The sequence below is a fragment of the Pristis pectinata genome, chromosome 3, assembly GCF_009764475.1.
Source record: "Pristis pectinata isolate sPriPec2 chromosome 3, sPriPec2.1.pri, whole genome shotgun sequence".
NCBI classification, from domain to species: domain Eukaryota; kingdom Metazoa; phylum Chordata; class Chondrichthyes; order Rhinopristiformes; family Pristidae; genus Pristis; species Pristis pectinata.
The window spans coordinates 141,734,048-141,806,136 of NC_067407.1; the positions used below are offsets into that span (position 1 = coordinate 141,734,048).

General features: G+C 48.4%; 1 protein-coding gene and 1 long non-coding RNA gene across 3 annotated transcripts; one reads left to right on the forward strand and one right to left on the reverse strand.

Annotated features, from left to right (window-relative positions):
* Window positions 1-7,568: 7,568 nt before the first annotated feature.
* Window positions 7,569-16,140, reverse strand: LOC127568669 (uncharacterized). 2 transcript variants are annotated; one of them, XM_052012678.1, is made up of 2 exons: window positions 15,998-16,140; window positions 7,569-12,488 (listed from the first exon to the last, which is right to left on the reverse strand). In XM_052012678.1, the coding sequence occupies exon 2, from the start codon at window positions 12,468-12,470 to the stop codon at window positions 10,425-10,427; it is 2,046 nt and encodes a 681-aa protein (XP_051868638.1). In that variant the 5' UTR covers window positions 12,471-12,488; window positions 15,998-16,140; the 3' UTR covers window positions 7,569-10,424. The 2 variants fall into 2 exon arrangements, with proteins under 2 accessions (XP_051868638.1, XP_051868639.1); XM_052012679.1 differs by lacking the exon at window positions 15,998-16,140 and adding an exon at window positions 15,635-15,842.
* A 4,421-nt stretch (window positions 16,141-20,561) lies between these two features.
* Window positions 20,562-25,720, forward strand: LOC127568708 (uncharacterized). The gene is made up of 3 exons (XR_007956058.1): window positions 20,562-20,702; window positions 23,201-23,272; window positions 25,356-25,720. It is a non-coding gene; the product is annotated as an uncharacterized LOC127568708 (long non-coding RNA).
* The last annotated feature ends 46,369 nt before the right edge of the window (window positions 25,721-72,089 follow it).

The window sequence follows — 72,089 nt, forward strand, 5'->3', positions numbered from 1 at the left end:
TACAGAAGGCCCATATCCCTCCATTTTCCTCTCATTCATGTGTCCACCCAAGACCCTCTTAAAAGCCCCCAATGAATTTGCCTCCACCACCCTATCAGGCAACACATTCCACTTGGGCACCCAGGACACAATTTCCAAATCTGCAGATAATGCAAAACTTGGACGTAAAGTCCAGAGAGGATGGTTACGGATCGGGGAGATAGGATGGGTGGAGATCTGGTGGGGGCTCTTTAATGCTGAGAATTGAGGAATGTTACATTTTGACAGGAAGAATGAGAAGATGTGATATAAACCAGAGGGAGAATTCTAAAAGTGGTGCAGGAACAGAGAGATCTGGGAGGATACGAGCAGAAAGCTCACCAGTGCCTCTGCTTCCTCAGAAGGCTAAAGAAATTTGGCATGTCCCCTTTGACCCTCACCAACTTTTACAAATACACCATAGAAAGCATCCAATCCGGATGCATCACGGCTTGGTACGGCCACTGCTCTGCCTGTGACCACAAGAAACTGCAGAGAGTTGCAGACACAGCTCAGCACATCACAGAAACCAGCCTCCCCTCCATGAACCCCATCTACACCTCTCGCTGCCTCAGTAAAGGAGCCAACATAATCAAAGACCCCACCCATCCTAGACATTTTCTCTTTTCTCCTGTCCTATCAGAGATACATTCAGAAGATACAAAAGCCTGAAAGCACGTACCACCAGGCTCAAGGACAGCTTCACTGTTATAAGACTATTGAGCGGTCCCCTAGTACAATAAGATGGACTCTTGACGTCACAATCTATGTCGTTGTGACCTTGCACCTTATTGTCTGCCTACACTGCACTTTCTCTGTAACTGTAACACTTTATTCTGCATTCTGTTACTGTTTTTCCTTGTACTACCTCAATGCACTGATGTGATGAAATGATCTGTATGGATGGCATGCAAAACAAAGTTTTTCACCGTATCTCAGTACATGAGACAATAATAAACCGATTTACCAGAGCTAATTGAAAGCAGCAGGACAAGCTGAGAAAATTGTTAAAAAAAAGTATCCAGGATCCTGGGTTCAATAAACACTACAGAGCACAAGAGCAAGGAAGTCATGGGAACCCTTGTAAAACTCTGGTGTGGCCACAACTGGAGCATTGTTCCCACTTCTGAGTGCCGCACGTTGGGAAACGTGTAAAGGCTTTGGAGAGGCTGCAGAACAGATTTACCAAGTGATTCCAGGGATGAGAGGGCTTTAGTTCTGTGGAGAGAATGGAGAATCAGGAGCTGTTCTTCTTGGTACTGAGGAGGCTGTGAGGGGATCTGATAGACCACAGGAACAGACGGAGAGGAAGTGTTACCCTGGCAGAGGGGTTCAAGAACCGGGGAAGTGTTGGAAAAAGAACCGGAAGTGACAGTTTTGTTTGATGCAGCCAGTGTTCAGGTCTGGAATCCACTGTGGGGGAGGTAGTGTCAGAATGTCATAGAGTCACACACACAGAAACAGGCCATTTGGCACAACTGGTACATGTCAACCAAGGTGCCTACCTCAGCCAGTCCTATTTGATGCTTTTGGCCCATATCCCTCAAAACCTTTCTTATCCATGAGTTCAGGCAGATTCAGTGTTCAAAAGGCAGCTGGTTTGGTGTCTGACAGGAAGTTGGACGGTAAGGAGAGTGGGACTGGCTAGATTTCTCTCATACAGGACTGGAACATCTCGATGAGCTAAATGGTAAATTGGTAAATTGGTTTATTATTGTCATTTGTACCGAGGTACAGTGAAAAACTTGCCTTGCATTCGATCGTACAGGTCAATTCATTACACAGTGCAGTTACATTGGGTTAGTACAGAGTGCATTGAGGTAGTACAGGTAAAAACAATAACAGTACAGAGTAAAGTGTCACAGCTACAGGGAAGTGCAATGCAGGCAGACAATAAAGTGCAAGGTCAAACAAGGTAGATTGTGAGGTCAACAGTCCACTTCATCGTATAAGGGAACCGTTCAATAGTCTTATCACCGTGGGATAGAAGCTATCCTTGAGCCTGGTGGTACGTGCCCTCAGGCTCCTGCCTGATGGGAGAGGGGAGAAGAGAGAATGACTCGGGTGGGTGGGGTCTTTGATTATGCTGGCTGCTTCACCAAGGCATCGAGGGGTATAGACATGGAGGGGAGGTTGGTTTCCGTAATGTGCTGGGCTGTGTCCACGACTCTCTACAGTTTCTTGTGGTCCTGGACAGAGCAGTTACCGTACCAAGTCGTGATGCATCCAGATATGATGCTTTCTATGGTACATCGATAAAAGTTGGTGAGAGTCAAAGGGAACATGCCAAAATTCTTTATCCTCCTGAGGAAGTAGAGGTGCTGGTGAGCTTCCTTAGACGTGGCTTCTATGTGGTTGGACCAGGACAGGCTATTGGTGATGTTCACTCCGAGGAACTTGAAGTTCTCAACCCTCTCAACCTCAGCAACACTGATGTAGACAGGTGCATGTACACCACTCCGTTTCCTGAAGTCAATGACCAGCTCTTTAGTTTTGCTGAAATTGAGGGAAAGGTTGTTGTCATGACACCATGTCACTAAGTTCTTTATCTCCTTCCTGTACTCCGACTCATCATTATTTGAGATACGGCCCACTATGGTAGTGTCATCTGCAAACATGTAGATGGAGTTAGAGCAGAATCCAGTCACACAGTCATGAGTGTATAGGGAGTAGAGTAGAGGGCTGAGGATGCAGCCTTGTGGGGCACCAGTGTTGAGAATAATTGTGCTGGAGGTGTTGCTGCCTATCCTCACTGATTGCAGTCCGTTGGTCAGAAAGTCAAGGATCCAGTTGCAGAGGGAGGTGTTGAGTCCCAGGTTTTTGAGTTTGCTGATGGGTTTGCTTTGAATTTTAGTATTGCAGGCAGAGCTGTAGTCAATAAACTACAGTCTAACGTAGATGCCTTTACTGTCCAGATGCTCCAGAGATGAGTGTAGGGCCAGGGAGATGGTGGCCACTGTGGACCTGTTTCGGCGGTAGGCAAATTGCAGTGGGTCGAGATTGTCTGGGAGGCTGGAGTTGATGTGTGCCATGGCCAGCCTCTCGAAGCTCTTCATGATGGTGGATGTCAGAGCCACCGGTCGCTAGTCATTAATGCATGTTACCTTGTTTTTCTTAGGTACCAGGATGGGAGCAGTCTTCTTAAAACAGGAGGGAATGTCAGATTGAGGCAGGGAGAGGTTAACTATGTCTGCAAATACCCCTGCCAGCTGAGCAGCACAAGATCTGAGCACACTGCCCGGGACACCATCTGGGCCAAATGCTCTTCTTGGGTTCACTCTCCGGAAGACTTACGTCCTTGACGGTGACCATGGGTTCAGTTGCATTGGAGGCTGTCAGGGTGGGTGGTGACAATCCAAACCCTCCAGGAGGTCGTCCCTTTCTACAGCTGTGACACTGTCCCTGATCAGCAAAGCCGCTCCCCACCTCTTTTACCTCCCTCCCTGTCCCTTTTGAAACATCTAAACCCCGGAATATCCAGCAGCCATTCCTGCCCTTGTGACAGCCAAGTCTCTGTAATGGCCACCACGTCATAGTACCATGTACTTACCCACGCTCTAAGTTCATCAGCCTTGTCCCTGGTACTTCTCGCATTAAAGTAGACACACTTCAGCCCATCCAACTGACTGCAGTTTCGCCCTTTCAACTGCCTATCCTTCCTCACGGTCTTTCTACACTCTGCATCTCCTTGTACACTAAATGCACCAACATTTAACCCATTACTGAGGTTCCCATCGCCCTGCCAAACTCATCAAGCTCCTTTGTCACCTCCTCAAAAAACTCAACCAAGTTTGTAAGGCATAACCTGCCCTACACAAAGCCATGCTGACTGTCCCTAGCAGGCCATGCCTTTCCAAATGCACATTAATCCATTTCCTCAGTATCCTCTCCAATAGCTTCGCTACCGTTGATGTGAGGCTCACTGGCCTATAATTACCTGGATTATCCCTATTTCCCTTCTTGAACATAGGCACAACATTTGCTACTCTCACGTCCTCTGGGACCTCGCCTGTTGTTAGTGAGGACACAAAGATCTTTGTCAAAGCTCCAGCAATCTCCTCACTGGATTCTTTCCATATTCTGGGATATATGTCATCAGTCCCTGGGGACTTATCCTTCTTCATCCTTTTCAGAAGCCCCAGCACTACCTCCTCCTTATCTCAAAATGTCCCAGCACGTTAGATGCCCCACTCTGCCTTCTCTATCCTACACAACCTTCTGCTCGGTAAATACCGACACACAGTACTCATTTAGTACCTCAGCCACGTGCTCTGATATGGACTTGTCAATTTTATTGAAAAGATTCAATTTTATCCTTACTCATAACTATCTTGAAACACAAAGCTGTTATAAAACTATTGAACGGTCCCCTAGCACGATAAGATGGATTCTTGACCTCACAATCTACGTCGTTATGACCTTGCACCTTATTGTCTGCCTGCACTGCACTTTCTCTGTAACACTTTATTCTGCATTCTGTTATTGCTTTTCCCTTGTACTACCTCAGTGTACTGATGTGATGAAATGACCTGTATGGACGGCATGCAAAACAAAGTTTTTCACTGTCCCTCGGTACGTGTGACAATAATAAACCAATTTACCTGTCCAAATGCCTTTCAAACATTGAAATTATACCCGCCTCTACCACTTCCTCTGGCAGCTCGTTCCACATACCCGCCACCCTCTGTGTGAAAAACCTGTCCATCAGGACCCCTTTAAATCTTTCCCCTCTGACTTTAAACCTATGCTTTCCACTGTCACTGCATTCAGTGTTCACCATGTAGTCTCCTCTACACTGTTTGCCGATCACCTGTGTGCAGTCTGCATTGGCGGCTTTGGACTGACATCAGTGTAGGGAGTGTAACTGGGCACTTGATGGACTCGGTGGGCTGAAGAGCCTGTTCCTGCACTGAATGATCCTCTGACTCCAGACTTGTACAACTTATCCCCATCACAACCCTGGCCTCACCCTATCAGCGACGTTCCCTTTGGCCCACCCACCCCTCCCCAACTCTGCAACTTAACACCAACGTAACTTCTCTCTTTCCCAGTCTGAAGAAGGGCCCTCAGCCAGTAACATTACCCCTGTGTCTCTCTCCACAGACGCTGCCTGACCTGCTGAGTGTTTCCAGCATTTTCTGTTTTTAATCACTCACCTATGAATAAAAGAAGCATTCAGAAGCCAGGCAGCATCAGCGGAGAGAGAAACTGAGTCTCTGTTTCAGATCCAGGATCCTCCATCAGAACATCCTTCCGGATGCTGCAGTTTCCTCCCACATACCAAAGACGTGCAGGTCAGTGGGTTAATCGGTTGCAGTGAATTATCCCTGGTATGTAGCTGGGAGGTAGAATCTGGGGGAGGAGTTGATGAGAATGTCTGGAGAATAAAGTGTGTTAGGGTAGGATTATGTAAAATTGGGTGCCTGATAGTCAGTGTGGTGCTGGTTGGCAGACAGACCTGTTCACACCCTGACTGACTCATAACTGAGATGTGTGGACTGGAATAAACACAGAAAATTCACGAAACATTCAGCAGTTCAGACAGCAGCTGTGGCGAGGGAAACAGGGTTCAGATCAGAAATAGGAAAGCGAGAAACAAGTTAGGTTGTCAGCAGTAGAGAAGGTGGGGGAGGGGGATGGGTAGAGCAAAGGGGAATATCTCTGTAGGGGGAGAATACAAGACAACATGGTACGTAGAACAGTACAGCACAGGACAGGCCATTTGGCCCACAATGTTGTACTGACCTTGATGCCAATTTATACTAAATGTCCTCCTCCTGTGTATCATCCACATCCCTCCATTCCCCTCATATTCGTGTGTCTGTCTGAAAGCTTCTTAAACTCCACCAAACTGTCTGCTTCCACTGCTACCCCTGGTGACCCATTCCAGGCACCCACCACTCTCTGTGTAAAAAAACTTGCCCCTCACGTCGCCTTTAAACTTCCCCCCTCTGACGTTAAAAGCACATCCTCTGGTGTTTGACATTTCCACTCTGGGGAAGTGGTGGACAGAGCGGTGGTTGAGATCAGATTGCGCTCCTTTGTGTGGAGACACAAGAGGTTCTGCAGATGCTGGAAATCTGGAGTAACAGACAAAGAGTTGGAGGGACTCAGCGGGTCAGGCAGCATCTGTGGGGGGGAATGGACAGTCGACGTTTCGGCTCGAGACCTTCACCTGTTCTCCACCCAAAACGCCACCTGTCCATTTCCCTCCATAGATGCTGCCTGACACGCTGAGTTCCTCCAGCTCTTTGTCTGTTGCTGTTTTGTCTGTGCAATATACTGCCAGCAGTGAGGCTGTGGGACGTGCCCAGCAGGTCAGACTCTTCCAATGGAGCGAGGGAAACTGAGCCAACAGACAGAAGTGGCCAATCCTGATACAGACAAAGTGGGTGAGCTGAAGGTGAAGGTTGCAACGTTCCAGGAAGATGAGGTGCTGTTCTTTAAACATACGTTACTCCTCACTGTGACAGTGCAGGAGGCCAGAGACAGAGGGGTCAGAGTGGGAGTGGGCTGGTGAACTGAAGTGACAGACAACGGACAGCTCAGGGTCCATGCTGCGGACTGAGCACACAGGAGCTCCCCACAGCATGCATCCATTCTGTGTTTGGTTTCTCTGATGAGGAGGAGGGGCCACCGAATTCCCTGGCTGACCTCTGGGGTCCCCATGGTGACAACCACTTCACCAGTCCAGTGTGTAGCCCATTACAGACCGCAGCAGCCTGGTGTGCCGTCCAGCAGCTGAACAGCACCCAGGAAAGGTGCAGCACACAGTTGGTGCTGGCCACTGGCTGCAGTGCCTGAGGGATGGAATGTCTACGGAGGAGATGCACAGGAGGATTCCAGTGCCTGGTTGGGACACATAGTGATGTGGTTAGCAGTCACTGCCTCACGGCTCTAGAGACCCAGGTTCGATCCCAACCTCTGGCACTGTGTGCGTGGAGTTTACACGTTCTCTCTGTGACCGCATGGGTTTCCCCCGGGTGCTCCAGTTTCCTCCCACATTCCAATGACATGCGGGTTAGTAGGTTTACTGGCCACTGTAAATTGTCCCCAGTGTGGGAGTGGGTGTTAGAATTTGGAGGGGTGGGGGGGTGGGAAAGTTGACAGGGATGCAGGGAGAGTTACAACATGGGATTAATGTAGGATTGGACTAAATTGATGGTTGCTGGTCAACATAGACTCAGTGGCTGAAAGGTCTCTTTCAGTGCTGTGTCTCTCTGGGACTCTAAAGGACCCCTAGATCCACAGGATCTGCTTGGAGTGATGGCCACGTGAGCTTCCTGGATGCGCTGATCATAACTGGGCAAGCGTGGTACTCCCCACATCTCCCTTGGACCCAGCGGGAGGGAAGGTCCGAGGTCTCTGGGTTATTTTACCCTCTGACTGGGAAGTGCTGGGCCCTAGGGGAGGGGTGGAGGAGGAGGAACTTCAAATGGGACAGCCAGACCCATGAAATCCCCAGTGAGAGGCACGCAGTAGGTCCCACACTCCACTGCAGGACGATTGAGGCACCCAAGGAAAAAAATACAGAAAGTAATTAAAAAATGTTTTCTCTCCAATGCCTTTGGATTATTTATTGAAGCTTCTCTTTGGAGACAGACAAACATACATTCAGTAGTCCATTTGCATGTTGGAAACAAGCATCATTTGCATAATTTATCCATTTTCATTCACAGTGATTGGTTCAGTGAGGTTTGAACCAATACTTCGAAGTTCCCAAGCCACAAAGTTGCTCATCCAATGCTCCCTTCTCCCAACCCCCTTGGCACAGCCTTACACTGCCTGTTCCCCAGACTACTCCAAGCAGTCGTGGCTTCATGTCATTAGGAGGCACAAGAGACTACAGATGCTGGAATCTGGAGCAACACACAAATGCTGGAGGAACTCAGCGGGTCAGGCACCATCTGTGTGGAGGGAAATGGATAGTCAACATTTTGGGTTGAGACCCTTCATCCGGACTTTTCCCATTTCCCTCCACAGATGCTGCCTGACTTGCTGAGTTCCTCCAGCATCTTGTTTATTTGCTTTGTGTATTTATCTCAAGACCTCAGTTGTGTTGCTCTGGGATGGACTAAATAATCCGTTCACCCTACTCAAGGCTCAGCAGAACCCAGCCAGTCTGTTTCCAGTCTCCCTGATCTAAACCGATAGCAAGGCAGGTCTCTGAAGACAGCCACGGCTGTGTATCAGGACATGAAGGAAGGACCGTCGATACAACTGTCTCTCTGATCCGTTGGGATGTCCATTGGCCAACCCACACCCTCTGCAGGCAAACCTTCTGACATCCAGTCCCTGATCCTGCATGGGAGGCTGGTCCAGAAGTTAAGTTGTTTGGCATTCAGGACCAATGGGATTCAATGTTGGCTTAGCGGGAGAAGCCAGAGAGTGGTGGTAGATAGTTATCTCTGTAACTGGAGGCCTGTGACTAGTGGTGCGCCGCAGGGATCGGTGCTGGGTCCGTTGGGAAGTTATGTTGCGGTTATACAAGAGGAAGTGAGGCTGCACTTGGAGTACTGTAGTGGTTAGTTAGTGTACAGCACCAGCGACCTGGGTTCAAATCTGGCCGCTGTCTGTAAGGAGTTTGTATGTTCTTCCCGTGCCTGCGTGGGTTTCCTCCGGTTTCCTCCCACATTCCAAAGACATACAGGTTAGGAAGCTGTGGGCACGCTATGTTGGCGCCGGAAGTGTGGCGACACTTGCGGGCTGCCCGCAGAACACTCCACGCAAAAGATGCATTTCACTGTGTGTTTCGATGTACCTGTGACTAATAAAGAAATCTTATCTTACAGTTTTGGTCACTGTTATAGGAAAGATGTTATTAAACTAGAAAGAGCGCAGAAAAGATTTACCAGGATGTTGCCAGTCTTGGGGGCCTGAGTTACAAGGAGAGGTTGCGGAGACAAGGACTTTATTCCCTGAAACGTAGAAGATTGAGGGGTGACCTGATAGAGGTGGATAAGATCATGAGGGGCATACAACCAGAATCTGATTCTGATAGTGGTTGTGGCAGGCACATTAGTAACATTTAAAAGCCATCTAGATAAGTCCATGTATAGGAGAGATTTGGAGGGCTCTGGGCCAAACACGGGCAGATGGGACCAGCTCTCTGGGCAACACAGTCAGCATGGACAAGTTGGGTCGAAGGGCCTGTTTCCATGCTGTGTGACTCTGTGACTCTCTATGACTAGGTCGGTGTAGGAAATGGGGAGGGGAGTTGAAATGTCTCGCAGCTGGGAGCTCCAGTTGGCCATTGCAGACTTCACTCAGTCACCCAGTCTGCGTTTGGTCTCACCGATGTCTTTTGCAATTTTACCAGCACTGCGAATTGGAAGAAAATATGGATTTTCCTTTTATCCCATTCACACCTCCTCTCCGACCCAGACAGACTCGGGAAGCCTCCGTGCTGGCATCGAGGTGTGCATGGCCCCAACACTTGGGCTGGGACGTCACCTGGCTTCCAGGAGTTAACCATTCATTCTCAGGGTGCAGGCTCACCAGCAGCGCTGGTGTTTAGTGCCCGCCCTCTGTCAGCCTTGGGTGGGTTGCTACTTGTCGGAGTACTGAAGGGGGGCCCACTCTGCTGTGACCTTGTCTGCAGTTTGCCTCTGTAAAAGGTCCCACAGCCCCATGTCCAGAACCAGGAGCATTCCATTCCCCCCCTCCCTGCCATCCAACTTCCCTCAAATCAATGTCACATGCCTTGTACCTCTGCTGTCAGTGGGATCCTGCTGTGCACAGAATGGCTGCCAAACTCACATTGCAACATTGACCAGTACTTCAACAGCTGTAAAGCACAGGGATATCACAGGGTCATGAAAGGCTGTGAGCTGATGCAAGGCAGTGGTTTCAGGTGGTGCCCGGGTTTTGACCCAGTAACAATGAAGCAGTGGCAGTGTCTGCCCAGACTGGGGCGGTCTGTGTCCCTGAGATGTTACCACAGCAAGAGGGAACCATACAAGACTTATGTCAGTGCTACCAGCAGTGGGACGGACAAATTCTAGAATATCAAATCCTTCCACACTTGTGAAAATGTTGTTTCCCGTCCTAACTCAAGAGGAGGAATTCCCAGAGAGATGTCCGGCTCGAGAATTGTTGGAAACTCCTCTCCTTATCAGGGAGTCCAGGCAACCCCAGCATCAGTCGAGATGGGAGGACAACGTCATGTGCGCTCGTACCTGGCTCCCGGCACCATGAAGTCTTCATCTCAGTTGGTCTGTGCACGAAGCTCCTCCAGGCATTACTCGGTAGGGGAGGGAGGGAGGGAAAGCCGAGGAACAAACAAAAGCTAACTGGCCTTGTACGAGGCAAGGTTCAAATGGGCCTTCCATGACATGGCTGCTCATTCGTACCCTGTGGTCAGATGTTCAGGAGACCTGTGGAGGACTGGCTGGGCCAATCGTGCTCTATTGCTTTACTGCCAAAGGCACGACCTCTTGTAATGTTGAGTTGATGTGGTCGATCCTTTGCTGAATTTGTGTCTCAAACTCTTCCTTGTTCTTCAGGACCAGCTCCTTGACGGCCTCCTTGGCGACGATGTAACCCTCCTGCAGCTTGGTGCGCTTCACGTTAAACATGGGGTCCGAGGGGCTCAGGTTGATGTTGGTCTCCAGACCGGTGACTTGGTTCCTCAGGTGCTTCTCGGAAACCTCGACGTAGGTCCCGGCGATCAGGTGGCAGAGGCTCGCGACGCTGCAGGCCTGGAAAGCTTCGGTGTAGATCATATCTTTGACGAAGGAGTCCTGGGAATATCCAGGGATCAGCTCGCAGCCTTCACTGTCGCTGGCAAACTGGGTGACGGCATCATTGAGGGAGACCTTAATCAGGTTGGACATCATCTGGAAGAAGTTGCTCATCTTGGCCCACTGCTCCTTGACCTGGCTCAGAGCTCCCAGACCCGTCACCAGCAGCTTGAGGGTCGTGTCGTAGTCTATCTCCTTCACCTGACACCTCATCATGGTCAGCAAGACCTCGTCGAGGTCCTTGGTCATCTTGTCCTTGTTCTCGGATACCTTCTGGTAGTTCTCCCTGCTGATGTCCAGCTGGCACTTGGCTTGCTCCACCTTGAAGCAGGCTTGCTCCAGGACCATCTTTGACAGCCCTTCCTGTACCTTCTCCACCTTGGCGATGCTGCTCAGGTTTGGTGGCTGTGGGGCGATGGCCGGGGTGTTACTGGACTTCCTCATGTCTGACAGGTACCCCTGCACCTTGGCGTTCTGCTCCTGGATGGCGGTGGCCAGACTTTGCAACTGGGCCTCGGTGGGCTTCTCGCACTGACCGATCTCCTCCAGCCGCTCGCACACGCTGATGCCGCCCTGGCACAGCTCCAAGGTGGCACTCTTGGCTTTGCACTCCTGCTCCAGCTCCACCTGCTCCATGCTGCTCTGGAACATGGCCTTACAATCCGAGGAGCTGGTGCCCAGCCGGCCTGGGTCCACGGTCCCGCTATCCGACACCAGGTCCTGGAGCAGCGCGCTGGCCATCATCATGTCCATGGCCTTCAGGCAGATGCTGGCCCAGCTCACGTGGCCCTTGTCCGCCTCGGCCTGTGGGTCTTGGGAGCCGGCCGCCTTCTTGTTCTGGAGCTTCTTCTTGAAGTGCTGCGTGGCCACATCAGTGACCTCCAGGGCCAGGCTGACCGGCTCGGTTATGCCCATCGTCACCAGCTCGGTGGCCAGGCTGTTGGTCAGGTCCAGCAGAGACTGTGTCACGTAGACCCCCACTAGGTTCTTCCCGCTGGGGATGGTCTTCACCGCCTTCTGGTACAGGGCGTGCGCCTCCTCCATCCTGACGCAGGTTTCGGTGAACTGAGCCTCCAGCCTCTTCTTCTCCTTCTCCGCCGCCGCCTTCCGCACCTTGGACTCCTCCAGCGTCCGCTTGACCTCCTCCATCCTGTCGTGGTACTCGGTGCGGGAGCTGGCGCACACCTCCAGCAGCTCCTGCACCAGGTCGATGAGTGTGGCAAACTCCTCCTCGACGGAAGCTGCCAGCCCCTGGCACTGCTCCGCCACCTTCCTCAGGCTGTTGAGCCGACTGGGCAGCATGGCCTTGACCACCTTGGGCTCACGAGCCAGCACCTGCACGGCGCTGGCCAGGTGCTTGGGGGCGGCCAGGGTGTACAGCCGGATCTGGTCCATGTTCTTGTGGGCCTTGTTGAAGGCCTTCCAGCCCTGGTCGCTCACCTGCATCAGGCAGGCATGGAAGGATCCCGGGTGCCGCAGGAAGCGCACCGGGCTGCCGGCCGTGCAGAGCTTCACCTGGAAGGCCTCGGCCGCGGAGATGAAGATCAGCTCGCCCAGGATGGCGATGGAGACGGGCCCCGGCGTCAGGAACTCCTCCCAGTTGGCGTAGGGCTTCATGATCAGCTCCAGGTCTCTCTTGACTTCCTCCGCCGTGCCCAGCATCATTACGCTGTTGACCTTGGCCAAGGCCTGGGGCTCTTCCGCTGCCATGGCGACTGAGGTGTTCACCTGGCAACAGAAGTGGGAACACTGGGCTTAGTCAGGGAAGCAAAAGGGGAAGAGGAAGCATTGGTTCACTTTGAGAAAGAGGCTGTGGCGTTACGTTCCACACTAACCCACACCAGTGCCCCGGGACCCACTGTTAGAGGGGACGTCCTTCAGACACGTCCCACCTGAGGTGTTGGGTCTTTAATGGGATCACCCCTTATTCTTAAACAGTGACCCCCAAGTCCAGAGAAACCTCCTCTCCACACCCACCCTGTCCACACCCCTCAGTGTCTTACCATTTCATATCGTCCCCTCCCGCTCTTCTAAACTGCTGCGGATGCAGCCCCGGTCTGTCCGATCTTTTCTCACAAGACAACTCCACTATTCCAGGTAAACGTTTCATATAGAACACAGAACAGTGCAGCACAGGAACAGGCCCTTTGGCCCACCATGCCTGTGCTGAACACGATGCCAAATTAAACTAATCCTTTCTGCCTGCACATGATTCACATCCCTCCATCCCTCCACAATCATGTGTTTATCTTAAGGCCTCTTGAACACCACTATCGGTTCTGCCTCCACCACCACTCCTGGCAGTTCATTCCAGACACCCACCATTTTCTGCCCTGCACATCTCCTTTAAACTCTCCCCCTCTCACCTTAAATGTATGTATTGCATTTGACATTTCTACCCTGGGAAAAATACTCTGTCTATCTATGCTTCTCATAATCTTATGAACCTCTATCAGGTCTCCCTTCAGCCTCCGACGCTCCTGAGAAAACAACCCAAGTTTGTCCAATCTCTCTTTACAGCTAATACCCTTTAATCCAGGCAGCATCCAGGTAAACCACTTCTGCACCCCCTCCACAGTCTCCACATCCTGTACTCCAAGTGCGATCTGACTAAGGGCTTATACGGCTGTATGTTATACTCTATGCCCGAGCAATGAATTTCACGACATGTGTGAATGATAATAAACCTGATTCTGATGAAGGCAAGCATGCCATACACTTTGTTTACCACCTTATCTACTCACATTGTCATTTTCAGGCAGCTATGGACTTCAATCCCAAGATATCTTTTCCTTGTTTTGGGAATTGCTTTAAGCTAATTTACATTCTGCCCCATCCTGTAAGTTGTAAGTTCAAATCATCAAACCCATCGGTAAAGAAAACGTACAGTACGGTTTAGATGGTGACCTGGATACAGACCTCAGACCCCTACTGACTCCAGTCTAACTGGAAACTGTGGGAACCACAAACCCCTCTGGGAGTCCCAACGCCCGGCTCTCCCTAAACCTCAACCCCATCCCTGCTCTCCAGTGGGAACAAGACACTTGGAAATCAATAGTAGGAATTAGGAGAGTTAGTGAATTTATGAAATGGATGTCATGTTTGTGACAGATCTGACAGGTTTTTTTTGAGGCCACAACAAGCAGAATGCAGAAGGGCAAACAAGCGATGCATCCACACTGACAGAAGGACACCGATAAGGTGCCTCCGAAAGATTAGTGATTGAGGCAGGCACATTAGTGACATTTAAAGGGACATCAGGGGCAGCTTCTTCATGCAAAGGGTGGCGCGTATTTGGAATGAGCTGCCAGAAATAGTGGTTGATGTGGGCACATTAGCAACGTTTAAAAGCCATCTAGATAAGTTCATGGATAGGAGAGGTTTAGAGGGCTATGGGCCAAATGCCAGCAGATGGGACTAGCTCGTTGGGTAACACAGTCGGCATGGATGAGTTGGGCCGAAGGGCCTGTTTCCCTGCTGTATGACTATGACTCTATTATTAAAGAAAATCAGAACGCTCGGCATTGGGAGTAAGGAGTGGAGAATTGGTTAACTGACAGACAAGAGTGCAGGAATAAAAGGCTTCTAAGACTAGTGGGGTGTTGCAGGGAGCTGTGCTGGGGTTCCAGGTGTTTACAATCGGCATCACTGACTGGATGAGAGGATCAAGTATCATACATCCAGGGTTATTGGTGATCCAAAGCTGGGTGGCAGTGGGGCCATGAGGAGGATACAGAGGGGCTTCAGGGAGACGTGTCCAGGTTAACTAAAGGGGCAAGGACGCTGAAGATGGAATATAACGTCATCCACAGGAAAGAATATGAGGAAAAAGGAGCAGGAGTAGGCCACTTGGTCCATTAAACCTGCCTCACCATTCAGTATGATCATGGCTGATCTACCCCAGACCTCCGTTCCTTTTCTGTACCACTTCCCCATGGCTCTCAGTTCCCTGATCTTCCAGAACTGTTCCCACTTCCACGTTAAACACTAGTGGAAAAAATTCAGAAGATGAAGTAGTTTTTAACAAAGAGGTTTTGGTGTTCCGATGGACCTGGGTGTCCCTGGGCATACTTCATTGGAAGTTAACATGCAGGTATAGGATGCCAGCCTTTATTGTGAGAAAATTTCAGTACAAGGGTAGAAATATTTTGTTCCAATAGAGGCCCTGGTGAGAGGCCATTGGAATATTGTGCACAGGTCCGGTCTCCTTCCCTTCCCATAGAGGGGGAGCAACACATGTCCACCATTGGTTCCTGTGTATCGAGTCTGTCACACGGGGGGACATTAAGCAGACAGGTCCTGTACCCTCTAGAGTTTAGAAGAATGGGAGGTGAATGTTTCTCCTGGCTGGGGTGTGGAGGGTCAGGGGCTCACCAATCAAGGCAGAGACAAGAAGAAGCTCCTACCCCCAGGTGTTGGTGAGTCTCTGGAATTCCCTGCTTAAGAGAATTCAGTCACTCAGTATATTCAGGACAGAGGTCGATAAATTGTTCCGCATTAAAGGCATTGAGGGATATGGGGTCAGTGCAGGGAAGTGGGGCTGAGATATGATCGCCCCGATCTCACTGAACTGTACAGCAGGCAAGAGGGGCTGAATGGCTTCACTGCTTCTAATTTCACCCACCCCTCCACACCACCCCCCACCCACCCCCTCCCAACCACTCCCCACCCCTTCTCACCACCCATCCCTCACCCACTCACCATCGAACCTCCCTTCTCTCCACCCCCCCTTCGCCACCACCTTCATTCATTCTCCTCCCATCGCTCCCCCCCCCCCCACTTCTCCCCACCACTCCTCCCCTGTCTGCCAGACAGCACTAGAAAGAATTCAGGCATGAACCTCACGCTTGTGTTCCTCCACAGACACTACCTACCTCCAGCTGTCACTGGCAGCAACTCCACCTAGTGTGGCTGCTGAAGGTGGCTCTGTGTTGATCTGGAGAGATGAGATGGGGGAGAGCTCAGTGGTGTATCCTTCAACAGGGTGGTTGGTAGGAGCAGACAACAATGCATTCACATCCCTCAATAACATTAACTGAGGCCAGCTGACCGAGCACATTGCAGTCTCTCTCTCTCTCTCTCTCTCTCTCTCTCACACACACACACCCTGACTAAAACGTGTTGGCTTGTGCTCGCTGTATCTAGGCTGGGGCTATGAACAGGAAGGCTGAGAATGATGGGGGGGGGGGGGGGGGGGGGGTGAGGAGCAGGAACACTGTAGCTCAGTAATAATGTACCTGGGGAGCTGCAGATGGTCTGAGGTTGCAGTTGAAATTCACAGGCTGGACACAGCAGGGCTCACACAGTCCCAGTGGGTGTTCCCCGAGGCTCCCTGCTCTTCACTGCTGCAGCTGCTGCCAGGGTCGATGGTCTGATTTCCTGTCACATGCTCAGGGCTGCTCAGCTGCCTTTTCGGAAATAAATTCTTGCTCGACTTCTTTCAGATCTCTCCCTCCTCTTCCATCCCACAGCAGTCACTCAAAGCCTTCAAAACAGGAAACGTTGTGACTGGCTACCAAGGATGGAAATTCTGTATTTAAAATTCCATGCTGATTACTTACAGATCCTATTTGTATTTTAATGAATCACAATAATATTTTAACACCTTCTCATGAAGAATAAAATGTTTATTAGAAGTAAACAAGTAATGTTAGACTGCTGCTTGGTCTTTGAAACTAATTTTATGCTTTAGTCTGCTTTGCCTGTGAAAATTTCCAAAACGAGACTGCATTAAATAATTCTTTCATCAGAATCAGGTTTATTATCACTGACACATGACGTGAAATTTCTTGTTCTGTGGCAGTACAATGTAAAGACATAAAAATTACCAGATTACAAAAATAAATAAATAGTGCAAAAAACAGGTAGTGTTCAAGGACTGTTCAGAAATCTGATGGCGGAGGGGAAGAAGCTGTTCCTGAATCGTTGAGTGTGGGTCTTCAGGCTCCTGTACCTCCTCCCCGATGGTAGTAACGAGAAGAGGGCATGTCCCGGGTGGTGAGGGTCTTTAGTGATGGATGCCGCCTTCTTGAGGCACCGCCTCTTGAAGATGTCCTCGATGGTGGGGAGGGTTGTGCCCGTGATGGAGCTGGCTGAGTCTACAACCCTCTGCAGCCTCTTTCGTTCCTGTGCATTGGATCCTCCATACCAGGCGGTGATGCAACCAGTCAGAAGGCTCTCCACCGTACATCTATAGAAATTTGCAAGAATATTTGGTGACGTACCAAATCTCCTCAAACTCCTAGCGAAGTAGAGCTGCCGGCGTGCCTTCTTCATGATCGCATCAATTGCTGGGCCCAGGATAGATCCTCCGGGATGTCGACGCCCAGGAACTTGAAGCTGCTCACCCTTTCCACCGCTGACCCCTGTTAACTTGCTCAGGTGAGACTGCACTACCTTGAGTTTTGGAGAAGGAAGGGTGATTTAATGAGGTGTCTCGGGCTTTGACAACCAACTTCCTAACTGCCCTCAAGTTCACTTGGTCCATATCTGACACCTCTCTCCCCTTCCTTGATCTCTGTCTCCATCTCCTGAAGGATTATCCACTGACCCTTTCTACAAACCCACCAGCTACCACAGTAACCTCGACTACACCTCTTGAAAGGATGCCATCCCCTTTTCTCAGTTCCTCTGTCTCTTCTCGAGAATAGGATGATAGGTCTTCCACTCCAGGGCATCCAAAGTGTCCTCCTTTTTTGGACAATGAGGTTCTTCGCCCACCCCCCACTGCTATTGATGGAGGCCTCACTTCCGCTCTTACCCCACCTCCACCAGGCAGAACAGGGATAGAGTTCCCCTGGTCCTCACCCACCACCCCACGAGCCTCTGTACCTAACATATCATTCTTGGCAACTCCTGCCTCCTACAATGGGACATCTTCCTCTCCCCTGTCCGCTTGCCACAGGGATCACCCTCTGTGACTCCTTCATCCGCTCATCCCTCCCCACTGATCCCCCTCCCTCCCCACGCACTAACCCCTGGAACCACCGTCCCTACACCTCCTGCCTCACCATCATCCAGGGCCCTAAACAGCCCTTCCAGGTGAGGCAGTCTGTCACGTGAATCCATCGGTGTCACTGATTGCATCCGGTGCTCCCAGTGTAGTCTTCTCTAAGTCAGTGAGACTGGACGCAGATTTGGGGATCACTGCATCGAGCACCATGACAAGCGTGGACAGATTCTGCTCTAACTCCATCTGCAAGTGTGGAGATGACACCACCGTAGTGGGCCGTATCTCAAATAATGATGAATCGGGGTACAGGAAGGAGATAGAGAGCTTAGTGACATGGTGTCATGACAATAACTTTTCCCTCAATGTCAGCAAACCAAAACAGCAGGTCATTGACTTCAGGAAGGGGGGAGGAGTACTGCCTGCACTGCACTTTCTCGGTAACTGTGCATTCTGCATTCTGTTATTGTTTTCCCTTGTACTACCTCAATGCACTGACGTAATGAAATTATCTGTGGGGATGATATGCAAAACAAAGTTTTTCACTGTACCCCGGTACGTGACTAGAACAAACCAATTAGCCACCTTCTCTCCGAGAGCCATACCAGCCGGGATCTCCTGGAGACCAGCCATTTCAATTTCACTTCCCATTCCCACACCGACGTGTCTGTCCACGGCCTCCTTCACCTCCAGGTCGAGGCTAAGTGCAAATTAGAGGAACAGCACCTCATATTCCGCCTGGGCAGTCTCCAATCTGGCGGCGTCAACATCGAGTTCTCCAACTTCTGGAACCGTTCCCCCTCTGTCCCTTTCCCCCATTTTTCGTTTCTCTCTCCTCCTGATCCCACTGGCCCCCATCACATCCCTTTCCCCTCCCCACCCTCTTCATCTGCCCATTACCCACACACCCAGTCCCATTGGTTCCCTCCCCACCTCTTTCCCTTTATTCCATGGTCCACTGTCCTCTCTTATCAGAGTCCATCTTCTTCAGCCCTTGGTCACTTCCACCTATCACCTCTCAGCTTCTGACATCATTCCCACTCTCCCCCTCCCTCACCTGCATATCACCTCCTCACCTGGATCCACCTATCACCTGCCAGCTCTTGCTCCGCCCTTCCCCACCCACCTGTCTACCTCCCCTCTACCTCCCCTTTCAGTCCTGATGAAGGGTCTCGACCTGAAATGTTGACTCTCCGTTGCCCTCCACGGTGCTGCCTGACCCGCTGAGTTCCTCCAGCATCCTCTGTGTTTCTCCAGACCCTTGCGTCTCCACGGTGAGGGAGACCCTTCCCTCTGGCGAGGGGAGTTCAGGACAAGGAGCTGCAGCCTTCAGATTTGAGCTGCTCACTGCTTCAGGCAGGCGTCCGTCTGCAACGGGTTCCGAAAAATTTCCTGAGATTGGGAGCCGATTGGAAATTTCAGAATTTGCAGAATGCAGAAGCAGATCCTTCGGTTCGGCATGTCCATGGCAACCACCATAAGACTGAAAGTTTGTGTTGGACTAGGGTGCGAATGGCTACAGTCCAAGGTCAGCCACAACCTGATTGAATGGGTTGGACAGGCTGAGTGGCCTTGCCCTGTTCAGGTGCTCCAAGAGGGGACTGATGGTGGGGGGATGTGTAGTGTTTGAGGTTATCCAACCTCACGTTCTGTCTAGCGAGTTCCCGGCATCAGCGGGAGCACCACTCAGAGAACAGGGCTGCCATCTTCATTGTACTACACACTCAGAGAGTGTGAGGGCCCGCTGATCTAATGTCACAGAACCGGTTCCGACTGTCCGGAAACACCGACCAGGCTGAGGCTCTTTTGTCTCAAGAGAAGTGTGGTGGGTAACCCAACAAAGGGCTTCGAAAGTTACAAAGTGTTTTCATGGACCATCAGTTGCATCCACTTGTGAAGACACCAGACCAGGGAGTCGTCAGCTTACCACAAACAAAGAGGGGATTCAGGAGAAACTCTAGGCAGAGAGCAGTGAGGGATGAACACTTGACCTCACAATCTACCTCATCATGGCCTTTGCACCTTATTGTCTACCTGCTCTGCACTTTCTCTGTAACTGTAACACCTTATTCTGCCACACAAGAGATGCTGGAATCTGGAGCAACACACACAAAATGCTGGAGGAATTCAGCAGGTCAGGCAGCATCTATAGAGAGAAATAAACAGTCAACAATTCGGGTCGAGACCCTTCGTTCTGCATTCGGTTATTGCTTTTCCTTTTGTACTACCTCGATACACTGACGTGGTGAAATGATTTGTCTGGATGGCACACAAGCTAAAGCTTTTCACTGTAAACCAACTATCACTCCACAGGACGTGGTTGTGGTGAAGCACAGAGCTACAAGGAAGGATAACAGAATAACAGCAGAGGGAGAGGAGCTGTGGTAATGGGAGGGGGCAGGGCAGGAGTCCGGTGGAACACGGGCCACACCCAGTCCGTGTTACAGCAGCAGATTTGTATTTTATATCAGTGTGTTCATTTGTTCTAATTATTCGGATGTCCAGTTGCGTTCGATCTTTACTATCCAGGTCCAGGAGGTTCATGGCTAATCTCAGATTTTTGGCAAATTACTGTCCAGGGACTAAGGTGCTTATCAGCTGAGGAAACAGGTCCCAAGAATTAGTAGTACGTACCATCAGAAGAGGACGGTTACCAAGAATTAATATGCCTATCAGCAGGAGAAAACGGTCCGAGGATTAAGGTGTTTGTCGTTAAATAACTCGTGTTTTCTCCTCATTCTGTTTATCTAATGGAGATTACTTGTAGATGAGGCCTTACTAGATGTTGAAAAACATGGTATAAATATTAGAAGACACACAGAGAAGACGCTGGAGGATCTCAGCGGGTCAGACAGCATCTGTGGAGGGAAATAAACAGTCGACGTTTCGGGTCGAGACCCTTCATCAGGACTGGAAAGGAAGAGGGCAGAAGCCAGGATAAGAAGGTGGGGGGAGGGGGAGGAGCACAGGCTGGCAGGTGACAGTGAGTCCAGGTGAGAGGGGGAAGGTGGGTGGATGGCAGGGGTTGGGGGTGTGTGGGAACGATGTGAGAAGCTGGGAGGTGATAGGTGGAAGGAGGCAAAGGGCTGACTGCACTGTGAGGGAGGAGCGGTACTGAGGGAGGGTCACATTGTGGGAGGAGTAGTACCGTCGCCCTGTGGAAGGGGCAGCACTGACACCCCGGCCACCTGTCACTTCTGTGGCCAGGAGGAGACGGTGTACCACGCGTGCGCGGAGTGCGAGAGGTTGCAGCCCCTCTTCGAGTACCTGCGGGGGCTGCTGCTTAAGTTCTGGTTACACTTCAGCCCGGTGCTGTTGGTTTACGGGCACCCGGTGCGGCGCGGGGAGGGGCGCGCGGCGGATCTCCTGGTGGGTCTCCTGCTGGGCCTGGCCAAGCTGGCCATCCACGGGACGCGGCGGCGGGCGGCCGAGGGTTCGGGCAGGTCGGCCTGCCTGCCCGTCTTCCGCGCTTACATGCGCGCGCGGGTGTCATTGGAGCGGGAGCACGCGGTCTCCTCGGGCGCCCTGGCCGAGTTCCGCGCTCGGTGGGCCCCTCAGGGGATCGTGTGTGTGGTGGACGAGACGGACGCGATTCTGGTGTGAAGTGTCGTGCGTTTTGCGGTTGCAGGCGTAGCGTTGCGCAGGTATTGGTTTCGGCCAGGTTGTTTCTTTCTGTACTCGATGCAGCGTGTCTGCTGTTGGTTGTTTTGTAGTGTTTTTTAACGAATAAACGTTTTGTACAAAAAAAAGGGGCAGTACTGACACCCCGGCCGCCTGTCACTTCTGCGGCCGGGAGGAGACAGTGTACCACGCATACGCGGAGTGCGAGAGGTTGCAGCCCCTCTTCGAGTATCTGCGGGGGCTGCTGCTGAAGTTCTGGTTGCACTTCAGCCCGGCGCTGTTGGTCTACGGGCACCCGGTGCGGCGCGGGGAGGGGCGCGCGGCGGATCTCCTGGTGGGTCTCCTGCTGGACCTGGCCAAGCTGGCCATCCACGGGACCCGGCGGCGGGCAGCCCAGGGTACCGGCAGGTCGGCCTGCCTGCCTGTCTTCCGCGCTTACGTGCACGCGCGGGTGCATTTAGAGAGGGAACACACGGTTTCCACGGGCACCCTAGCTGAGTTCCGCGCTCGGTGGGCCCCTCAGGGGATCGCGTGTGTCGTGGACGGTACGAACGCGATTCTTATTTGAAGTGTCGCGTGTCGCGTTGACGGGTGTAGCGTCGCGTGTATGTTTCGTTAGTATTAGTTTGCATTCTCTACCGTAGTATGTCGTTGCGTAGTTTCTTCTTTTCTATATTAGATGTAGAGTATTGACACTGGTTGTCTTTTGTAGTGCTTTTAGTGAATAAACGTTTTTTATTAAAAAAAAGGGGCAGTACTGAGTAGGCTCTCCTATCAAACTGATGTGTTTGTAAAAATCCAAAAGTGCAGTTGTAGGGAATGTTGGGCAGTGGAGGAGTGTGGGTTTCATCTTGTGGGCTGGAGTAGTTTTCTTCTTGGAAGGACAGTGTTTCGTCAGGTGTTGGCGTCTGTGTTCCGAGTGCTGTGGGAGGGACGGCACTGGTATTTCATCACACAGACTGTCTGCTTATCAGGAGAAGACTCCTTTCTCCGCACTTCTCTTTTGCGGGACTAATTACTGGTGCGCCCTGCTGGTTGTGTCGCTGTTTATCGCACCAGCAGTGTTTTGTGATCGCTGACTGCGTAGTGCCTTGTCATGACGGGCTGTAAAGGCTAAGATGGCAGGGTCTATGCAGCAGTTGCAGCTCCTGGAGGCGTGGCTCCTGCAAAGATGTCACCTTTCAGTCTGTTGACTTTATAAAATGCTGTGCGCAGTTCTGTGCCTCCGTCGGTCGGTCTGGACGGTGGTTTACAGGCCATGTCCAAGACTGTGGAGGGCAAAGCGAGTGTTGTTGCGTTTACTAAGACGTTCGGTAAAATGGTATTCTTTTTGTGGTCTGAGATGGAAAATAATTTGAAGAGCCTGTGAAATATGCAATAAAGGCTAACTGTAAAAAAAGGGGTGGTACTGAGGGAGTGTCACACTGTGGGATGGGCAGTACTGAGGCAGGTCATGGGTTTGAAAATCCCCATGAGAACGGCTTGACTGTCTGAGAACACGAGTGGGCTGTTTCAGACTGAGAAATTTCGTCATCCAGAGGGTGATGAATCTTTGGAATTTTCTACCCAGGAGAGCTGTGGAAACTCAGTCATTGACCATTCAAAACAGCGATGGATGGGGTACTGGACATTATGGGAACCGAGGAATATGGAAATAGTACAGGTAGAAGATCAGCCCTGATCTTGGTGATTGGTGAGGCAGCCTCAAAGGGCTGAATGGCTACTCCTGCTCCTAATTCTTATGTTTTGCTGCCTTCCAACCACGATGTAAATATTATTATTAATATTATTAACCAGAAATATTATTTGCTGATTGATTTTCACGCTTTGTTTACTAAATTATTGAACATTCTTTCCACTGATCTAAAAGTCCAGACCTGTTATGGAACAGAAGGAAGTCATTGGCCTCAGCGAGTGTGCTGCCACAGATCTGGCCTGGCAGGTAACGAGAATGTGATAACGAGGCAGAAGGATCTTGAGTGCCGCTCGCTCGGGGCCAGTCACGAAATGTATGAGAGCTACAGAACAGTGAGAGATAGATCAGACCCTCTTCACTTTGCGGGCTTGTTGGAACACGGAGCAGTGAACAATCAGACAGGGAGATGGTATGCACCCTGGATCCCACAATACTGGCAAACATTGCAGTGGGGCGGTCACAGAAAGGTGTGTTGATCCAGGAATCAGAGGGCCTGGCATTAGCTCTGCTTCTGCATCCAACATACACAGAAGGAAGGGTTATGACTCAGACCATTTACTAAGGGTTTGTCACAGAGCTGGCTGATAAAGTCAAGGATTTTATAATTACTCCCAGGTGAAAATGTACAAACTGATTGGCTGGCAGATTCTGTGCTGTTTTGATTGGAAAGGAAAGCTTGGACAACCTATGGCCAAGCTGGAGAGGTGGGGCGGGGGGGCTGCTAGTCAGCATACAGCACACTTGCCTTCATTGGTTGGGTGTTGAGTATAAAAGTCAGGAAGTCATGTTGCAGCTGTATCAAACTTTGGTTAGGCTACACTTGGAGCGTTGTCTGCAGTTCTGGTCACCACAGTGTCGGAAGGATGTGGTGGCTTTGGGGAGGGTACAGAAGAGGTTCACCACAATGTTGCCTGGATTAGAGAGTAATAGCTATAAGGAGAGGCTGAAGAAACTTGGGTTGCTTTTCTAGAGTGTCAGAAGCTGAGAGGTGACCTAATAGAAGTTTATAAAATTGAGAAGCAGAGATTGGATGGATAGTCTGGGGTGGAAAGGTCAAATACAAGAGGGCAACACACACAAAATGCTGGAGGAACTCAGCAGGTCAGGTAGCATCCATGGAGGGAAGTAAACAGTCAATGTTTTGGGTCGAGACCCTTCATCAGGACTGGAAAGGAAGAGGGCAGAAGCCAGAATAAGGTGGTGGGGGGAGGGGGAGGGGCACACGCAGGCAGGGGAGAGGTGAGTTCAAGTGAGAGGGGAAGGTAGGATGGTGGGGGGAGTTGTAAGAAGCTGAGAGGCGATAGGTAGAAGAGGCGAAGGGCTGAAGAAGGAATCCGGTGGGAGAGAGCATTGGACTATGGAATAAAGGGAAGGAGGTGGGGAATAGATGGGCAGGTCACGAGGGCAGGGGAGGGGAAAGAGAAGGGGGGAGGGGGCCACAGGAATGAGGAAAGATAAAGGAAGGAAAAACGGGGGTGGGGGGGGTTAGAAGACGGGAGGGGTTAGAGAAATCGATGTTGAGGCCATCAGGTCGGAGACTCCCAAGGCAGAATATGAGGTGTTGTTCCTCCTACCTACATCTGGCCACAACGTGGCAGTAGAGGAGACCGTGGACAGACATGTCAGTGGGGGAGTGGGATGTGGAATTGAAGTGGGTGGCCACAGGGAGATCCTGGCTGTTGCAGTGGAAGGAGCGAAAGGTGCTCGACGAAGCGATCACCCAATCTGTGTCAGTCTCACCAATGTAGAGGAGGCCGCACCAAGAGCACTGGATGTAATAAATTACCCCCTCGGACTCACAGGTGAAGCACTGCCTCACCTGGAAGGACTGTCTGAGGCCCTGAATACTTGGGAAAGCAGCCAATATAATGAAGGACCCCTCCCACCCCGGACATAGTCTCTTCTCCCGTCGGGCAGAAGATACAAAAGGTTGAGAACACGTACCACCAGGCTCAGGGACAGCCTCTGTCCCGCTGTTATCAGATTGATAGCTGAAATTCACTGCCAGAGGAGGTGGAATAAGATAATTACTGTAATTAAGGGGCATATAGACAGGCACTCAAATAGGCAAAGCATGGAGGGATATGGACCCAATCCAGGCAAATAGGATTAGAGCAGAAGGGCAAAAATGGTCAGCATGGACATGGTGGGTTGAAGGGCCTGTTTCTGTGCTGTATGACTCCATCGCTCTATGATAAGATCCTGACGGGCCTTGACAGGGTGGGTAGAAGAGGATATTTCCTCTCAAAGAAGAATTAGGAATTTAGGAGTGAGTTTAAAAATAAGAGCCTGTTCATTTAAGCCAGAGCAGAAAATGTTTTTCTTTCAGATGGTCAGCCTTGGTGAAGCAGCCAGCATAATCAAAGACCCCACCCACCCAGGACACACTCTCTTCTCCCATTGGGCAGAAGATACAGGAGCCTGAGGGCACATACCACCAGGTTCAAGGACACTTCTATCCCACGGTGATAAGAATATTGAACGGTGCCCTTATACGATGAGATGGATTCTTGACCTCACAATCTACCTTGTTTGACCTTGCACCTTATTGTCTACCTACAATGCACTTCTTCTATAGCTGTGACACTTTATTCTGTATTCTGTTATTGTTTTATCCTGTACTACCTTAATGCACTGTGTAATGAATTGATCTGTACGATCGGTATGCAAGACAAGTTTTTCACTCTGCCTCGGTACAAGTGACAATAAACAATTACCAATGTTTTTGGAACTCTCTTTCTCGAGGAACAGTGGACGTCTTTGGTTATTCTCAAGGCAGAAGTAGATATATTATCTATAAGAAAGGGGTGAAGGAGGTGGGAGGGAATGTGGTGTTCAGGTTAGTCACATCAGCCACGATCTTATTGAATGGGGCAGCAGACTTTAGGGGCTGAGTGGCTGACTCTTGCTTGTAACTTGTGTTGCACGTGACCATTCTGTGCAGTCATGCGATCAAACTGGATCACAGACTTGAACCTACTACCTTCTGACAGGGGAGGGAGGAGCGAGTTGGTCACACCTAAGGTACAGGCAGAAAGGAGTTGGGTGACCACAAGCAAGGGAAAAGAGAGTAGGCAGAGAGTACAGGATTCCCCTGTGGCCATTCCCCAGGAAAACAAGTGTACCGTTTTGGATACTGTTGGGGGGATAACCGTTCAGGAGAAAGCAGCAGCAGCCGCCAGGTCTGTGGCACCGGGACAAGCTCTGAGGCTCAGCAGGGAAGGGTGAAGGCAGACAGGACTCTAGTGATAGGGGACTCGATAGTCAGTGGGGAGGACAGGAGATTCCTGTTAATTGGAGTAGGTTGTTTGCAGGCAAAGGGACTGCGAGCAAGTGGAAGGCTCTTAAAGGTGAGGTCGAGAGAGCTCGAGGTCTGCATGTTTCTGTTAGAGTGAAGGGCAAGGCTGGCAGGAGTAGGGAACCCCAGATGACGAGGGATATTGGGGACCTGGTCAAGAAAAAGGAGGCAGCATGGGCCAGGTACAGGCAGCTGCGATCAAGGGAGTCCCTGCAGCGGTACCGGAGATGCAGGGGTGTACTCGAGGCGGAAATCAGGAGGGCAGAAAAGGGGGTATGAGATAATTACTCACAGTGGGATTCCCAGTCGCTGACCTGCTCTTGTAGCCACACTGTGTATGGCAACTCCAGGTCAGTTTCTGACCCAGCGTCAGAGTTTAAGAGCCTTGTGAGTACACCGGACCAGTACACCAGTGAGATTTCAAGGCAGGCGGTGAAGCAGAGTATTGCAGATGTGGGATTGGCTAATTGGGAGACCAAGCAGCCAATAAAAGAGAGGCAGGTTATAGCAGAGCGGCCATTGTCGGAGTGGGCCAGTGTGTGAGTGGGGAGGCTTTGGCTCAAGAGGCTTTGGCTCAAGAGGCTGAGCAAGAGGCCCAGGTCATGATATAGTCAGAACAAGTAAAGAGGTTCTGCTGAAGGAATATGAGCAGCAAGGATTAAATTAAAAAGCAGAACTAAAAAGGTAATAATCTCTGGATTACTATCTGAACCACATGCTAATTGGTTCAGAGCCAACAAGATTGAAGTAGTAAATATGTGGCTCAAAGATTGGTGTGGGAGAAGTGGGTGTGAATTCGTAGAACATTGGCACCAGTACTGGGGAAAGAGGGAGCCCGTCCGATGGGACAGGCTCCGTCTGAATCGTGCTGGGACCAGAGTCCTGGGAAATCACATAACTAGGGCTGTAGATAGGCCTTTAAAGTAAACAGTGGGTGGGTGGGTCCAACGGCATGGAAAGTTGTGGAAAACATTAGAGAAGGTGAGCACAGGAGGAGTTTTCAAAGTCTCCAGAATAAAAAATAGGGCATGGTTTCAGAAGGGTTAGGAATCTAACTTCAGGCAACACAGAGACGACTTTGAGAAGGGGGGGGGGTGATGAAACCAGGACTGAGGGGGTGGTATTTGAATGCACCCAGTATACGTAACAATGTAAGTGAGTTTACAGTGCAGATCGAAATTGTCGGCCACAATGTCGTCGGCATCACAGAGACGTGTCTGGAAGAGGATCAGAGCTGAGAGCTAGACAGTTAAGGATACGCATCCTATAGAAAAGGCAGGCAGGTGGGCAGAGGGAGAGGGGTGGCCTGTGGGTGAAAAATGAAATTAAATCAATAGCAAGGAGCCATATAGGACCAGAAGATGTAGGATCTTCAAAGTTGAGGAACTGCAAAGCTAAAAAGACCCTGATGGGAGTTATGTACAGGCCTCCAAATAGTCAAGATGAGGGGTACAAAATACACCAGGAGGTAGAAAAGGTGTGGGAGAAAGGCAACGTTACAGTGATCATGCCTTCAATGTGTAGAAGCATTATAAATCACATGGACTGGATGGGTGACACCCCAGGGTTCTGAAAGAGGTAGCTGAAGAGATTGTGGGGGCTTTAGTAGTGATCTTTCAGGAATCCCTGGAATCAGGGAGGGTCCCAGATGACTGGAAAGTTTCAAATGTGACACCCCTGTTTAAGAAGGGAGGGAGGCAAAAAGACAGGAAATTATAGGCCTTTTAACATACCCACAACTCCTAACCCGTACGTCTTTGGAATGTGGGAGGAAACCAGAGCACCCGGAGGAAACCCATGCAGTCACGGGGAGAACGTACAAGCTCCTTACAGACAGCGGCGGGAATCGAACCCGGGTCGCTCGTGCTGTAATAGCGTTACGCTAACCGCTACACTCCCCACACTGCTAAGAATCCTGCCATTAACCTTGCACTCCACCTTCAAGTTCGACCTTCCAAAGTGTATCACTTCACACTTCTCTGGATTGCACTCGATGTGCCACTTCACTTCTCTGCCCAGCTCTGCATCCAATCGATATCCCATTGTAACCTACAACAACTTTCTTCACTATCTAGTACACCACCTTCGTGTCACCTGCAAACCTACCAACCCACCCTTCCACTTCCTCATCTTCTATAAAAATCACAAAGAGCGGGGGTCCCAGAACAGATCCCTGCGGTACACCACTGGTCACCGACCTCCAGGCAGAATGTTCTCCATCTACCACCACCCTCTGCCTTTGGTGGGCAAACCAATTCCGAATCCACACAGCCAATTCTCCATGGATCCCGTGCCTCATGACTTTCTGGATGAGCCTACCATGGGGAACCTTGTCAAATGCCTTAGTAAAATCCATATACACCACATGCACCTTCATCGATTTGCTTTGTCACCTCCTTGAGAAAGGCTTTGAGGCACGACCTGTCCTTCACAAAGCCATTTGATTATCCCTAATAAGACTATGCTTCTTCAAATGGTCATAAATCCTGTCCCTAAGAATCTTCCCCAATAGTTTGCCCACCACTGACATAAGACTCACTGATCTATAATCAGTCAGGGCTCTTGAGAGTTATAAGGTAGCCAGGAAGGAGCTTAAGAAGGGACTTAGGAGAGCTAGAATGGGACATGAAAAGGCCTTAGTGAGTAGGGTTAAGGAAATCTGTCAGGTGTTCTACACGTATGTGAGGAACAAGAGAGGCGGCATGGTAGCGTAGCGGTTAGCGCGATGCTATTACAGCACCAGTGATCGGGGTTTGATTCCCGTCACTGTCTGTAAGGAGTTTGTGCGTTTTCCCGTGTCTGCGTGGGTTTCCTCCGGGTGCTCCGGTTTCCTCCCACATTCTAAAGACGTACGGGTAGGTTAATATGGGTTTAAAATGGGCGGTGCGGGACTCGTTGGGCCGGAAGGGCCTGTTATCACGCTGTAAATAAAAAAAGTAATTCCCAAGATTATCCCTACTCCCTTTCTTTAAGAATGGAACAACATTTGCCACCCTCCAATCCTTCGGTACAACTCCTGTGGCCAAGGTGGATGCAAAGATCATTGTTAATGCTCCAGCAATCTCTTCCCTCACTTCCCATAGTAACTTGGGGTATATCCTGTCTGACTCCAAGGATTTATGCTTTTTAGTAGCTCCAACACTGCTTTTTTCTTAACCTCGACATGCTCCAGCATATTAGCCTGTCTTACACTGACCTCACATTCATCTGATTCACTCTACCTGGTGAACACTGAAGCAAAGTATTCACTAAGGAACTCCCCTACCTCCTCCACCTCCAGACACATTTTTCCCCACTTATTCCTGAATGGTCCTACCCTCACCCTAGTCATCTTGTTCCTCACATACATGTAGAATGCCTGACAGATTTCCTTAACCCTACTTGCCAAAGCCTTCTCATGTCCCCTTCTAGCTGTCCTAAGTCCCTTCTTAAGCTCCTTCCTGGCTACCTTATAACTCAAGATCCCTGACTGATTTTGCTTCCTGAACCTTAAATATGCTTCCTTCTTCCTCTCGACTAAATATTTCACCTCTCTTGTCACCCATGGTTCCTTCACCTTACCCTCCTTTCTGTCTCAGTGGGACGAACATATCTCGAACCCCATGCAAGTGGTCCCTAAACAACCTCCACATTTCTGCGACGCATTTACCAGAGAGCATCTGTTCCCAATTTACACTCCCAAGTTCCTATACCATCGTAATTTGCCCTCCCCCAATTAAATACTTTCTCATAATGTCTGCTCCTATCCTTGACCATGGCTATGCTAAAGGTCAGGGAGTTGTGTTCACTATCCCCGAAATGCTCGCCCACCAAGAGGTCTGTCACCTGGCCAGGTTCATTGCCTAGTACTAGATCCAGTAATGGCCTCTCTCCTCGTTGGCCTGTCCACATACTGTGCCCGGAATCCTTCCTGTACACACCTAACAAATTCTGCCCCAGCTAAATCCTTTACACTAAGGAGGTGCCAATCAATATTAGGGAAGTTGAAGACACCTATGACAACAACCCTGTTATTTTTGCACCTTTCCAAAATCTGCCTACTTATCTGCTCCTCAGTGTCCTGGTGGCTATTTGGGAGACTATAGAATACTCCCAATAGAGTGATCGCTCCCTTCCTGTTTCAAACTTCCACCCACACTGACTCAGTAGATGATCCCTGCACAACATCCTCCTTTCCTACAGCTGCGATACTATCCCTGATTAGCAATGCCACGCCCCCACCCCTATACCTCCCTCCCTATCCCTTTAGAAACATCTAAACCCTGGAACATCAAGGAGCCAATCCTGCCCTTGCGATAGCCAAGTCTCTGTAATGGCCACAACATCTTAATCCATGTCCTGACCCGTGCTCTGAGTTCAACACCCTTATTCTTAATACTTCTCACATTAAGGTGAACACATTTCAACCCATCCCACTGACTGCATTTATGCCCCGTCCCCAGCCTATCCCTCACAGTCTCTCTGCACATTGCATCTACTTCTACACCAACTGCTCCATCATCTGACCTCACACTCTGGTTCCCATCCCCCTGCCAACCTCGTTTAAACCCTCTCCCAACAGCTCTAGAAAACCTGCCCACAAGGACATTGGTCCCTCTCGAGTTCAGATGTAATCTGTCCCTTTTGTACAGGTCATGCCTTCCCCAGAAGAGATCCCAGTGATCCACAAATCTGAAACCCTGCCCCCTGCACCAACTCATCAGCCCCGCATTTGTCTGCCAGATCTTCCTATTCTTACCCTCACTGGTGCATGGCACAGGCAGCAATCCAGAGATTACCTCCCTTGAGGTCCTGCTTTTTAGCTTCCTACATAACTCTCAATCTCACTCTTCATTACCTTATCCTATCTATGTCGTTGGTACCAATGTGGACCATGGCTTTTGGCTGCTCACCCTTCCCCTTAAGAATGTTGTGGATTTGATCCGAGACGTCCCTGACCCTGGCACCTGGGAGGTAACATACCATCTGGGAGTCTCATTCTTGTCCACAGAATCACCTGTCTGTCCCCCCAACCCATGAATCCCCTATCACTATCGCACTATCACATTCCTCTCCCCACCCCCACCAACCCCACTTCCTTTCTGAGCCACAGAGCCAGACTCAGCACCAGAGACCCAGCTGCTGTGGCTCTCCACTGGTGACTCATCCCCCCCCCCCCCCCCACAGCGTCCAAAACGATATACCTGTTATCAAGGGAAATGGTCACCGGGGTGTCCTGTACCGACTGCCTGTTCCTTTTCCCTCCCCTGACGGTCACCCAACTACCCACATTCCCCACCCTGGATGTAACTGCCTCCTGGTAACTCCTATCCGTCATCTCCTCAGCTTCCCGAATGATCCAGAGTCCATCCAGCTGCAGCTCCAGCTCCCTAACGTAGTATGTAGGAGCTGCAGCTGGACGCACTTCCTGCAGGTATGGTCAGCAGGGACACTGGAGGTCTCCCTGACTTCCCACATCCTACAGGAGGAGCAGACCTGCCCTGACCGCCAGTCCCACTGTTCTGTACAAAGAAAATTACAAATAATAGAGAAAGAAAGAGGGGCTGCCAGAAGCCTCCACTCACCCACACCCCGATGCCTCTGGAGCCAAAGCCTCAGCTCCCCACTCCAACACTGACCACTCACACAATGGTTGATCCACTTGACCCTATCTTCTTTTTATTGGCAGCTGCTGCCTAATTATCCAATTAGCTAATCAACAGGCCCATCAACTCACCACAGCAACAGCAACAACAACAACAACAACAACAACAACAGGCTTACCTTTTTAAACTGCTCGCCGCTCTCGTTCTCACTCTCACTCTAATTCTCGCGGTACTTACCACGGCAACGAGACTTCCCGCTCCCGTACTTGTAGTACTCACCACAGCAACAAAAACAACAACAATGGGCCGACCTAGTTTGCCCTCTTGATTTGCTTCTTGAGTACACTCCTGCATCCCTTATACTCCTCCAGGGATTCACTTAACCCCAGTGCCTGTACCTGACCCATGCCTCCTCCTTTATCCTGACCAGGGCCTCAATATCCCTCGTCATCTGGGGTTCCCTGCTCCTGCCAGCCTTGCCCTTCACTCTGACAGGAACACGCAGACCTTCAGCTCTCACTACCTCACCCACTTGCCTGTGGTCCCTTTGCCTGTAAACAACCCACTCTAATCAACCTTTGCCAGCTCCTGTCTCATACCGTCATGATTCGCCTTGCCCCTATTTAGAACTTGAACCTGTGGACCAGTTCTGTTCCTTTCCATAACTGACTTGTGGGCTGCCCCCAGAACACTCTACACAAAAAGATGCATTTCACTGTGCGTTTCAATGTACATGTGACTAATGAAGAAATCTTAAAATGGTGTATTGTCCTTCATATATGGTGTATTGTCCTTCATCAATCGAGGAATTGAATTTAGGAGCCGTGAGGTATTGTTGCAGCTATATAGGACCCTGGTCAGACCCCACTTGGAGTACTGTGCTCAGTTCTGGTTGCCTCACTACAGGAAAGATGTGGAAGCCATAGAGAGGGTGCAGAGGAGATTTACAAGGATGCTGCCTGGAATGCGGAGCATGCCTTATGAAAGCAGGTTGAGGGAACTTGGTCTTTTCTCCTTGGAGAGACGGAGGATGAGGGGGGACCTGATTGAGGTGTATAAGATGATGAGAGGCATTGATTGGGTAGATAGTCAGAGGCTTTTCCCCAGGGCTGAAATGGTGGCCACAAGAGGACACAGGTTTAAGGTGCTGGGGAGTAGATATAGAGGAGATGTCAGGGGTAAGTGGTGAGTGTGTGGGATGGGCTGCCGGCAACGGTGGTGGAGGCGGATACGATAGGGTCTTTCGAGAAACTGTTAGATAGGTACATGGAGCTGAGTAAAATAGAGGGCTATGGGTAAGCCTAGTAATTTCTAGGGTAGGTACATGTTCGGCACAGCTTTGTGGGCCGAAGGTCCTGAATTGTGCTGTAATTGTTCTATGTTCTATGTTATCTTAATTTAAAACTCATAGAACTATGGTCACTGGTCCCACTGTCACCTCCGTCACCTGCCCCGCCCTATTACCCAAGAGTAGGTCGAGCTTTGCCCTCTCCCAAGTAGGGCCCTCGATATATTGCCTAAGGAAACTTTCTTGAACACACTTGACAAATTCCACCCCATCTAAGCCTTTAACACTGTGGCAGTCCCAGTTTATGACGGGAAAGTTAAAATCCCCTCTACCATGACAATCCTATCATTGCAACTCTCCACAACCTCCTTGCATATTTGTTCCGCTAATTCCCGTTGATTATTGGGGGTCTATAGTCCAACCCCAACAAGGTGATCATCCCCTCTGTGTATCTCAGCACCACCCATGAAGCCTTAATGGATGATCCCTCAATAATTTCATCTCAGACTACTGTCGTGATGTTCTCCTTAATCAGAAATGCAGCTCCCTCTCCTCTCTTTCCTCCACCTCTATCCCGCCTGAAGCATCTGTACCCTGGAACATTGAGCTACCAGTCCTGTCCCTCCTTCAGTCATGTTTCTGTAACGGCTATCACATAACATCCCAGTCCCACGCAGCTATCCAGGCCCGAAGTTTAGTTTCAGTAAAATAAGCTTACTGAAGAAAGAAGCTCACCTAAGGTTTAGAAAGCAAGGATCAGACAGGGCTCTGGAGAGTTACAAGGTAGCCAGGAAGGAGTTTAAGAATGGACTTAGGAGAGCTAGAAGGGGACATGAGAAGTTCTTGGCAAGTAGGATTAAGGAAAACCCCAAGGCCTTCTAAACGTATGTGAAGAATGAGAGGATGACCAGAGTGAGGGTAGGACCGATCAGGGGTAAAAGAGGAACCATGTGCCTGGAGTCAAAAGAGATATTAGTAAGGCGTTTGATAAGGTTCCTCATGGAAGGCTTATTCAGAAAGTCAGGAGGCATGAAATCCAGGGAAACATGGCTGTGCGGATTCAGAATTGGTTCGCCCATAGAAGACAGAGGGTGGTGGTAGGTGGAGTGTACTCTGCCTGGAGGTCGGTGACCAGTGGTGTTCCGCAAGGATCTGTTCTGGGACCCCTGCTCTTTCTGATTTTTATAAATGACTTGGATGAGGATGTGGAAGGGTGGGTTAGTAAGTTTGCTGATCGTACAAAGGTTGGTGGTGTTGTGGATAGTGTAGAAGGTTGCTGTAGATTACAACAGGATATTGATAGGATGCAGAGCTGGGCTTTGAAGTGGCAGATGGAGTTCAGCCCGGAAAAGTGTGAAGTGATACACTTCGGGAGATCAAATTTGAAGGCAAAATACAAGGTTAATGGCAGGACTCTTAGTAGTGTGGAGGAACAGAGGGATCTTGGGGTCCACGTCCATAGATCCCTCAAGGTCGCCGCGCTGGTTGATAGGGTTGTTAAGAAGGCGTATGGACTGTTGGCCTTCATTCGTCGGGGTATTGAGTTCAAGAGCCGCGAGGTGATGATGCAGCTCTATAGAACTCTGGTTAGACCACACTTGGAGTATTGTGTTCAGTTCTGGTGGCCTCATTATAGGAAGGATGTGGAAGCTTTAGAGAGGGTGCAGAGGAGATTTACCAGGATGTTGCCTGGATTGGAGAGCATGTCTTATGAGGATAGGTTGAGTGAGTGAGGGCTTTTCTCTTTGGAGAGAAGAAGGACGAGAGGTGACTTGATAGAGGTGCACAAGGTGATAAGAGGCATAGATCGAGTGGACAGTCAAAAACATTTTCCCAGGGCAACAATGGGCGGGGCATAATTTTAAGGTGATTGGAGGAAGGTATAAGGGGGATGTCAGGGGTAAGTTTTTTTACACAGAGAGTGGTGGGTGCGTGGAACGCACTGCCGGCAGAGGTTGTGGGGGCAGATACATTAGGGACATTTAAGAGACTCTTAGATAGACACATGAATGATAGAGAAGTGGAGGGCTATGTGGGAGGGAAGGGTTAGATAGATCTTAGAGCAGGATAAAATGTTGGCACAACATCGTGAGCCAAAGGGCCTGTACTGTACTATGTTCTATATATTCTTTGTTCTATCAACGTTTAGTACAGTAAAACTCCAATAACCCACTGTCTAATTGTTCAGAAATCCCAGTGGTTCAGTTTCTGGATCTCCAGGTGATTTTCCCATGCTGCTTCCAGCAATCCCTTTAAACATGGCATCAAGTTCCCCTTTCTCAATGTTAGTTTCATTCTGCTATTAGCTATATCTGGCCTCCTGAAACAATAGTACCATCAAGCAACATTGAAGAATTTGCAAACAGCAGACAAGAACATTTTCATTTTTCAGTAACATTTCTAACCATTGCACAGAAAGTGATACAGGTATTAGGATGCACACAGAAGCTACAAGCCATGCCCTTGAACTACTTCACTGCTCCAAGTTGAATGTTACTGGGTGCGGAATTCTTGGATTTACACCTGGTGGTGGTGAGGAAACAGAGTCACGGAGACATACAGCATGCAAACAGATGCTTTGGCCACCAAGTCCACACCAACCATCAATCACCACCCATGGACCCATTTTTTATTCTCCTTCCATTGTCATCAAGCCCCCCCCCTTCTAAATTCCCCCACTCACCTACACACTAGGGGCAATTCACAGTGGGCAATTAACCTACCAACCTGTGTGCCTTGGGATGTGAGGGGAAACCCGAGCACCCGGGGAAACCCATGTGGACACAGGGAGAACGTGCAAACTCTACACAGAGAGGGATTGTAAACTGTGAACATTCCCCGAGCAGAGAGGATCTGGGGAGAGTGGAGTGTCCCTGGTGGAGTTACATTGCCACACAGTGGTAGAGTGAGGAACTGCAGCTTCTGTCTGGGAGCTCTTGGTGAAGGTATTCTTTGATGATGAAATTCATTGCTGTCACTGGCACAGCCTTTGGTCGATTGAGGGAAAGGATCACTTGTACAGTAAATAGCAGGGCTCTAAGGGGCATTAATGTATGTACAGATTTTGGGGTGCGTCCATAGCTCCCTGAAAGTGGAAACACAAGTGGATAAGGTGGTTAAGAAGGCATACAACATACTTGCCTTCTTTACCACCTTATCCACTTGTGTTGACACTTTAAGAGAGCTATGGACTTGCATGGGGCATTTAGTATAAAGGTTGGGAAGTCATATTGCAGCTGTATAAAACTTCAGTCAGACCACATTTGGAATAATGTCTGCAGTTCTAATCACCACACGATAGGAAAGATGTGGAGGTTACGGAGTGGGTGCAGAAGGGGTTTACCGGAATGTTGCCCGGTTAGTGTATTCAGTATGAGAGGGTGGACAAACTTGAACAGTTTTCTTTGGAGCAAAGGAGGCTGAGGGGAGACTTGTTATAAATATATAAAATGGTGAGAGAATGAGAGCGGGTAGATAGAGGCTCACACAGAAGCCTTACAGAGGGTATCTTTGGCAGTGCAACACTTCCTCCAGTTTTCAGGGGGAGAAGGGTTGCTGATTCAGGGACAGGGAACCTTAGTAGTGAAGTTAATGGACTTGTATTCAGAGCCAAATATTGCTCAGGAGACCAGAGTTGATTCCAGACAGAGCAACTGTGGAATTTAACAACAAATAATTCAACAAATTCCACTGGTCATATCTTCCAGTGGTCAGAGCTTTCCTCCCTGCCACATCTGAAGATTTCTTTATCATACCCTTTAGATCCAGCTCATTTGCGGATGGCACCAAAATGGGTGGCATGGTTGACAGTGAAGAAGGTGTCTAAGGTTACGGCAGGATCCGGGTCAACTGGGAAAGTGGGCAAAGGAATGGCAGCGGGAATTTAGAACCATAGAACAATACAGCACAATACAGGCCCTTCGGCCCACCATGTTGTGCCGACCTTCAAACCACACCTAAGCCTATCCAACCCCTTTTTAGCTCAGACAAGTGCAAAGTGATGCCATTTGGGAAGTTAAACCAAGGCAGGAGATACACAGTGAATGGCAGGACTGTGGGGACTGTTGTAGAACAGAGAGGCCTTGGAGTACAAGAACATAGTTCCCTGAAAGTGGCGACATAGGTAGACCAGGTAGTGAAGAAGTTATATGACATGCTTGCCTTCATCAGCCATGGCACTGAGTACAAGAGTTGGGACATGATGTTACAGTTGAACAAAGTGTTGGTGAGACAGCACTCGGAATACTGCGTGCAGTTCTGGTCACCACACTCCAGGAAGGATGTGATTTAAGTTAAGAGAGGGAAAAGATTCACAAGGATGTTGCTTGGACTTGAGGGCTTGAAAGGTGAGACAGGATAGGCTGGGACTGTTTTCCCTGGAGCGTAGAAGGTGACCTTACAGAAGTAAATAAAATCATGAGGGGCAGAAGAGTCTCGTCTTTTTCCGAAGGTAGAGGAGTCTAAAGCGAGAGGGCATAGGTTTAAGGTGAGAGGGGAAACATTTAAAAGGAATCTGAGGGGCAACTTTTTCCACACAGAGGGTGAAGCATACATGGAATGAGCTGCCAGAGGAAGTGGTAGAGGCAGTTACTACTACTGCATTTAAGGCATTTGGACAGGCATGTGGATAGGAAAGTTTCAGAAGATTATGGGCCAAATGCAGGCAAATAGGACTTGTTCAGTGAAGCAAATTGTTCGCCATGGACGTGTTGGGCCAAAGGGCCCGCTTCGTGCTATCTTGCTCTATGACCATGCCCCTCCTTTCCCTGCTGTTTATGTGCCCATCCACTTGTCCCTTACATATTGCTATTGTGTCTGCTTCCACTGCCTCCTCTGGCAGCACGTTCCAAGCACCTTCCACTCTGTCTATTGTTTCTTTAAACTTTCCCCCTCTCCCCTTAGAGTTATGCCCTCAGGTATATGATATTTCTACCCTGGGAAAAAGACTCTCTCTCCTATTTACACCTCTCATAATTTCATATACTTTAGCAGGTCAGCACACAGCTTCTGATGCTTTGGAAAAAGCAATCCAACTTTGTCCAAGACACAAGAGATTGCTGGAATCTGGAGCAACACACACAAAATGCTGCAGGAACTCAGTGGGTCAGGCAGCATCTATGGAGGGTGAAGGGTCCTGATGAAGGGTCTCGACCTGAAACGTCGACTGTTTATTTCCTGTCATAGATGCTGCCTGACCTGCTGAGTTTGTCCAACTTCTCCTTGTAGCTAACACTCTCTGATCCAGGAAACATCCTGGTGAACCTCTTCGGCACCCTCTCCAAAGCCTCCGCATCCTTCCTGTAATGCGGCGACCAGAACTCCACACCAAATGTGGCCTCAACACCTCCCTTTGGAAGTGGATCCCTGACTTCCTGACCAACAGACCGCAATCAGTAAGGACAGGCAGCAACACCTCTGCCACGATTGTCCTCAACACTGGTGCCCCACAAGGCTGCATCCTCAGCCCTCTACTCTACTCCCTATACTCTCATGACTATGTGGCCAGATTCTGCTCTAACTCCATCTACAAGTTTGCTGATGATACCACTGCAGTGGGCTGTATCTCAAACAGCGATGAGTCGGAGTGCAGGAAGGAGATAGAGAGCTTAGTGGAATGGTGTCATGACAACAACCTGGCCCTCAATGTCAGCAAAACAAAAGAGCTGGTCATTGACTTCAGGAAGAGGGGCGGTGCACCTGTCTACATGCACCTGTCTACATCAATGGTGAGAGGGTTGAGAGCTTCAAGTTCCCAAGAGTGAACATCACCAATAGCCTGTCCTGGTCCAACCATGTAGAGGCCATGGCCAGAAAAGTGCACCAGCTCCTCTATTTCCTCAGGAGACTAAAGAAATTCGGCATGTCCCCTTTGACGCTCGCCAATTTTTATCAATGCACTATAGAAAGCATTCTATTCAGATGCATCATGGCTTGTCATGGCAACTGCTCTGCCCGGGACTGCAAGAAACTGCAGAGAGTTATGGACACAGCTCAGCACGTTACAGAAACCAGCCTCCACTCCATGGACTGTCTACATTTCTCACTGTCTTAGTAAAGCAGCCAGCATAATCAAAGACCCCTCCTACCCCAAACATTCTCTCTTCTCCCCTCTCCCATCAGGTAGAAGATACAAAAGCCTGAAAGCACGTACCACCAGGCTCAAGGACAGCTTCTATCCCACTGTTATAAGGCTATTGAACGGTCCCCTAGTACAATAAGGTGGACTCTTGATCTCACAATCTACCTCGTTATGACCTTGCACCTTATTGTCTGCCTGCACTGCACTTTCTCTGTAACTGTAACACTTTATTCTGCATTCTGTTATTGTTTTCCCTTGTACTACCTCAATGCACTGATGTGATGAAATGACCAAGTTTTTCACTGTACCTCGGTACATGTGACAATAATAAACCAATTTACCAACGTTTTTCACAGCTGCAACATGACTTCCCAACATTCATACTCAACACCCTGACTGATGAAGGCAAGTATGTCATAGGCCTTCTCTGTAACTCTATCTACTGGTGTTGCCACTATCAGGGAACCATGGGCTTGCACCCCAAGATCCCTCTGTACATTGATGCTCCGAAGAGCCCTGCCATTCACTGTTTACTTGCATTTGACCTCACAAAGTGCAATGCCTCGCACTTGTCCCGACTGAACTCCATCTGCCATTTGTCCACCTGTATTTCCAACTATATCCTGCAGTATCCTTCGACAATCTTCCTCACTGTCCACAACCCCGTCAAGTTTTGTGTCATCTGCAAATGTAATAATCAGCCCACCTACATTTTTGTCCAGATCGGTTATATACATCACAGACAACAGAGGTCCCAGCACTGATCCGTGCAGAACACCACACAATAGTCGGAGTAACACCCATTCACAACTATCCTGTCTTCACTGGCCAAGCTAATTTTCAATCCCATCTACCAAGTCTTAAGAAGGTTTATTCTCTCCCTAGTTACACTTTAATCTCAATAGCCTCAGCAAATCCCTTTATCTTATCTGGGAGAGATACTTGGTGTCCCCTTTTGCTCTCCTAACCTGTTTCTTAAGTGGACTCCTACAACCCTGATACTCCTCAGGGGAGTGACTCAGTCCCAGCGAGTTATACCTGACATATGCCTCCTCCTTTCCCCTGACTGGGGTCTCAAGACCCCTCTTCAACCATTATTCCTTCATCCTTCCATTTTTGCCCTTCACTCCAACAAGAACATGCTGGCCCTGAGCTCTCCTTGTCTTACTTTCCAAAGCCCCCCGTTTGCAGCACGGCCCTTTACTTGCAGACAGCCTCTCCCTATCGCCCTTTGCAAATACCTGGCTAATGCCATGAAATTAGCCTTGCCCTGAATTAGGACATATAATATTTATTTGTTCATCACGTGTACATCAAAACACACAGTGAAATGCATTTTTTTGAATAGAATATGCCGGGGGCAGCCCGCAAATGTTGCCACGTTTCCGGCGCCAACATAGCGTACCCACAACTTCCTAACCTATACATCTTTGGAATGTGGGAAGAAACCAGAGCACCCGGAGGAATCCCACGCAGACACGGGGAGAACATACAAACTCTTTACATACAGTGGTGGAATTGAACCCGGATCGCTGGCGCTGGAATAGCGTTACGCCTGCCTCCTACACTACCGTGCCTGCCCTATCTTTTTCCATTACCATTTAAAAATTAGTAGAATTATGGTCACTAGTCCCAAAGTGCTCCCCCACCTCAGCCAACTGGCCAGCCTCGTCACCCTAAAGGAGGTCAAGTGTAACCCCTTCTCCAGTACGGCTTTCTACATATTGCTTCAGGAAACCTTCATGGACACACTTAACACATTCAGCCCCATCCAATCTGTTAGCAGTGTGGCAGTTCCAGACAATATTAGGGAAGTTGATATCACCTCCTGTTCAAACACATACAGTGGCATGCAAAAGTTTGGGCACCCCTCGTCAAAATTTCTGTTATTGTGAATAGCTAAGCGAGTAAAAGATGACCTGATTTCCAAAAGGCATAAAGTTAAAGATGACACATTTCTTTAATATTTTAAGCAAGATTACTTTTTAATTCCATCTTTTACAATTTCAAAATAACAAAAAAAGAAAAGGGCCCGAAGCAAAAGTTTGGGCACCCTGCATGGTCAGTACTTTGTAACACCCCTTTTGGCAAGTATCACAGCTTGTAAACGCTTTCTGTAGCCAGCTAAGAGTCTTTCTATTCTTGTTTGGGGGATTTTCACCCATTCTTCCTTGCAAAAGGCTTCTAGTTCTGTGAGATTCTTGGGCCGTCTGCATGCACTGCACCCTTTTTTCTCCAAACTTTCCTGCGTCCTCACCACAAAATTCAGCGCCAGAAGTTTGCAAAGGAACGTCTAAACAAGCCTGAGGCATTTTGGAAACAAGTCCTGTGGACTGATGAAGTTAAAATAGAACTTTTTGGCCACAATAAGCAAAGGTATGTTTGGAGAAAAAATGGTGCAGAATTTCATGAAAAGAACACCTCTCCAACTGTAAAGCACAGGGGTGGATCAATCGTGCTTTGGGCTTGTGTTGCAGCCAGTGACATGGGCAACATTTCACTGGTAGAGGCAAGAATGAATTCAATTAAATACCAGCAAATTCTGGAAGCAAACATCACACCGTCTGTAAAAAAGCTGAAGATGAAAAGACGATGGCTTCTACAACAGGATAACGATCCTAAACACACCTCAAAATCCACAATGGACTACCTCAAGAGGCATAAGCTGAAGGTTTTGTCATGGCCCTTACAATCCCCTGACCTAAACATCAGAGGATAGACCTCAAAAGAGCAGTGACAGAAATTTTGACCGGGGGTGCCCAAACTTTTGCATGCCACTGTATAAGAGGGATGTCAGAGGTAAGAGTGATGGGTGTGTGGAACGCATTGCAGCAGAGGTTGTGGGGGTAGATACATTAAGGACATTCAAGAGACTCTTAGATAGGCACATGAATGATAGAGAAATGGAGGGCTATGTGGGAGGGAAGGGTTAGATAGATCTTAAGAGCAGGATAAAATGTCAGCACAACATTGTGGGCTGAAGGGCCTATACTGTGTTGTAATGTTATATGATCTATGAGGGTAAGGCAGTGGACATTATCTACATGGACTTCAGTAAGGAAATTGATGAGGTCCCTCACGGTAGGTTGATTCAGGAGATAGAGATACATGAGATCCAGGCGGAATTGCAAGTTTGGATTCGGAACTGACTTGCCCAGAGAAGACAGAGAGTAGGGGTGGAGGGCAGTTATTCTGGCTGGAGGTCCGTGACCAGTGGTTGTTTGTGACACATATCAATGATTTGGATAAAAATAGGTGGATTAGCCAGTTTGCAGATGACACCAGGATTGGTGGAGCTGTGGGTGGTGTAAAGGACTGTCAAAGATTACAGTGGGATCAGTTACAGATATGGGCAGAGAGGTGGTAGATGGAGCTTAATCTGGGCAATTGTGAGGTTTTGCACTTTGGGAGGTCAAATGAAAGGAGAAAGTATACAATTAATGGTCGGTCCCTTCATCGCATTGAGGTACAGAGGGATCTTGGCGTCTAAGTCCATAGTTCACTGAAAGTGGCTACACGAGTGGATAAGGTGGTAAAGAAGGCATACAGCACGCTTGCCTTCATTGGGAGGGGTGCTGAGTACAGGAAGTAAGAAAGTCACGCTGCAGCTGTATAAAACTTCAGTCAGACCGCACTTAGGGCATTGTGTACAGTTCTGGTCGTCCCATTATCAGAAGGATGTAGAGACTATGGAGACGGTGCAGATATTCACCAAGATACTGCCTGGATTAGAGAGTATGAGCTATAAGGAGAGGTTGGACAAACTTGGCTTGTTCTCCCCAGAGTGTCGGAGGCTGAGGGGAGACCTGATGGAGGTTTCTTAAATTATGAAAGGCATAGATAGGGTAGACAGTCAGAATCCTTATCCCAGGGTGGAAATGTCAAACGCCAGAGGACATGCTTTGAAAGTTAGAGGGGGGATGTTTAAAGGCGACACGAGCAGCAAGTTTTTTTACACAGGGAGTGGTAGGTGCCTGGAATGGGTCACCGGGGTAGCAGTGGAAGCAGGCAGTCTGGTGCAGTTTAAGAGGCTTTTAGACAGACACATGAATATGAAGGGAACGGAGGGATGTGGATGATACACAGGAGGAGGACATTTAGTATAAATTGGCATCAAGATCAGCACAACATTGTGGGCCGAATGGCCTGTCCCGTGCTAGACTGTTCCATGTTCTATGTAAGTACCAGTGTGATGTTCCCCCTAATCAAGATCACAAACTTCCATGCCTCGCTTGCCTTCATCTTTCTCTTGCCTGAAGCACCTGTATCCTGGAACATTGAGCTGCCAGTCCTGCCCTTCCCTTCACCTTCTCTGCAACGTATTAGCTATAAAGAGAGGTTATGCAGTCTTGGATTGTTTTCTCTGGAGCTTTGGATGCTGAGGGATGACCAGAGAGAAGTATATAAAATAATGAGAGGGATAGATAGGATAGATAGCCAGAGTCTCTTCCCCAGGGCAGAAATGTTAAATACTGGAGGATACAGCTTTAACGTAAGAGGGGTGATTTATGAGGCAAGTTACAAGCAGATACAATAGTAATGTTTAAGAGGCATTTAGACAGACACATGAACTGGGAGTGGATTCTTCTGGGTCATGTGCAGGCAGACAGGATTAGTTTAGGCTGGCGTAAAGGTTGACACAGACATGGTGGGCTAAACGACCTGTCCCTATGCTCTACTGTTCTACATTAACTATGTTAACCCTTGTTCTGATCCATACTCTGAGTTCTTACCCATCAGCTTTCTTGTATTAATATACAATAAAAGCAGTTTAGCTCATCAGACCTTCCACACTTCCTGTCCTGGCCCTGCCTGTTCTGCCTTCAAGACTTATTCACTTAACTGCTATATTTGTCACAACTTTCTCATCTGCCATGCTGCTGCTTTGGGTCCCATCACACTGCCAGATAGTTTAAACCCCACTGAGTTGCATGAGCAAATTTCTCTGCCAGGAGATTTGTCCCTCTCCAGTTGATAATTCAACTCATCTTTCTTGTGCCTCTGCCATGGAGGAGATGCCAATGGTCCAAGAAACTGAACGTGTTCTGCCTGCACCATCTCTCCAACCTCTCCTTCCTCTGCCCTGTCCTCCGATTCCTACCCTCACAAGTGAGTGGCACCAGGAGTAATCCAGAAATTAGACTCCTTCTCGCCCTGCTTTATAACCTTCTGCCTAACTCCCTGTATTCACTTCACAGATCACAACCATTTTCCTACCATTAGTCCCAGTGTGTCCAATGACCTCTGGCTGCAGCATCAGAGCCTATCATGATGCCACAGACCTGGCTACTCTTGCTGCTTTTCTCTGAAATGCCATCCCTCTCCCCAACACCCCCCACTCACCCCCACACACTATCCAAAATGATATACTTGTTACAGAGGGGAATGGCCACTGGGGTGTCCTGCACTCGCTCTTTCCCCCTTCTGCCTTTCCTGGTGGTCACCCTACTATCTGTCAGCTGTGCTTTCAGAATGACCACCTCACTAAACCTCCTATCTACGATGCTTTCAGCATCATGGACACTGCTGGTCGAGTCCAACTGCAGCTCGAGCCAGTCGATGCAGTCAGTCAGGAGCTGCAGCTGGACACACTTCCCACAGACTTGGGCACCAGAGACACTGGAAGATTCCCTGATCTCTCACATTGAACAGGAGCTGCATGCGATGACTCTGACTGATTTTCCAAGAACTCTAAGACTATTGAACAATGTAGAAGATCTTGTCTTGTTACTGCTCAGCTTTTGCACCAAAGTCTTTGTCAAAAGCCTCAGAACTTTACACCTCAAAAATATCCTCGCTCAAAGAAGCCTTAGCACTCACAGCTCAAACACATTCCCGATCAACAAAGGCTCACACTTATACCACAAACACATCCTCTGCCACCAGACTGGTTCCTGGGGTGCTGCGTGTGCCAACTGAGTGGACTCAGCCTCTACTCTCCCAGTAATACAAGCAGCACACATTTAATGACATTTTTTTTTAGATGTTAACCAGTTGTATCATAAATTTTCCAATGAGCCCAGTATATTTAAAGGAAGCGCGGGAAGGATTTTAGTATAAAATGAGCATGGGGAATGGGACTCTGGTAAGATTAACAGGAGAAGGGGAAATGGGTCCCAGGGAGCGTAAAGGAGCTCGGAAAGTGGAACCTGGTGATTTCAAAGGTAGCATGGCACTAGAACGAGTAAAACAATGAGTGCGTTATCCATATCAATGATTGTCAGCGGAACAACGGTGATTATTTCCAAGTCTGCTGATGATAAGACACTAAGTGGGAGTGTGAGGAGTGCTGAGGATGGAATGAGGTTTAAGATGGAGGCAGGCTGAGTGAGTGGGCAATAACAAGGCCGGTGGAGCACAATGTGGGGAAATGGGAGGGGATCCCCTTCAGTGGGAAAAACTGAAATGCAGCAGATTCTATAATGGTGAGGGATCAGGAAATACCAACTTTAAAAAGGACCTGGGTGTCCTTGTACACACATTCGTCAAAACTAACACGCGGCTGCAGCAGGTAATTTGCAAGACAATATTCCAGGATGATTTGAGTGGAAGAGCAAAGACGTCTTCCTCCAATTATCTAGGGACTTGGAGCGATCACACCTGGAATATTGTGTACGGTTTGGTCTCCTAACCTGAGAAAGGCCATTCTTGCTGCTGAGGGTGTAAAGTGAAGGTTTGTAAGAGCAACAGAGTCATAGAGTTATCCAGCATTGGCCCAACTCGTTGATGCCGACCAAGATACTTTGCTCAAATCCTTCTATTTGTCTGCGTTTGGCCCATATCCCTCTAAACCGCTCCCGTCCTTGGACATGTCCAAATGTCTTTTATACTTGCCATCTCAATTCATATACCCATCACCCTCTGCGTGAAGACATTGCCCCTCATGTCCAACTTAAATCTTTGCCCTCTCATCTTAAACATGTGCCCTCTGGTTTTAGGCACACCACCCTGGGAAGGAGGCTGTGACTATTCACCTTATCTCTGGCCCTTGTGATTTTATATGTACCTCCACTCAGCTTTCTATGCTCAAGAAAAAAAAATCCCATGCTAACCAGCCTCTCCTTATAACTCAAGCCTCCAGTCCCGGTAACATCCTTTTGAATTTTTTTCTGCAGCCTTTCCAGCTTATGTACTTGCTTCCCATAGCTGGGCGATCAGAACTATGTAACGTATTTCGATCTCACCAGTGACTTGTATGGTTGCAACATGAAGTCCCAACTCTTCAGTGCCCTGATCAATGAAGACAAGCATCCTAAACACATTCTTCACCACTCTCTCTACCTGTGTTGCCATTGTCAGGGAACTTTGTATCTTTGTTCGACAACACTCCCCAGGACCCTACCATTTACTGTCTATGTCCTGCACTAACTTCCCAACATGCTACACCTTGCACTTGTCCGAGTTAAATTCCATCTGCCATTTCGTAGACCACCAATTTTGGCGTCAACCACAAACTTACCAACCATGTTAACAACATTGTGATCGAAATTATTAACACAGCAGTGGACACATCACTGATCTCTGCGGCACACGACTGGTCACAGACCTCCAATCTAAATAACAACCCTGCACTCCCATGTCTGTCTCCTTCCACCAAGCCAATTTTATATCCAATTGGCTAGCTCACCCTGGACCCCATGTGATATAACCTTCCAGAGTAGCCCACCATGCGAGACCTTGCAAAGATCTGCTGAAGTCCATGTAGGCAACGTCTACTGCTCTGCCCTCATCCATCCTCTTGGTCACCACTTCGAAAAATTCAATCAAATTCGCGGGGCACAATTACCCACGCACAAAGCCATGCTGGCTCTTCCTTATCAGTCCTGCTTTTCCAAATGCTGATAGATCCTTTCCCACAGAATCCCCTCCAATACCTTTCCCACCACTAATGTCAGGCTCATTGGCCTGTTTTTCTCTGACCAGTGATTGCAGCCCTTCATAAATAAATACACATGTTATTGGACATCTTGAGTGACAAGATGGACCCTTGACCTCACAATTCAGCTCGTCATGACCTTGCATCTTATTGTCTGCCTGCACTGCACTTTCTCTGTAACTGTAACACTATATTCTGCATTCTGTTATTGCTTGCCCATTGTACTACCTCGATGTACTGATGTGATTAAGTGATCTGTATGGATGGCATGCAAAACAAAGTTTTTCCACTGTACCTCGGTACGCCAGTTTACCTCCAGTTTTCTGGAACCTCACCTATGGCAAATAATGATGCACATATCTCTGCTAGGGCCCCAGCAACAACTTCTTTTTCTTCCCACAATGGCCAAGGATACACATCAGGCCCTTGGGATTTATCCTTATGCACCTTAATATGCCTTAAGACTACCAGCATCTCCTCTATTGTAACATGGATATGTTCCAATGTATCACTATTTATTTCACTTAATTTCTTAGCTTTCATCATCTACTGCATGGTAAATACAGATGAGAAATATTCATTAACACCTTGCTCATCACCTACCTGGATAGAACATAGAACACTACAGCACAGTACAGGCCCTTCGGCCTATGATGTTGTGCCAACATCTTATCCTGCTCTGAGATCTATCTGACCCTTCCCTCCTACATAGCCCTCTATTTTTCTATCATTCATGTGGCTAACTAGGAGTCTCGTAAATGTCCCAAATGTATCTGCCTCCACCACCTCTGCCGGCAGTGTGTTCCACACACCCACCACTCTGTGTAAAAAACATGTCTCTGACATCCCCCTTATACCTTCCTCCAATCACCTTAAAATTATGCCCCCTCGTATCAGCCATTATCGCCCTTGGAAAAAGTCTCCGACTGTCCACTCGATCTTATCATCTTGTACACCTCTATCAAGTGACCTCTCGTCCTCCTTCGCTCCAAAGAGAAAAGCGCTAGCTCACTCAACCTAAGACATACTCTCCAATCCAGCCAGCATCCTGGTAAATCTCCTCTGCACCCTCTCTAAAGCTTCCACATCCTTCCTGTAATGAGGTGACAAGAACTGAACACAATGCTCCAAGTGTGGTCTAACCTGAGTTCGATAGAGCTACAACATTACCGAGCATCTCTTGAACTCAATATCCCAAACAATGAAGGCCAACACACCATACGCCTTCTTAACAACCCTATCAACCTGTGAGGCAACCTTGAGGGATCTATGGACATGGTCCTTAGGATCACTCTGTTCCTCCACACTGCTAAGAGTCCTGCCATTAACCTTGTATTCTGCTTTCAAATTCCACCTTTCAAAGAGTATCACTTCATACTTATCAGGGTTGAACTCCATCTGCCACTTCTCAGCCCAGCTCTTCATCCTACCAAGGTTGCTGTAACATACAGCAACCTTCTACACTATCCATGACACCGCCAATCTTTGTGTTATCTGCAAACTTCCTAACCCACCCTTCTACATCCTAATCCAAGTCATTTATAAAAATCAGAGAGCAGGCGTCCCAGAACAGATCCCTGCAGAACACCACTGGTCACCAGCCTCCAGGCAGAATACACTCCATCTATAACTACCCTCTGTCTTCTATGGGCGAGCCAATTCTGAATCCACACAGCCAAGTTCACCTGGATCCCATGCCTCCTGACATTCCGAATGATCCTTCCATTAGGAACTTATACCAATGCACCATAGAAAGCATCCTATCAGGATGTACCATGGCTTGGTACGGCAACTGCTCTGCCCAAGACCGCAAGAAGCTGCAGAGAGTTGTGAACACAGCCCACCGCATCATGGACACCAGTCTCCCCTCCTTGGACTCTTTATCTCTCGTTGTCTTGGTGAAGCAGCCAGCATTATCAAAGACCCCACCCACCAGGGACATTCTCTCTTCTCTCCTCTTGCATCGGGTAGAAGATACAGGAGCCTGAGGGCACGTACCACCAGACTTAAGGACAGCTTCTACCCCACTGTGATAAGACTATTGAACGGTTCCCTTATACAATGAGATGGACTCTGACCTCATGATCTACCTTGTTGTGACCTTGCACCTTATTGCACTGCACTTTCTCTGTAGCTGTGACACTTTACTCTATACTGTTATTGTTTTTACCTGTACTACATCAATGCACTCTGTACTAACTCAATGTAACTGCACTGTGTAATGAATTGACCTGTACGATCGGTTTGTAAGACAAGTTTTTCACTCTACCTCGGTACAAGTGACAATAATAAACCTAAACCAATACCAACCTTATCAAACGCCTTCCTGAAATCCATGTGCACCACATCCACTGCTCTACCTTCAGGAATGTTCTTTGTTACATACACAAAGAATTCAATCAGGCTCGTGAGGCACGACCTGCCCCTCACAAAGCCATGCTGACTGTCCCTAATCAGCCTATGCTTCTCCAAATGCCCATAAATCCTGTCTCTGAGAATCTTCTCCAGTAATTTGCCCACCACTGAAGAAAGACTCACTGGTCTGTAATTCCCGAGGTTATCCCTACTCCCTTTCTTCAAAAAAGGAACAACAGTTGCCACCGTCCAATCATCTGGCACTACTCCTGTGGCCAGTGAGGATGCAAAGGTCGTCGCCAAAGGTGCAACAATCCCTTCCCTTGCTTCCTGTAACAATCTTGGATATATCCCGTCCAGCCCCGGCGACTTATCTATCCTGATGTTTTTCAACAGTTCCAGCATATCCTCTTTCTTCACATCATCATGCCCGAGCGTATCAGCCTGTCGTACACCATCCTCACAAATGTCAATGTCTCTATCACTGGTGAATACTGAAGCAAAGTATTCATTCAGGACCTCCCCTACCTCTTCCGACTCCAGGGACATGTTTTCTCTTTTATCCCTGATCGGTCCTACCCTCACTCTAGTCATCCTCCTATTCTTTACATACGTGAAGAACACCTTGGGGTTTTCCTTGATCCTACTCACCAAGGCCTTCTCATGTCCCCTCCTAGCTCTCTTAAGTCCATTCTTAACCTCCCTTCTAGCTATGTTGTAACTCTCCTGGGCCCTGTCTGATCCATGCTTTCTAAACCTCAGGTAAGCTTCTTCCTTCCTCTTGTCAATCACGGTTCCTTCACTCTACCATCCTTACCCTGCCTCAACGGGACAAACCTATCCAGAGCCCCATGCAAGTACTCCCTAAACAACCTCCACATTTCCCCTATGCACTTCCCCAAGAACATCTGTTCTCAATTTACACTCCCAAGTTCCTGCCTAATAGCATCATAATTCCCCCTCCCCAAGTTAATTACTTTCCCATATTGTCGGCTCTCCAAGGCTATGGTAAAGGTCAAGGATTAATGACTTAGATGAGGGGGTGGAAGGGTGGGTTAGCAAGTTTGCAGACGACACAAAGGTTGGTGGTGTTGTGGATAGTGTGAAGGACTGTCGAAGATTGCAGAGGGACATTGATAGGATGCAGAGCTGGGCTGCGAAGTGGCAGATGGAGTTCAATCCAGAAAAGTGTGAGGTGGTGCACTTTGGAAGGACAAACGCCAAGGCAGAGCACAAGGATACTGGCAGGTTTCTGGGCAGTGTAGAGGAGCAGAGGGAGCTGGGGGTTCATATCCACAGATCACTGAAAGTTGCCTCACAGGTGGATAGGGTAGTTAAGAAAGCTTATGGGATGTTAGCTTTCATAAGTCGTGGGGTCGAGTTTAAGAGCCGTGAGGTAATGATGCAGCTTTACAAAACTCCAGTTAGACGACACTTGGAGTACTGTGTCCAGTTCTGGTCACCTCGTTATAGGAAGGATTTGGGAGCATTGGAGAGGGTGCAGAGGAGATTTACCAGGATGCTGCCTGGAATGGAGAGTATGGATTATGAGGAGACCCTAAGGGAGCTGGGGCTTTACTCTTTGGAGAGAAGGAGGACGAGGGGAGACATGATAGAGGTATACAAAATATTAAGAGGAATAGACAGCCATCATCTCTTTCCCATGTCACCAGTGCTCAATACGAGAGGACATGGCTTTAAAGTAATGGGTGGGAAGTTCAAAGGAGATGTCAGAGGGAGGTTTTCCATCCAGAGAGTGGTTGGGACATGGAATGCGCTGCCTGGGGTAGTGGTGGAGGCAGGTATGTTGGTCGAGTTCAAGAGATTGTTAGATAAGCATATGGAGGAATTTAAAATAGGGGGATATGTGGGAGGAAGGGGTTAGATAGTCTGAGCTGTGGTTTAAAAGGTCGGCACAACATGGTGGGCCGAAGGGCCTGTATTGTGCTGTATTGTTCAATGGTTCTATGGAGTTATGATCACTGTCTCCAAAGTGCTCTCCTACCGAGAGATCTGAAACCTGATCAGGCTCATTGCCTGGTACCAGGTCCTGTATGGCCTCTCCTCTAGTCGGCCTGTCCACATACTGTGTCAGGAATCCTTCCTGTACACACCGAACAAACTCTGTCTCATCTATCCCCTTTACACTAAGGAGGTGCCAATCAATATTAGGGAAGTTGAAATCCGCCATGACAACAACCCTGCTATTTTTGCGCCTCTCTGACATCTGCCTCCTGATCTGCTCCTCAGTGTCTTAACCCCGTCCCTGTCCCTTTTGAAACATCTAAACCCTGAAACATCCAGCAGCCACTCCTGTCCTTGTGACAGCCAAGTCTCTGTAATGGCCACAATGTCGTAGTCCCATGTAATTACCCACACTCTAAGTTCATCAGCCTTGATCCTGATACTTCTCGCATTAAAGTAGACACACGTCAGCCCATCCAACTGACTGCAATTTTGCCCTTTCAACTGCCTATCCTTCCTCACAGACTTTCTACACTCTGCATCTACTTGTACACTAAATGCACCAACTCTGACCCATCACTCTGGTTCCCATCCCCCTGCCAAACTAGTTTAAACCCTCTCCAACAGCTCCAGCAAACCCGCCCACAAGAATATTGGTCCCCCTCCAGTTCAGGTGTAACCTGTCCCTTTTGTACGGGTTGCACCTTCCCCAGAAGAGATCCCAACAATCAACAAATCTGAAACCCTGCCCCCTGCACCAACTCCTCAGCCACGCATTCATCTGTCAAATCAACCTGTTCTTACCCTCACTGGCACGTGGCACAGGCAGCAATCCAGAGATTACTACCCTTGAGGTCCTGCTTTTCAACTTCCTACCTAGCTCTCTATATTCCCTCTTCAGGACCTCATCTCTTTTCCTACCTATGTTGTTGGTACCAATATGTACCATGACCTCTGGCTGTTCACCCTCCACCTTCAGAATGCTGTGGACCTGATCCCACACATTTCTGACACTGGCACCAGAGAGGCAACATACCATCCGGGAGTCTCTTTCACGTCCACAGAATCTCCCGTCTGTCCCCCTTACTATGGAATCCCCTATCACTACCGCCATCCACTTCTCCCCCCTTCCCTTCTGCACCACACGACCAGGATCAGTGTCAGAGACATGGTCACTGCAGCTTTCCCCTGGTAGGTCATCCCCCCAGCAGTATCCAAAGCAGTATACCTGTTACTGAAGGGAATGGCCACAAGGGTACTTTACACTACCTGCCGATTCTCCTTGCTTTTCCTGACAGTCACCCAGCTACCTGCCTCCTGTAGCTTCGGAATGACTGCCTCCCTGTACCTCTAGTCTAAGAGCTCCCCGTTCTCCCGCAGAAGCTGAAAGCCGTCCAGCTGCAGCTCCAGTGCCCTAACACAGTCTGTAAGGAGCTGCAGCTGGATGCACCCTGTGCAGATGTAGTTATCAGGGAGACTGGATGTCTCCCAGAACTCTCACATCTCACAAGCTGACCCTGGAGCCATTCTAACTTCTCTAGCTTGGCACTAAAGGAATGATCAAAGAAAGAAAGAAACTTACCAGAGACTTACCTTCGCCTCTTCTCACTGAAGCTTCTTGAGCCAAAGCCTCAGTCCCCCCACTCTAACACTGGCCCACTTCAACAATGGCCACCCCCAAAATGGCCGCTCCACTTATGCCGAGCTTCCTTTTATTTGCTGCTGTTAATCAGCCAATTTGTAATAATTTGTAAATGTGGCTCTTTTAGACTCTTGCAAGATAAAACTCACAAGCACACGCACAGAGACTCACATCTTTTCAAAGCTCACGTTCCAAATCTTGCTCTAACTCCCGACTCTGCAAGGTGAACTCGGAAGTAAGGAGGGGCTGATCACTTTGATGGCATTATGCTACAGACCCCCCTCAACAGAGGAACAAATCTGAAAAGCAGTAACAAATAAGTGCAGAAATAATAGGGTGGTAATGGAAGGTGATTCTAACATACCTCAAGGTTAGTGGGGCTGCCACCGTGCCAACAGATTAGATGGGACTGGATTTGTTAAGTGTGTCCACAGAAGTTTCCTGAAGCAATATGCAGAAGGCCGAATTGGAGAAGGGGCTACACGTGACCTCCCTTTGTGACAGGAGGCTGGACAGTTGGCTGATGTGTCAGTGTGGGAGCACTTTGGGACCAGTGACCATAATTCTATTAGTTTTAAAATAGTAATGGAAAAAGTTAGGACTGGGTCACAAGTTAAAGTCCTAAATAGGGGCAAGGCTAATTTTGATGGTATTGCACAGCAACTTGTAAGGGTCAATTGGGAGAGGCTGTCAGCAGGTAAAGGGATGTGTGAAGGAGAGTTGAGGGCCAGCATGTCCCTGTGAGAGAGAAGAGAAAGGATGGCAGTGTGAGGGAATCTGGGTGGAGGAGGAGTATTGAGATCCTGGTCAGGAAAAAGGGGGCATATGTGAGCGGGGATGGAGCAGACCCCCTGAGGGGTATCAGGGTTGCAGGAGTATACTTAGGACAGCAAAAAGGATAACTCTGTCCCCCTCAAGGATCAATGTTGTCATCAATGTGTGGAACCACGGGAGATGTGCGTGGTCGAAAATTAAATCTTCTCAGATATGTCCTGGAACATCTTTTAACTATGAAAGAGAAATTGTTGGTGGTCTTGAATTGCAAAAATGTGGATAAATCCCTGGACCACCAAGCGAATCCTCAGACACTGAGGAAAGCAGAGGAAGAAGTTGCTGGGACCCTGGCAGAAAGGTTTGTATCATCGAGAGGCACGATGTGGTAGCAGAAGATTGGAGGGTGGCGAATTCTGTTTCTTTATTTAAGAAAGGAAAACCAAGGAACTGCAGGTCAGTGAGCCAAACATCAGGGGTGCGAAAGGTACAGTTTCAAAATAGCGAAAAAATGAAAAGTGCCCGGAGCAAAGGTTTGGGCACCCTGCATGGTCAGTACTTCATAACACCCCCTTTGGCAAGTATCACAGCTTGTAAATGCTTTCTGTAGCCAGCTAAGGGTCTTTCAATTCTTGTTTGGGGGATTTTCGCCAATTCTTCCTTGCAAAAGTCTTCTAGTTCTGTGAGATTCTTGGGCTGTCTTGCATGCGCTGCTCTTTTGAGGTCTATCCACAGATTTTGGATGACATTTAGATCGGGGGACTGTGAGGATCATGGCAAGACCTTCAGCTTGTATCTCTTGAGGTAGTCCATTCTGGATTTTGAGGTGTGTTTAGGATCATTATCCTGTTGTAGAAGCCATCCTCTTTTCACCTTCAGCCTTTTTACAGACGGTGTGATGTTTGCTTCCAGAATTTGCTGGTATTTAATTGAATTCATTCTTCCTTCTACCAGTGAAGTGTTCCCTGTGTCACTGGCTGCAATACAAGCCCAAAGCATGATCGATCCACCCCCGTGCTTAACAGTTGGAGAGGTGTTCTTTTCATGAAATTCTGCACCATTTTTTCTCCAAACATACCTTTGCTCATTGTGGCCAAAAAGTTCTATTTTAACTTCATCAGTCCACAGAACTTGCTTCCAAAATACATCAGCTTGTTTTGATGTTCCTTTGCAAACTTCTGTATTGTGTGCAGTATTGTGTGCGGTTCTGGTCACCTAACTATGGAAAGGATATCAGTAAGATTGAAAGGGTGCAGAGAAGATTTACTAGAATGTTGCCGGGGCTTCAGGAGTTGAGTTACAGGGAAAGATTGAACAGGTTAGGACTTGATTCCTTGGAGCGCAAAAGAATGAGGGGAGATTTTATAGAGGTTTACAAAATTATGACAGGTATAGACAGAGTAAGTGTGAGTAGGCTCTTTCTATTTAGATTAGGAGAGATAAGTACAAGAGGACATGGCTTTATCTGAAAGGGGAAAGGTTTAGAGGGAACATTAGGCGGAACTACTTCACTCAGTGTGGAGTGTGGAACGAGCTGCCATCTGACATGGTAAATGCAGGCTCACTGTTAAGTTTTAAGAATAAATTGGATAGATACATGGATGGGAGAGATCTGGAGGGTTATGGACTGGGTGCAGCTCAATGGGACTAGCAGAATAAAGTGTTGGCACAGACTAGAAGGGCCGAATGGCCTGTTTTCTGTGCTGTAGTCTTCTATGGTTCTATGGTTCTGATGATGAATTTGCGGTGAGGATGCAGGAAAGATTTTCATCTGATGACTCTTCCATGAAGGTCATATCTGTGCAGGTGTCGCTGCACAGTAGAACAGTGCTCCACCACTCCAGAGTCTGCTAAATCTTCCCAAAGGTCTTTTGCAGTCAAACGGGGGGGTTTGATTTGTCTTTCTAGCAATCCTATGAGAAGTTCTCTCGGAAAATTTTCTTGGTCTTCCAGACCTCAACTTGACCTCCATCGTTCCTGTTAACTACCATTTCTGAATTACATTACGAACTGGGGAAACGGTGACCTGAAAACACTTTGCTATCTTCTTATAGCCTTCTCCTGCTTTGTTGGCATCATTGATTTTAATTTTCAGAGTGCTAGGCAGCTGCTTAGAAGAACGCATGGCTGCTGATTGTTGGGACAAGGTTTGAGGAGTCAGGGTATTTATAAAGCTTTGAAATTTGCATCACCTGGCTTTTCCTAACCATGACTGTGAACAAGCCATAGCCTAACAAGCTGATGAAGGTCTGAGACCTTGGTAAAAGTTACCTGAGAGCTCAAATCTCTTGGGCTGCCCAAACTTTTGCAAGGTGCTCCTTTCCTTTTTTCACTCCAAAATTGTACAAAACAAAAATAATACACGAATTTTACTTAAAATGTTGAAAAGAATGTTTTGTCTTTAACTTTATGACTTTTGGAGATCAGTTCATCTTCTACTCACTTAACTATTCATAGTAACAGAAATTTTGACCGGGGTGCCCAAACTTTTGCACGCCACTGTATGCTCTCGACTAAACGTCAGCACTTACACCTCAAACACATATTCTCTCGACAAAGCATCAGCACTTACACCTCAAACACATATTCTCTCGACAAAGCATCAGCACTTACACCTCAAATACACATCCTCTCGTCAAAGCGTCAGCACTTGTACCTCAAGCACATCCTCTGTCACTGGGCTGACTCCTGGATGTGTCAAATGCGATTGAGTGAACTGGGATTCTCTTCTCCTACTAACACAACCATCTAATTTGTTAGCGCTATGGCAGTCCCAGCCAACATGAGGGACGTTCAAATCACCTGCTCCTGCAACCCTATTATTCCTACGCATAGCTGTTATTGCTCTGCTTATTCACTCCACTACTTCCTGCTGACCGTCTGTAGCAGAATCCCGTCAGAGTGATCATCCCCTTCTCATTTCTATGTTCTCCCCATATTTATTCCCACAACAATAGCTCAGAATCAGGTTTATTATCACCGTCCAATATGACGTGAAATTTGTTGTTTTGCGGCAGCAGTACAGTGCAAGACATAAAAATTACTATAAATTATGAAATAACTAAATAAATAGTGAAAATAAGAGGAACAATGAGGGAGTGTTCATGGGTTCATGGACCGTTCAGAAATCTGATGGCGGAGGGGAAGAAGCTGGTCCTGAATTGTTGTGTGGGGGTTTCAGGCTCCTGTTCCTCCTTACTGATGGTAGTAATGAGAAGAGGGCATGTCCTGGTCGGTGAGGGTACTTTGTGATGGATGCCACCTTCTTGAGGCACCACCTCTGAAGATGTCCTCGATGGTGGGGAGGGTTGGGCTCGTGATGGAGCTGGCTGAGTCTACAACCCTCTGCAGCCTCTTGTGATCTTGTGCATTGGAGCCTCCATACCAGGTGGTGTTGCAACCAGTCAGGATGCGCTCCCCCCCATACACCTTTAGAAATTTGCAAGAGTCTTTGGTGACGTACCAAATCTCCTCAAATTCCCAACAAAGTAGAGCCACTGGCCTGCCTTCTTCATGATTGCATCAATGTGTTGGGCCTCGGATAGATCCTGCAAGATGTTGACACCAAGTAAATTAAAGCTGCTCGCCCTTTCCACTGCTGACCCCTTAATGAAGGCTGGTGTGTGTTCTCCCGACTTCTCCTTCCAGAAGTCCATAATCAATTCCTTGGTCTTGCTGATGTTGAGAGTGAGGTTGTTGTTGCCATTCCCTCCCCACCCCCCAATTCCTCATTTCTTTTTCTTTTTTCCCTTTTCTTTGGAGCAGACTCGATGGGCCGAATGGCCTGCTTCTGCTCCCTTGTCTTGTGATTTTGTGATCCTGACACCACTAGGTACTTCTGTGATGTTCTCACTAATCAACATCGCAACTCGCCCTCCTCTCTAACCTCCATCAAGCCTGTAGCATCTGTACCCTGCAACACTGAGCTGCCAGTCCTGCCCATCCCTCAGCCAGCTCTGCAATGGCTGTAATATTACAATGTATTAGCATTAAGGAGAGGTTAGACACACTTGAATTGTTTTCTCTGGAGCGTCAGAGGCTGAGGGGTGACCTGATAGGAGTATATAAAATAATGAGAGCATAGTCTGTAGTCTGTCGGGTCGATAGTCTGTTCCCCAGGATGGAAATGTCACATACTGGAGGGCATAACATTAAGGTGAAAGCTGAAAGGAGATTTATGAGGCAAGTTTTTTAATACACAGAGTGGTAGGCACTGCCAAGGGAAGTGGTGGAGGCAACACCGAAGGGGCATTTGGAGAGGCACATGAACTGGCAGGGAACGGAGGGACATGGACCACGTGCAGGCAATGGGATTTGCTTAGGTTGGCATAATGGTCGGCACAGACAGTGGGCCGAAGGGCCTGTTCCTGTGCTGTACTGTTCTATGATGTCTATGTACCTATCTAAGCCCTGAATTCAGCTGCCTTACTGATCAGGCTTCTTGCATAAAAAGAAATGCAGTTAAGCCCATGAGACCTTCCACACTTCCTGTCCTGCCCCTGCCTGTCCTGACTGCTGGACGTACTCATGTTAACTGCTAAATTTGCCTCAACTTCCTTAGCTGCTACATGACTACTTTGGGTCCCACACCTCTACCAGACTAGTTTAAACCCTGCTGAATAACAATGGCAAATCTCCTTGCCTGGATATTGGTCCCCTCCAGACCAGATGCAGTGTTGTACAGGTCAACGCTGCTACAGAAGACATCCCACTGGTCCAAGAAACTGTATCCTTCCTGCATGCATCATCTCTTCAGCCATGCATTCATCTGCCCTATCCTTCTATTCCTACCCTCACTAATGTGTGGCACTGGGAGTAACCCAGAGATTACAACTCTTGAGGTCCAGCTTTTTAACCTTCTGCCTCACTCCCAAAATTCACTCTGCAGGACCACAACCTGTGTCAGTAGTCCCAATGTGTACAACAACCTCTGGCTGCTCCCCATCCCCCTTGAGAATGTTCTGCAACTGCTCAGAAACATTCTTGACCCTGGCACTGGGGAGCCAACATACCATCCCGGAGTCTCACTTGTGGCCACAACATCTCTTGTCTGTCCCCCAAACTATCGACTCTACCCTCCCCCCTGCTCTGCATCAGGGACAGTCGTGGTGCCACTGCCAGGGACAGACATGGCTGCTACTGCTGTCCTCTGAAAGCCCATCCTCTTCAACACGATCCCAAGGCGATACACTTCTTACCAAGGAGAATGGCCACAGGGGAATCCTGCACTCCCTGTCTACCCCTTCTGTCTTTCCTGGTGGTCACCCAACTATCTATCAGCTGTACTTTCAGAGTGACCACCTCCCTAAAACTTCTATATAACATGCTCTTAGATGGTCCTGAGCGAGAATGAGATCGGGAGGCAGTTGGTAGAGCAAGTCTTGTTGCTTAGCTAATTGGGCAGCAGCAGCCAACAAGGAGAAGGTAAGCTCAAGCGGAGTGGCCATTGTAGATGTGGCTCAGTGTAAGAGTGGGACCTTGAGGCTTTGGCTCAAGAGGTTTCGGCATGAAAAGGCAGAGTAAGTGAGCCGGAGGCAAAGCTAGGGTTCTGGTAAGGTCTCTTTCTTTCTTTGTTATTCCAGAGTAGAGCAGTGAAATGGCAGTCAGGGCAGTCGTGTGTTCCTCTCGTAGGATGTGGGAAGTCAGGGAGACCTCCAGTGTCCCTGATGACTACATCTGTGAGAAGTTCATCCGGCTGCAGCTGCTTCCAGACTGTGTTGGAGAACTGGATCTGGAGCTGGATGAACTCTGGATCATTTAGGAAACTGAGATGATAGACAGGAGTTACCAGGAGGCAGTTACACCGAGGTTGCTGGATGCAGGTAGTTGGGTGACAATCAGGGGAGGGAAGGGGAATAGGCAGTCAGTGCAGGGTACCCCTGTGGCCCTTCCCCTCAATAACAGGTACATTCTTTTGGATACTGTTGGGGGGAGCAACCTACCAGGGGAAAGCCACAGTGACCAGGTCTCTGGCACTGAGTCTGACTCTGTGCCTCAGAAGGGAAGGGGGGTGGGGAAGTGGACTGCAGTAGTGATTAGGGGATTTGTTAGTTAGGAAAACACATAGGAGATTATGTGGATGAGAAGGAGACTCCCGGATGGTATGCTGCCTCACAGGTGCCAGGGTCAAAGATGTCTCAGATCGGGTCCACAGCATTCTTACAGCGGAGGGGGAGTAGCCAGAAGTCGTGGTACAAATTGGTACCAATGACATAGATAGGAAAAGGGATGAGGCCCTGAAGAGGGAATATAGGTAGCTAAGGAAGGAAACTGAAAAGCAGGACCTCAAGGGAGGTAATCTCTGGATTGCTGCCTGTGCCATGCACCAGTGAGGGTAAAAATAGGAAGGTATGACAGATGAATGCGGGGCTGAAGAGTTGGTGCGGGGGAAGGGTTTCAGATTTGTGGATCACTGAAATCTCTTCTGGGGAAAGTATGACCTGTACAAAAGGGACAGGTTACACCTGAACTCAGGAGGGACCAATGTCCTTGTGGGCAGGTTTGCAAAAGCTGTTGGCAAGGGTTTAAACTAGGTTGGCAGCGGGATGGGAACCGAGGTGTTAGGTCAGATGATGGAGCAGTTGGTGTAAAAGTAGATGCAATGTGCAGAGAGACTGTGAGGAACAATAGGCAGTGGATAGGGTATAAACACAGTCAGTTGGATGGGTTGGAATGTGTTTACTTCAATGTGAGAAGTATTAAGAATAAGGGTGATGAACTCAGAGCACGGATCAGTACATGGATTACGATGTTGTGGCCATTACAGAGACTTGACTGTCGCAAGGGCAGGAGTAGCTGTTTGATGTACTGCGGTTCAGAGGCTCAGTACCTCACGAGCCTAATTGAGTTTTTCAAGGAGGTGACAAAATGAATTGCCAAAGGTAGAGGAGTGGATGTGGCGTATATGGATTTTAGTAAGGCGTTTGACAAGGTTCCCCGTGGTAGGCTCATCCAGAAAGTCATGAGGCATGTTAGATTAGGTTACTATTTGGTGAATGTCCCTTTAATACAGAGCACAGTAGTGTTTGTGTGTGTGTGTGTGTGTGTGTGTGTGTGTGTGTGTGTGTGTGTGTGTGTGTGTGTGTGTGTGTGTGTGTGTGTGTGCGCGTGTGTGTGTGTGTGTGTGTGTGTGTGTGTGTCGCGTGATTACGACAACAACAGGAGATAAGGACATGCTAACGTTTTGGAGCGGACAGTCAGGGAGAGAGAGAGAGAGAGAGAGAGAGAGAGAGAGAAGGACACCCTGCCTGCTGGTCTCTGTATCGATGGATGATAAACAATAGCTGTGTCTGTCACTACAATCCACGTATGGATTTTTGGAGTAATCCGGTGGAGTCCACTTTGTCATTAACCTGTAGTGGGAAACAGGTATTTATGTGGACGGCCACGTCTCAAATGCCTTTTGGGGTGGTAGATACTTTGGAACAAAGCAGTGAAGATCATCAGTGACTGAGGTGTCGTATGGGTTCCGTCGTGGAACATTTGGATTTCGTAACTTCTCTCTATTCTCTCTCTACATCTTCTCTTCAGTCAATGGTGGTTTTGCAGAAGCCTTTGCTCACGCTTCACCTTATGGCTTGCTGAACTGAACTTTGAGAACTATTCCTGGACTGGAAGTTTGCCACACACACACACACTTCGGGTTTAGTTTTGAGGTTAACGTTGAAGATTTAACATTTTTACTTCTAACATTCTAACATTTTTACTTTTATTTTTCTATTATCATAAGTAGTTATTAATAAAATAGTTTTTAACACTTATACATGACTTGGTCTGTTTCTTTTGTTGCTGGTACATAACAGGCATGGGATCCATGGAGAATTGGCTGCGTGGATTCGGAATTGGCTCGCTCACAGAAGGCAGAGGGTGGTAGTAGACAGAACATGTTCTGCCTGGAGGTCGGTGACCAGTGGTGTTTCACAGGGATCTGTTCTGGGACCCCTGCTCTTTGTGATTTTTATAAATGACTTGGATGAGGATGTAGAAGGGTGGGTTAGTAAGTCTGCAGATGACACGAAGGTTGGTGGTGTTGTGGATAGTGTAAAAGGTTGTCATAGGTTACAACAGAATACAGACAGGATGTAGAGTTGGGCGGAGAAGTGGCAGATGGAGCTCAATCCGGAAAAGTGTGAACTGATACACTTTGGAAGATCAAACTTGAAGGTGGAGTACAAGGTTAGTGGCAGGATTCTTAGCAGTGTGGAGGAACAGTGGGATCTTGGGGTCCAAATCCACAGATCCCTAAAGATTGCCACTCATGTTGATAGAGTTGTTGAGAATGCATATGGTGTGCTGGCCTTCATTAGTTAGGGGATTGAGTTCAAGAGCCGCCAGGTAATGTTGCAGTTCTATAGAACTCTGGTTAGACCACACTGTGATGTGTTCAGTCCTGGTCACCTTATCATAAGTAGGATGTGGAAGCTTTAGGGAGGAGGTTTACCAGGATGCTGCCTGGATAAGAGAACATGTCTTGTGAAGAAAGGTTGAGTAAGCTAGGGCTTTTCTCTTTGGAGCGACGCAGGACGAGAGGCGATGATAGAGGTGTATAAGATTATGAGGGGCGTAGATAGAACGGACAGCCAGCAGCTATTCCCAGGGTGGCAATGGCCAATACCAGAGGACATCTGTTTAAGGTCAGAGGAGGAAAGTTTAGGGGAAATGTCAGAAGTAGGTTTTTCACACAGGGACTGGTGGATGCCTGGAACGCCTGGATGCCAGGGAGTATGTGTTTATATAGGTTGGCACAACATCGTGGGTTTAAGGGCCCCGTACTGTGTTCTACAGTTCTATGTTCTGTTTTCTGAGTCCAACTGCAGCTCAAGTCAGTCAAAGCATTCAGTCAGGAGCTACAGCTGGTCATACTTAGAAATAACGAAGCTAATGACACCTAATCCCTTCTGCCTGCACTTAGCCCATATCTGCATATTCATGTGTCTATCTAAAAGCCTGGTAAGTGCTTCAATTGTATCTGCTCCACACCACTGCTGGTAGTGCTTTCCAGGGGTGGTGGTGGAGGCACTCTGTGTAAAAAACTTGCCCTGCACATCTCCTTTGAACATTCCCCCTCTGCATGCCCTTCAGTATTTGACATTTCAACTGTGGGAAAAAGATAACAGCTGTCTATCTACGCCCCTCATAACTTTGTACACTTCTATCAGGTCTCCCCTCAGCCTCTGCTGATCCAGAGAAAAAAATACTAGTTCATCCAACCTCTCCTTATAGCACATGCTCCCTAATCCAGGCAGCATCCAGATAAACTTCTTCTGCACCCTGTCAATAGCCTTCACATCCTTCCTATAAAGGGGCAAACAGAACTGAATGCAATACTCCAGATGCAGCGTAACCAGAGCTTTATAAAGCTTCAACATAACTGGTATTGGTTTATTATTGTCACTTGTACCAAGGTACAGTGAAAAACTTGTCACATACCGTTCATACAGGTCAATTCATTACACAGTGCATTGAGGTAGTACAGGGTAAAAACAATAAAGAGAATACAGACTAAAGTGTCACAGCTACAGAGAAGTGCATTGCAGGTAGACAATAAGGTGCAAGGTCATACAAGGCAGATTGTGAAGTCAGGAGTCCATCTCATCGTATAAGGGAACCGTTCAATTGTCTTATCACCGTGGGATAGAAGCTGTCCTTGAGCCTGGTGGGACGTGCCCTCAGGCTCCTGTATGTTCTGCCTGATGGGTGAGGCTAGGAGAGAGAATGTCCCGGGTGGGCGGGGTCTTTGATTATGCTGTCTGCTTCACCAAGGCAGCAAGAGGTACAGACAGAGTCCATGGAGGGGAGGCTGGTTTCTGTGATGTGCTGGGCTGTGTCCACAACTCTCTGCAGTTTCTTGTGGTCCTGGGCACAGCAGTTGCCATACTAAGCCGTGATGCATCTAGATAGGATGCTTTCTATGGTGCATCCAGAAAAGTTGTTGAGCGTCAAAGGGGACATGCCAAATTTCTTTAGCCTCCTGAGGAAATAGAGGTGCTGGTGAGCTTTCTTGGCTATGGCGTCTACGTGGTTGGACCAGGATAGGCTAGATATCCACTCCTGGGAACTTGAAGCTCTCAACCCTCTCAACCTCAGCACCATTGATGTCGACAGATGCATGTACACCGCCCCCTTTCCTGAAGTCAATGACCAGCTAATGTTTTGCTGACATTGAGGGAAAGGTTGTTGTCATGTCACCATGTCACTAAGCTCTCTATCTCCTTCCTGTACTCTGACTCATCGTTATTTGAGATACGGCCCACTACGGTGGTATCATCTGCAAACTTGTCGATGGAGTTAGAGCAGAATCTGGCCACACAGTCATGAGTGTATAGGGAGTAGAGTAGAGGGCTGAGGATGCAGACTTGTGGGGTTGCTGCCTATCCTCACTGATTGTGGTCTGTTGGTCAGAAAGTCAAGGATCCAGTTGCAGAGGGAGGTGTTCGGTCCCAGGTCTCGGAGTTTGGTGATGAGTTTGCTTGGGATTATAGTATTGAAGGCAGAGCTGTAGTCAATAAACAATGGTCTAATGTTGGTGTATTTACTGTCCAGATGCTCCAGAGATGAGTATGGGGCCAGGGAGATGGCATCCACTGTAGACCTGCTTCGGCAGTAGGCATACAGGTTAGGAAGTTGTGGGCATGCCATGTTGGTGCTGGAGGCGTGGCAACACTTGCGGGCTGCCTCCGGAACACTCCACGCAAAAGATGCATTTCACTGTGTGTCTCGATGTACATGTAACTAATAAACGTATCTTATCTTATCTTAATTGCAGTGGGTCGAGATTATCTGGGAGGTTGGAATCTCAGATTGAAGATGGGAGAGGTTAAATATGTCTGCAAGTACCCCCGCCAGCTGATCAGCACGTTGTCTGAGCACACGGCCAGGGACACCATCCAGGCCAGATTCTTTCCTCGGTTCACTCTCCGGAAGACTGATCTTACATCCTTGACAGTGACCATGGGTTCAAGTTGCATTGAAGGCTGTCAGGGTGGGTGGTGACAATCCACTTCTTTCTAATCAAAACGCACATAGAATGTGATAAGCTCATCAGGAAGGGATCCGCTCTTGTTAACTATGCTGCCCGACTTTGTTTTGTAGCTCGTTATAGCGTGTAAACCCTGCCACAACTGACAGCTGGTCTGGGACTCTATTTTGAACTGGTATTGTCTCTTTGCATTCCTGATAGCTTTCCAGAGGTCCTATCTTGATTTCTTGTAAAGATCAGGGTCACCTGATTTGAATGCAGCAGTCCTCGACTTCACTAGGGAGTGCATGACACAAGGGGACACGAGGGGACATAATTTTAAGGTGATTGGAGGAAGATATAAGGGGGCTGTCAGGGGTAAGTTTTTTACAGAGAGAGTGGTGGGTGCATGGAACGCACTGCTGGCAGAGGTTGTGGGGGCAGATACATTAGGGACATTTAAGAGACTCTCAGATAGACACATGAATGGTAGAGAAATGGGGGGCTATGTGGGAGGGAAGGGTTAGATAGATCTTAGAGCAGGATAAAATGTCGGCACAACATTGTGGGCCAAAGGGCCTGTACTGTGCTGTAACGTTCTATGTTCTATGGATCTCCTGGTTTCCGGTTTGGGAACACCCGTATTGTCCTCTTTGGTACACAGTCCTCCACACACTTGCTGATAAAGTCCGTGATGGTGATGACTTACTCATTAAGGCTGGCAGCTGAACATGGACCACTCCACTTCCTGACTCTTGAACCCAATGCCTCAACTAATAAAGGCAAGCATGCCATACGCCATCTTAACTACCCTATCAACTTGTGCGGCTACTTTCAGGGAGCTGTGGACTTGGACCCCAAGATCCCTCTGTGAAGGGTTCTGCCGTTAACTATAAACTTTCCCTTTACATCTGACCTCCCAAAGTACAACACCTCACACTTGCCCGGATTAAACCATCTGTCATTTCTCTATCCAACTGATCTATATCCCGCTGTATCCATTGGCAACCTTCTGCACTATCCACAAGGCCAACAATTTTTTGTGTTATCTGCAAACTTACTAACCCACCCATCCATGTTTTCATCCAAAGCATTTATATACATCACAAGCAGCAGAGGTCCCAATATGGATCCCTGCGGAACACCACTAGTCACAGACCTCCAGCCAGAATAAGTCCCATCGACCACTACCCTCTGCCTTCCATGGCTAAGCCAATTCTGAATCCAAAAAGCCAGGTCACCATGGATCCGTGCATCTTAATCTTCTGGATGACCCTGCCATGAGGGACCTTGTCGAATGCCTTACTAAAATCCACGTCAATCACATCTGCAGCTCTACCCTCATTGATCACCATTGTCATTTCCAAGTTAGTAATACATGACCTGCCCCGCGCAAAGCCATGCTGACTGTCTCTAGTCAGGCCATGCTTTTCCAAATGTTCATAAATCCTCTCCCTAAGAATCTTATCCAATAATTTCCCTCCCACTGACGTGCAACTGGAGATACAAATTTCCAGGATTATACCTATTTCTCTTCTTGAACAAAGGAACCCTATTAGCTACTTGCCAGTCCTCCAGGACCTCACCTTTGACCAGAGAGGACACAAAGATCTTGATCAAGGCCTCAGCAATCTCATCTCTTCCCTCTCTCAACAACCTGGGGTATGTAACATAAGGCCCTGGGGACATCCACCTTAACATTCTTCAATAGACCCAACACCACCTCTTTCTTTATCCTTAGCACATCATCATGCTCCACATTGATCTCAGTTCCAATGTCATCTTCAAATTCGCCGAATACACCACTGTTGTTGGACAAATCAGAGGTGGCGATGAGTCAGCTTACGGGATTGAGATAGGACACCTGGTTGAGTGGTCCTGTAACAACCTCTCACTCAATGTCAGCAAAACTAAAGAGCTGACTGTTGACTTCAAGAAGGGGAAGGAGAGCAAACATGCACCAGTTCACTTTGGGGGATCAATGGTGGAGAGGGTGAGCAGCTTCAAATTCCTGGGCGTTAACATATCAGATGACCTGTCCTGGGCCCAGCACATCGATGCAATCATAAGGAAAGCAAAACAGCATCTTTATTTTCTTGGGAAGTTAAGGAGGTTCACCTTGTCTCTGAACATTCTCACAAACTTCTACAGATGTACTGTTGAAAGTATCCTGATTGCATCATGGTCTGATACGGCAATTCGTATGCGCAGGACATAAGAGGCTGCAGAGAGGAGCGGACTCTGCCCAATACATCATAGGCACATCCCTCCCCACCATCGGTAGTATCTATGGGAGGCGCTGCCTCAAGAAGGCAACATCCATCATCAAAGATCCCCACCATCCGGGCCGTGCCATCTTCTCACAGCTCCCATCGGGCAGGAGGTACAGAAGCCTGAAGTCCCACACCACCAGGTTCAGAAACAGCCCTTCAACCACTTGGTTCTTGAACCAACCGGCACAACCCTATTCACTGCTTCAGTATAGCAACACTGTGACCACTTTGGTCACTTTGCACTAAAGTGGAATTTGTTTTATTTTTGGGTTCTAGTTGTGTTTTTCTTGTAAAAATTGTGTACAATTTATTTAATTTGTTTTTCTTGTGAATGCTGCTTATCTCATGCTCTGTGCCTGTGATGCTGCTGCAAGTAAGTTTTCCATTACACCTATGCACACATGGACTTGTGCAGCTGACTCTTCAGGACCTCTTCAGGACCTATTCCCTCTTCAGGACCTCATCTCCTTTCCTACCTATGTCATTGGTACCAATATGTACCACGACCTCTGGTTGTTCGCCCTCCCCTTCAGAATGCTGTGGACCCGATCTGAGGTGTCCCTGACCCTAGCACCAGGCAGGCCACTGGGGTGTCCTGCACTCCCAGTCTACCCCTTCTGCCTTTCCTAGTGGTCACCCTACTATCTGTCAGCTGTGCTTTCAGAGTGACCACCTCACTAAACCTCCTATCTACGATGCTTTCAGCATCATGGACACTGCTGGTCGAGTCCAACTGCAGCTCGAGCCAGTCGATGCAGTCAGTCAGGAGCTGCAGCTGGACACACTTCCCACAGACTTGGGCACCAGAGACACTGGAAGATTCCCTGATCTCTCACATTGAACAGGAGCTGCATGCGATGACTCTGACTGATTTTCCAAGAACTCTAAGACTATTGAACAATGTAGAAGATCTTGTCTTGTTACTGCTCAGCTTTTGCACCAAAGTCTTTGTCAAAAGCCTCAGAACTTTACACCTCAAAAATATCCTCGCTCAAAGAAGCCTTAGCACTCACAGCTCAAACACATTCCCGATCAACAAAGGCTCACACTTATACCACAAACACATCCTCTGCCACCAGACTGGTTCCTGGGGTGCTGCGTGTGCCAACTGAGTGGACTCAGCCTCTACTCTCCCAGTAATACAAGCAGCACACATTTAATGACATTTTTTTTTAGATGTTAACCAGTTGTATCATAAATTTTCCAATGAGCCCAGTATGTTTAAAGGAAGCGCGGGAAGGATTTTAGTATAAAATGAGCATGGGGAATGGGACTCTGGTAAGATTAACAGGAGAAGGGGAAATGGGTCCCAGGGAGCGTAAAGGAGCTCGGAAAGTGGAACCTGGTGATTTCAAAGGTAGCATGGCACTAGAACGAGTAAAACAATGAGTGCGTTATCCATATCAATGATTGTCAGCGGAACAACGGTGATTATTTCCAAGTCTGCTGATGATAAGACACTAAGTGGGAGTGTGAGGAGTGCTGAGGATGGAATGAGGTTTAAGATGGAGGCAGGCTGAGTGAGTGGGCAATAACAAGGCCGGTGGAGCACAATGTGGGGAAATGGGAAGGGATCCCCTTCAGTGGGAAAAACTGAAATGCAGCAGATTCTATAATGGTGAGGGATCGGGAAATACCAACTTTAAAAAGGACCTGGGTGTCCTTGTACACACATTCGTCAAAACTAACACGCGGCTGCAGCAGGTAATTTGCAAGACAATATTCCAGGATGATTTGAGTGGAAGAGCAAAGACGTCTTCCTCCAATTATCTAGGGACTTGGAGCGATCACACCTGGAATATTGTGTACGGTTTGGTCTCCTAACCTGAGAAAGGCCATTCTTGCTGCTGAGGGTGTAAAGTGAAGGTTTGTAAGAGCAACAGAGTCATAGAGTTATCCAGCATTGGCCCAACTCGTTGATGCCGACCAAGATACTTTGCTCAAATCCTTCTATTTGTCTGCGTTTGGCCCATATCCCTCTAAACCGCTCCCGTCCTTGGACATGTCCAAATGTCTTTTATACTTGCCATCTCAATTCATATACCTCTGAGTGAAGATGTTTCCCCTCATGTCCAACTTAAATCTTTGCCCTTTCATCTTAAACATGTGCCCTCTGGTTTTAGGCACACCACCCTGGGAAGGAGGCTGTGACTATTCACCTTATCTCTGGCCCTTGTGATTTTATATGGACCTCCACTTTCTTTCTTTCCTCACAGACTTTCTACACTCTGCATCTACTTGTACACTAAATGCACCAACATCTGACCCATCACTCTGGTTCCCATCCCCTTGCAAAACTAGTTTAAACCCTCCCCAACAGCTCCAGCAAACCTGCCCACAAGAATATTGATCCCCCTCCGGTTCAGGTGTAACCTGTCCCCTTTGTACAGGCTGTACATTCCCCAGAAGAGATCCCAATGATCAACAAATCTGAAACCATGTCCACTGCACCAACTCCTCAGCCTCGCATTCATCTGCCAAATCAACCTGTTCTTACCCTTACTGGCGCGTGGCACAGGCAGCAATCCAGAGATTACTACCCTTGAGGTCCTGCTTTTCAACTTCCTACCTAACTCCCTGTATTCCCTCTTCAGGACCTCATCTCTTTTCCTCCCTATGTTTCTGGTACCAATATGTACCACGACCTCTAGCTGTTCACCCTCCACCTTCAGAATGCTGTGGACCTGATCCGACACATCCCTGACACTGGCACCAGAGAGGCAACATACCATCCGGGAGTCTCTTTCACGTCCACAGAATCTCCTGTCTGTCTCCCTTACTATGGAATCCCCTATCACTACCGCCATCCACTTCTCCCCCCTTCCCTTCTGCACCACACGACCAGCCTCAGTGCCAGAGACATGGTCACTGCAGCTTTCCCCTGGTAGGTCATCCCCCCAGCAGTATCCAAAGCGGTATACCTGTTATTGAGGGGAATGACCACAGGGGTACTCTACACTACCTACCTATTCTCTGTCCTCCTCCTAACAATCACCAGCTACCTGCCTCCTGCAGCCTCGGAGTGACTGCCTCCCTGTAGCTCTTGTGTATATACTCCTCATTCTCCTGCAGTAGCCGAAGGTCATCCAGCTGCAGCTCCAGTTCCCTAACGTGGTCTGCAAAGAGCTGCAGCTGGATGCACCCTGTGCAGATGTAGTTGTCAGGGAGACTGGATGTCTCCCAGAACTCTCACATCTCACAAGCTGACCCTGGAGCCATTCTAACTTCTCTAGCTTGGCACTAAAGGAATGATCAAAGAAAGAAAGAAACTTACCAGAGACTTACCTTTGCCTCTTCTCACTGAAGCTTCTTGAGCCAAAGCCTCAGTCCCCCCACTCTAACACTGGCCCACTTCAACAATGGCCACCCCCAAAATGGCCGCTCCACTTATGCCGAGCTTCCTTTTATTTGCTGCTGTTAATCAGCCAATTTGTAACAATTTGTAAATGTGGCTCTTTTAGACTCTTGCAAGATAAAACTCACAAGCACACGCACAGAGACTCACATCTTTTCAAAGCTCCCATTCCAAATCTTGCTCTAACTCCCGACTCTGCAAGGTGAACTCGGAAGTAAGGAGGGGCTGATCACTTTGATGGCATTATGCTACAGACCCCCCTCAACAGAGGAACAAATCTGAAAAGCAGTAACAAATAAGTGCAGAAATAATAGGGTGGTAATGGAAGCTGATTCTAACATACCTCAAGGTTAGTGGGGCTGCCACCGTGCCAACAGATTAGATGGGACTGGATTTGTTAAGTGTGTCCACAGAAGTTTCCTGAAGCAATATGCAGAAGGCCGAATTGGAGAAGGGGCTACACGTGACCTCCCTTTGTGACAGGAGGCTGGACAGTTGGCTGATGTGTCAGTGTGGGAGCACTTTGGGACCAGTGACCATAATTCTATTAGTTTTAAAATAGTAATGGAAAAAGTTAGGACTGGGTCACAAGTTAAAGTCCTAAATAGGGGCAAGGCTAATTTTGATGGTATTGCACAGCAACTTGTAAGGGTCAATTGGGAGAGGCTGTCAGCAGGTATTGGGACGTGTGAAGGAGAGTTGAGGGCCAGCATGTCCCTGTGAGAGAGAAGAGAAAGGATGGCAGTGTGAGGGAATCTGGGTTGAGGAAGAGTATTGAGATCCTGGTCAGGAAAAAGGGGGCATATGTGAGCAGGGATGGAGCAGACCTCCTGAGGGGTATCAGGGTTGCAGGAGTATACTTAGGACAGCAAAAAGGGATAACTCTGTCCCCCTCAAGGATCAATGTTGTCATCAATGTGTGGAACCACGGGAGATGTGCGTGGTCGAAAATTAAATCTTCTCAGATATGTCCTGGAACATCTTTTAACTATGAAAGAGAAATTGTTGGTGGTCTTGAATTGCAAAAATGTGGATAAATCCCTGGAGCCTGACCAAGCGAATCCTCAGACACTGAGGAAAGCAGAGGAAGAAGTTGCTGGGACCCTGGCAGAAAGGTTTGTATCATCGAGAGGCACAATGTGGTAGCAGAAGATTGGAGGGTGGCGAATTTTGTTTCTTTATTTAAGAAAGGAAAACCAAGGAACTGCAGGTCAGTGAGCCAAACATCAGGGGTGCGAAAGGTACAGTTTCAAAATAGCGAAAAAAGGAAAAGTGCCCGAAGCAAAAGTTTGGGCACCCTGCATGGTCAGTACTTCATAACACCCCCTTTGGCAAGTATCACAGCTTGTAAACGTTTTCTGTAGCCAGCTAAGGGTCTTTCAATTCTTGTTTGGGGGATTTTCGCCCATTCTTCCTTGCAAAAGTCTTCTAGTTCTGTGAGATTCTTGGGCCGTCTTGCATGCGCTGCTCTTTTGAGGTCTATCCACAGATTTTGGATGACATTTAGGTCGGGGGACTGTGAGGATCATGGCAAGACCTTCAGTTTGTGTCTCTTGAGGTAGTACATTGTGGATTTTGAGGTGCGTTTAGGATCATTATCCTGTTGTAGAAGCCATCCT

What these genes read in the sequence shown, in the direction of transcription:
- LOC127568669 (XM_052012678.1), bottom strand. Translation starts at nt 12,470, where the DNA reads ATGGCAGCGGAAGAGCCCCAGGCCTTGGCCAAGGTCAACAGCGTAATG.